At 44.6% G+C, this 72089-nt stretch overlaps 3 protein-coding genes and 2 pseudogenes across 3 annotated transcripts; 2 read left to right on the top strand and 3 right to left on the bottom strand.

Moving 5' to 3' along the window:
- Positions 1-40041: 40041 nt before the first annotated feature.
- Positions 40042-43971, top strand: LOC119282121. Its single transcript, XM_037562449.1, has 12 exons — positions 40042-40329; positions 40430-40544; positions 41009-41079; positions 41458-41504; positions 41581-41728; positions 41818-41877; positions 41954-42152; positions 42364-42425; positions 42523-42623; positions 42869-42923; positions 43003-43050; positions 43637-43971. The coding sequence occupies exons 1-12, from the start codon at positions 40167-40169 to the stop codon at positions 43810-43812; spliced, it is 1245 nt and encodes a 414-aa protein (XP_037418346.1). The 5' UTR covers positions 40042-40166; the 3' UTR covers positions 43813-43971.
- Positions 43972-44100: 129 nt separating this feature from the next.
- On the bottom strand, positions 44101-44506 carry LOC119282132. The gene is made up of 2 exons (XM_037562457.1): positions 44305-44506; positions 44101-44210 (listed from the first exon to the last, which is right to left on the bottom strand). The coding sequence occupies exons 1-2, from the start codon at positions 44479-44481 to the stop codon at positions 44163-44165; spliced, it is 225 nt and encodes a 74-aa protein (XP_037418354.1). The 5' UTR covers positions 44482-44506; the 3' UTR covers positions 44101-44162.
- A 358-nt stretch (positions 44507-44864) lies between these two features.
- LOC119295776 lies at positions 44865-45079 on the bottom strand (annotated as a pseudogene).
- Positions 45080-46295: 1216 nt separating this feature from the next.
- LOC119282109 lies at positions 46296-47255 on the top strand (annotated as a pseudogene).
- Positions 47256-48456: 1201 nt separating this feature from the next.
- On the bottom strand, positions 48457-50824 carry LOC119282097 (CASP-like protein 5B2). Its single transcript, XM_037562436.1, has 3 exons — positions 50440-50824; positions 49615-49747; positions 48457-48902 (listed from the first exon to the last, which is right to left on the bottom strand). Exons 1-3 carry the CDS (start codon positions 50568-50570, stop codon positions 48702-48704), a joined length of 465 nt encoding a protein of 154 aa, XP_037418333.1. The 5' UTR covers positions 50571-50824; the 3' UTR covers positions 48457-48701.
- Between the last annotated feature and the right edge of the window lie 21265 nt (positions 50825-72089).

The following is a 72089-nucleotide window of genomic DNA, read 5'->3' as shown; positions in this document are numbered from 1 at the left end:
CCGTAAATTTAACTACCAAGACCGATTGCGACGGAGAAAAATTATATCAGTTAATTCGTATTTGAAAGAAGTTTTCAATTATATAATTTTTTCTCTCGCTGCAGTTGGTCTCATTGGTTAAATTTATTGTCAAAGTTGGACCTCAAAAAGTGCGGGCGCATTATATTATGGAATGGAGGGAGTATGTATGTTTGTGTACGGTAGCTAAGGTATAACTTCGGGCTGCTGTCGAAACAAGGACGTGATACTCGCCTGCTAGCACGCACAGGCGCGTTGACACGACAGGCATCGATCGAGCTGTTTCCAGAACAGACATGTTGAGTGGTACTACGAGACGAGGCGCGCTGGCGGTTTCCATCGACTTGTACGTACGTGTCAGCGGCAGTACGTACGCGCTGGCTGGGTGCATGATATGCGCGCGCACGTTGTTAAGCCGTCGAAGCGAAGCAATGCAGGACGCCGTCGGCGGCGATGATCATCTCGCGGTTTTCCCCGGGGCATGCAGTAATGGCGGTGGTGGACTGGTGGCGTTTCCGCACGCCGTTTTCCGGGTCAGGGTTGGTCTCTGGTCGACATAGCACACCATTTGACAGTACGTGCTCTCTGTTAGACAGTGTTGTCGATTCGGTCGGTGTACTAGGCTTTTGGAAGAAGTATTGGGATGCCACAACTAAGGGTCGCTCTCTGCTGTGTTTAGCAGTTAAGAGTCCGGCACCGAGTTGACATTTTTTCTTGCACTTGTTTGGCCCCTTCCTCTTCGTTCCAGTCTCCGCTACTCGACATAACTTCTGTAACGTCCCTGCAAAATACTGCTCCTTCCAATATGTGTCTAGATATATTCGTACAAATCGAAGACAAATAATATGGATCGGAAGACAAATAATGGTTTTACACTCTTATAAGCTGACCGGTGGTCACATAGTAACCAGTAATATGGTCAAAGCCATACTGTTTGTAACTTCCTTGTCGTTCCAGAGATGAAATGAATCAGGTAGACTGCAGGGGGCAGGAGCCAGGCCTCAATCACACCTACTGTTTCCAGGTTTGACCATAGTAAATCCATTGGTTTATCCAGGAGACTGATGGTGCTTCATCTGATGTGATGGACAAAGTAAAGATTAAGGGGGTGTTTGTTTACACGGACTTATTGGTGTAGGGATTTAAAAAAGTCTTTTTTAGTCCCATCTAAACTAAACATGAGAGACTTATAAAGACTTTAAGTGAGCATTTGGGACTTATGAAAAAAAACCGGAAAGTCTTTTTGAGACTCTTAGTTATATAACATGGTCTTTCAGTATCAGGAACCAAACATGTAGGGATTTTTTAGAGACTAGCGATTTTTTAATTGAGACTAACAAAAGTCCTAGGACTTATGAACCAAACAGGGCCTAATTACGGCCTAGATGTCTGAACAGGGTCCACATTGCTCTGCTTCCAAAACCCAGTATTACGAGAGCATATTAGGTGCTGCCGACCTTCCCATGCTACGGTGCAATGGCAGCTATGGGAGTAGAAATGAAGGAAAGTGATGCAATGCGTGGTGTTCTTTTGTATACAGCCACATCAAAGATGCCCCACTTCTCAAATTTATCCTTCATGGGACGAATTACCAATGCCACACAAATATTAGGAGGAAAAAAATGAAAATGGCAAAACCTAGAGATATCTGTGTTGGCCCTGGACGAGTCCTCGAGATCTGTCACCACATCAAGTGAAGCAGCTACAAGAGCTACCGAAATCTATGTCGCGAGCAGACACGTACTCAAATAATATGGACACTGAAGAGGAGAATCCAGGGGAGAAACAAACATCAACTTGGACCAAACCAAAAGTAGATTGCCGGGATCGGTAGCTTTTCCTGGTCTTACTCCTTTCTAGTGTCCATTGAAAAAGCACATGGGTCCTTTGGCCATTCCAAATCCCTAACCACCCTTACTGAATCCGGATGGTACAATCTTGCTGAAGCTAGAACAACTACTGGAAATAAAAAACTCATCCCAAGGAACACAAGGACACATCGAGATCCCTATCGTCCGCTCGCTGATCAAATGGAGTAACTTACTGTTGGAAATATGCACTAAAGGCAATAATAAAATGGTTATTATCATATTTCCTTGTTCATGATAATTGTCTATTGTTCATACTATAATTGTGTTATCCGGAAATCGTAATACATGTGTGAATACATAGACCACAAAATGTCCCTAGTGAGCCTCTAGTTGACTAGCTCGTTGATCAATAGATGGTTACGGTTTCCTGGCCATGGCATTGGATGTCATTGATAACGGGATCACATCATTAGGAGAATGATATGATGGGCAAGACCCAATCCTAAGCATAGCACAAGATCGTGTAGTTCGTCTGCTAAATCTTTTCCAATGTCAAGTATCTTTTCCTTAGACCATGAGATTGTGCAACTCCCGGATACCGTAGGAATGCTTTAGGTGTGCCAAACGTCACAACGTAACTGGGTGGCTATAAAGGTGCACTACGGATATCTCCGAAAGTATCTGTTGGGTTAGCATGAATCGAGACTGGGATTTGTCACTCCGTATGACGGAGAGGTATATCTGGGCCCACTCGGTAAGACATCATCATAACGAGCTCAATGTGACTAAGGGGTTGGTCACGGGATGATGTTTTACGGAATGAGTAAAGAGACTTGCCGTAACGAGATTGAACAAGTTATCGGTATACCGACGATCGAATCTTGGGCAAGTGCTATACCGGTAGACAAAGGGAATCATGTACGGGATTGATTGAATTCTTGGCATCGTGGTTCATCTGATGAGATCATCGTGGAACATGTGGGAGCCAACATGGGTATCCAGATCCTGTTGTTGGTTATTGACTGGGGAGATGTCTCAGTCATGTCTGCATGGTTCCCGAACCCGTAGGGTCTACACACTTAAGGTTCGATGACGCTAGGGTTATAGGGAATAGGAGTACGTGGTTACCGAATGTTGTTCGGAGTCCCGGATGAGATCCCGGACGTCACGAGGAGTTCTGGAATGGTCCGTAGGTAAAGATTTATATATGGGAAGTCCCGTTTTGGACACCGAAAGTGTTTTGGGTGTTATCGGTAACGTACCGGGACCACTGGAAGGGTTCGGGGGTCCACCGGGAGGGGCCACCAGCCCCGGAGGCCTGCGTGGGCCAAGTGTGGGAAGGGACCAGCCCCTAGGTGGGCTGGTGCGCCTCCCACAAGAGGCCCAAGGCGCAGGGAAGGGGAGAAGGGGGAAACCGTAGGCTTAAATGGGCCTAAGGCCCACCTAGGGTGCGCCCCCCCTCTCTCCCCCTCTGGCCGCCCCCCTAGATGCATGTAGGGCTGGCCGCCACCCCTAAGGGGAACCCTAGATGGGGGCGCAGCCCCTCCCCTCCCCCTATATATAGTGGGGTTTTTGGGGCTGCCAGAGACACGAGTCTCCCTCTCTCTTGGCGTAGCCCTACCCCTCTCCCTCCTCGTCTCTCGAAGTGCTTGGCGAAGCCCTGCTGGAGTGGCACGCTCCTCCACCACCACCATGCCGTCGTGCTGTTGCTAGACGGAGTCTTCCCCAACCTCTCCCTCTCCCCTTGCTGGATCAAGGCGCGGCAGACGTCACAGGGTTGCACGTGTGTTGAACGCGCAGGCACCGTTGTTTAGTGCTTAGATCGGATTCGGCCGTGATCTGAATCGCTTCGTGTACGACTCCTTCATCCACGTTCTTGTAACGCTTCCGTTTCACGATCTTCAAGGGTATGAAGATACACTCCCCTCTCTCTCGTTGCTAGTCTCTCCATAGATTGATCTTGGTGATGCATAGAATTTTTTAATTTCTACAACGATCCGCAACAGTGGCATCATGAGCTAGGTCTATGTGTAGTTTCTATGCACGAGTAGAACACAAGTTGTTGTGAGGGTCGATTTTGTCAATTTACTTGCCGTTACTAGTCTTATCTTGATTTGGCGGCATCGTGGGATGAAGCGGCCTGGACCGACCTTACACGTACTCTTATGTGAGACTGGTTCCACCGACTGACATGCACTAGTTGCATAAGGTGGCTAGAGGGTGTCTGTCTCTCCCACTTTAGTCGGATCGGATTCAATAAAAAGGGTCCTTATGAAGGGTAAATAGAAATTGGCATATCACGTTATGGTTTTGGCGTAGGTAAGAAACGTTCTTGCTAGAAACCTATAGCAGCCACGTAAAAACTTGCAACAACAATTAGAGGACATCTAACTTGTTCTTGCAGCATATGCCGTGTGATGTGATATGGCCAAAAGGATGTGATGAATGATATATGTGATGTATGAGATTGATTATGTTCTTGTAATAGGAATCATGACTTGCATGTCGATGAGTATGACAACCGGCAGGAGCCATAGGAGTTGTCTTAATTTATTTATGACATGCGTGTCAACATAAACTCCATGTAATTACTTTACTTTATCGCTAACCGTTAGCCATAGTAGTAGAAGTAATAGTTGGCGAGACAATTTTATGAAGACACGATGATGGAGATCATGGTGTTGGAGGTCATGGTGTCATGCCGGTGACGATTATGATCGTGGCGCCCCGAAGATGGAGATCAAAATGAGCAAAATGATATTGGCCATATCATGTCACTATTTTATTGCATGAGATGTTCATCATGTTTTTACATCTTATTTCCTTAGAACGACGGTAGCTTAAATAAGATGATCCCTTGCAATAATTTCAGGAAAGTGTTCCCCCTAACTGTGCACCGTTGCTAAGGTCTGTTGTTCCGAAGCACCACATGATGATCGGGTGTGATAGGTTCTAACGCTTGCATATAACGGGTGTAAGCAAGATTTACACATGCAATACACTTAGGTTGACTTGACGAGCCTAGTATGTACAGACATGGCCTCGGAACACGGAAGACCGAAAGGTCGAACATGAGTTGTATAGAATATACGATCAACATGAAGATGTTCACCGATGATGACTAGTCCGTCTCACGTGATGATCGGACACGACCTAGTTGACTCGGATCATGTATCACTTAGATGACTAGAGGGATGTCTATCTGAGTGTGAGTTCATTAAATAATTTGATTAGATGAACTTAATTATCATGAACATGGTCTAAAACTTTGCAATATGTCTTGTAGATCAAATGGACCACGCTAATGTTGCCCTCAACTTCAACGCGTTCCTAGAGAAAAGCAAGCTGAAAGACAATGGTAGCAACTACACGGACTGGGTCCGTAACCTGAGGATTATCCTCATAGCTGCCAGGAAAGTGATACGTTGTAGCGACCAGACCTCGAACAGTCTGATCTCTGTGCTCCGGTGTCATCCCTGGATCAGTAATGCTGACACCACGCAGTACTCGGAGGATTTATAGCAGAGTAGCAATCACACACTTATTACATCGAGTGTCTCATAAGAGAACTTATTACAATAAATATGGCTTAAGGCCATCTAATAACGATAACAATGGAAGGCTTGGAAGATAAGTGAGTCCATCAACTCCAACGACATCACTGAGTATAGAACCATGACCTAAAGACTCCTTAATCATCGTCTGAAAAGTCTGCAACATTAACGTTGCAGCCCGAAACGGGTCAGCACATGGAATATGCTGGCAAGGTAACACATAGAGAGTAATGGAATGAAACATCTATACTACATGCATATTTGACTGGTGGAAAGCTCTATGGTTACAGTTTTGCGTAAGGCAATTTTTCCCTACTTCAAAGGAATAAATTTAATTACTATCATGGTGGTTGTTAAACATTGAGAATGGTTGACAGCATTCTCAATCCCAATTAAACTTCATCATTAAACATAACCCAACAAAATTAATTTAGAGTAACATGTTGAGATTCACATGATAATCCAAGCACTAGATACTCAAGATGTCCATAACCGGGGACACGGCTAACCATGATTAGTTTATACACTCTGCAGAGGTTTGCGCACTTTTCCCCACAAGACTCGATCGCCTCCGTTTGATTTCTCGCACTACATGGTGTTTGAGAAGACAGATGACCGAGACATAGTCTTTCAGAAGTGCTAGCACCTTACGATCGGGTAGACCGTACCACCTACATCCCCTACATCTGCTAGTCTACCACTGTAAGAGTTTGCACAACTTAGTCAACTATGGTAGAGCCCATAATAGCTTGTGGCTGCACACGGAAGTTTCTAGTATGAATAGTCTCATGATCCCTTTGAGCTTGGGTGGCGGTCCAAAAGAAAACAGGCAAGTCCTGAAATACCCAGGTGCCTCAATCCACCCAGATGTGTGTTTAAGTTGCCACCTTAAATAAACCATTAATTAACAATCTCACATCTGTCATGAATATCACTCATCCAATCCACGTCTACTAGTATAGCATGACATAATAAGCAAACGTAGAAGTAACTCCCAAAGGTTTGATAATAACAGGTAATAGGTACTACCTCATCTACTTCCCATCCCACAATTTAATTAGATCCTAATCATGCAATGCGTGAGGATTGATCTAATGCAATAAAACTGGGTAGTAGAAAAGGTATGATCAAAGTGTTACTTGCCTTGCTGATGATCCGCGAAATCTAACGATTCGAAGTAACAGGCGGCGCACTCCGGGTATTCTATTGCAGACAAAGAAACAAGCATACAATAAGTACTCATCTAATGCACGGGTAAAACTCAAATAAGAGATCGAACCAGAAGGGTCAACTTAAGAACTCTGGTTGGCAAAAAGAATCAAATCGAACGAAGCAACGAAAGTCAAACGGCGAAAGAAAACAACTTCGTTCTACTAATCTGGATTTAGGGCAAATTTTACAGTAGCAAAATCTTGTTTAAGTTGGTTAAACGGATAGAGGGTTTCGAGACGAATCCCTAGGCGCTTGAATCGCCTGATTCCGATAAACGAGCGAAAAGTTATACTAAAACGAAAATCGGATCAGGAATCGCGATCAGAAAAATCGCGGATTTAATCCGAGAAAAAGAAAAACGACGAACGCCGATTTTTTTCAGCACGGAAAACGAGGCGCGACGAACCTCGGGCAGCGGGATCGTCGTCGTCGGCACGGCGGCTCCAGCGGCGTGCGCGGATCGAGGCGGGGCTGATGGGCTGGGGCGGCTCGGGGCGGCGCTATTTAAAGGCTGCCCCCGGGCGGTGTCCCGCTCGGGTACGGCCAGAAGTCGGTTCGTTTTTTTAATTATTCCGCTCGGAAGAAAAAAAAGAAATACTAAACGGACTCCTAAAAATACGAAATAAATTTTCACGGGCTTCTAAAATCAAGCCGCACAAGGTGAACATTTATTTGGGACCTAAATGCAATTTTGAAAAACGCAAATTTTTCCTAAATTCAAATAAAACACCGAAAAACTCCGAAATAAAATCTTATTTGATTTTTTTATTAAATCCTCAATATTTCTTTATTTTGGGAAAGTCATTTTATTCCCTCTCTCATATTTTTGTAATAGAAATAATTGATGATAAAATAAATAAAATCAAATGATCCTATTCTCAAATTTTGAGAAAACTCAAATATGAAAATAACGAAATCCCCAACTCTCTCCGTGGGTCATTGAGTTGCGTAGAATTTCTAGGATCAACCAAAATGCAAAATAAAATATGATATGCATGATGATCTAATGTATAACATTCCAAATTGAAAATTTGGGATGTTACAAACCTACCCCCCTTAATATGAATCTCGCCCTCGAGATTCGGGTTGGCTAGAAAATAGGTGAGGGTGGTCTTTGAGCAAATCTTCCTCTCGCTCCCAGGTGGCTTCATCCTCTGTGTGGTGGCTTCACTGAATTTTGCAAAACTTGATAACCTTGCTGCGAGTAACTCGGCTGGCAAACTCGAGAATCTTGACTGGTTTCTCCTCGTAGGTCAAATCGTTATCCAACTGAATAGTTTCCAAAGGCACTGTGTCTCTCAATGGTATATCAGCCATCTCCGCGTGACATTTCTTTAACTGAGAAACGTGGAACACATCATGTACTCCTGACAATCCTTCAGGCAATTCCAACTTGTAGGCTACTTCTCCCATACGCTCCAAAACTCGATATGGTCCTACAAATCGTGGTGCTAACTTCCCTTTAACTCAAAAACACTTTGTTCCTCGAAGTGGTGATACTCGAAGATAAGCTCTATCTCCAACTTCGTAAACTGTCTCCTTGCGTTTAGAATCCGCATAACTCTTCTGTCTGGACTGGGCTACCTTGAGCCTATCGCGAATCAATTTCACCTTCTGTTCAGACTCTTTAATCAAGTCAGGACCAAACAACTGGCGGTCTCCAACTTCGTCCCATGATAACAGTGTCCTGCACCTCCTTCCGTACAAAGCTTCGAAAGGGGCCATCTTCAAACTGGTTTGGTAACTGTTGTTGTAAGAGAACTCTGCATATGGCAAATTATCGTCCCAACTAGATCCATAATCTAGCGCACAAGCTCTCAACATATCCTCCAAAATCTGATTGACTCTCTCGGTCTGTTCATCTGTCTGTGGATGAAAAGCTGTAATGAATTCTAACCTGGTACCCAAAGTTTCATGCAACTGCTTCCAGAACTTTGAGGTAAACTGGGTTCCTCTATCCAATACGATACTCCTCGGAACTCCATGCAAACATACGATCTTGGTCATGTATATCTTTGCCAACTTAGCACTGGTGTAAGTGGTCTTTATGTTGGGGAACGTAGCATAAATTCAAAATTTTCCTACGTGTCACCAAGATCTATCTATGGAGTCATCTAGCAATGAGGGAGGAGTGGATCTACATACCCTTGTAGATCGCGCGCGGAAGCGTTCAAGAGAACGGGGTTGATGGAGTCGTACTCGTCGTGATCCAAATCACCGATGATCCTAGCGCCGAACGGACGGCACCTCCGCGTTCAACACACGTACGGAGTAGCGACGTCTCCTCCTTCTTGATCCAGCAAGGGGGAAGGAGAGGTTGATGGAAGATGGCTCCAGCAGCAGCACGACGGCATGGTGGTGGTGAAGCTGCAGTACTCCGGCAGGGCTTCGCTAAGCACTATGGAGGAGGAGGAGGTGTTGGAGAGGGAGAGGGAGGCACCAAAGGCCAAGGTATGAAGTCCTCCATCTCCCTCACTATATATAGGGGGGCCTAGGGGGGGCGCCGGCCCTAGGAGATCCAATCTCCTAGGGGGGCGGCGGCCAAGGGAGGAATCCCTCCTCCCCAAGGCACCTAGGAGGTGCCTTCCCCTCTTAGGACTCTTCCTTAGGGTTTCCCCACCCTTAGGCGCATGGGCCCTAGGGGGAAGTGGCGCCCCAGCCCACTTTGGGCTGGATCCCTTCCCATTTCAGTCCATGGGGGCCTCTGGGATAGGTAGCCCCACCCGGTGGACCCCTGGGACCCTTCCGGTGGTCCCGGTACAATACCGGTGACCCCGAAACTTGTCCCGATGGCCGAAACAGCACTTCCTATATATAATTCTTTACCTCCGGACCATTCCGGAACTCCTCTGACGTCCGGGATCTCATCCGGGACTCCGAACAACATTCGGGTTACTGCATATACATATCCCTACAACCCTAGCGTCACCGAACCTTAAGTGTGTAGACCCTACGGGTTCGGGAACCATGAAGACATGACCGAGATGACTCTCCGGTCAATAACCATCAGCGGGATCTGGATACCCATGTTGGCTCCCACATGTTCCACGATGATCTCATCGGATGAACCACGATGTCAAGAACTTAATCAATCCTGTATACAATTCCCTTTGTCTAGCGGTACGATACTTGCCCGAGATTCGATCGTCGGTATCCCGATACCTTGTTCAATCTCGTTACCGGCAAGTCTCTTTACTCGTTCCGTAACACATCATCCCGTGATAAACTCCTTGATCACATTGTGCACATTATGATGATGTCCTACCGAGTGGGCCCTGAGATACCTCTCCGTTTACACGGAGTGACAAATCCCAGTCTCGATTCGTGCCAACCTTAGACACTTTCGGAGATACCTGTAGTGTACCTTTATAGCCACCCAGTTACATTGTGACGTTTGGCACACCCAAAGCACTCCTACGGTATCTGGGAGTTGCACAATCTCATGGTCTAAGGAAATGATACTTGACATTAGAAAAGCTTTAGCATACGAACTACATGATCTTTGTGCTAGGCTTAGGATTGGGTCTTGTCCATCACATCATTCTCCTAATGATGTGATCCCGTTATCAATGACATCCAATGTCCATGGTCAGGAAACCATAACCATCTATTGATCAACGAGCTAGTCAACTAGAGGCTTACTAGGGACATGGTGTTGTCTATGTATCCACACATGTATCTGAGTTTCCTATCAATACAATTCTAGCATGGATAATAAACGATTATCATGAACAAGGAAATATAATAATAACTAATTTATTATTGCCTCTAGGGCATATTTCCAACAGTCTCCCACTTGCACTAGAGTCAATAATCCAGTTCACATCGATATGTGATTAACACTCAATGAATTCTGGGTTTGATCATGTTATGTTTGTGAGAGATGTTATAGTCAACGGGTCTGAATCTTTCAAATCGTATGTACTTCGCAAATCTCTATGTCATCTTGTAGATGCAGCTACTACGCTATATTTGGAGCTATTCCAAATAACTGTTCTACTATACGAATTCAGTTTACTACTCAGAATAATCTGGATTAGTGTCAAAGTTTGCATCGGCATAACCCTTTACGACGAACTCTTTTACCACCTCCATAATCGAGAAAATTCCTTAGTCCACTAGTTACTAAGGATAACTTTGACCGCTGTCCTGTGATCCATTCTTGGATCACTCTTGTACCCCTTGACTGACTCATGGCAAGGCACATTTCAGGTGCGGTACACATCATAGCATACTGTAGAGATCCTATGATAAAAGCATAGGGGACGACCTTCGTCCTTCCTCTTTCTTCTGCCGTGGTCGAGCTTTAAGTCTTAACTTCATACCTTACAACTCAGGCAAGAACTCCTTCTTTGACTGATCCATCTTGAACACCTTCAAGATCATGTCAAGGTATGTGCTCATTTGAAAGTACCATTAAGCGTTTTTGATCTATCCTTATAGATCTTGATGCTTAATGTTCAAGTAGCTCAATCTAGGTTTTCCATTGAAAAACACCTTTCAAATGACCCTATATGCTTTCCAGAAATCCTACGTCATTTCTGATCCACAATATGTCAACAACATATACTTATCAGAAATTCTATAGTGCTCCCACTCACTTCTTTGGAAATACAAGTTTCTCATAAACTTTGTATACACCCAAAATCTTTGATCATCTCATCAAAGCATACATTCCAAATCCGAGATGCTTACTCCAGTCCTTAGAAGGATTGCTGGAGCTTTGCGTACTTATTAGCATCTTTCAGGATTGACAAAACCTTCCGGTTGTATCACATACAACCTTTCCTCAAGAAAATCGTCGAGGAAACAATGTTTTGACATCCTATCTACAAGATTTCATAAATAATGTAGTAATTGCTAATATAATTCCAACAGACTCTTAGCATCGCTACGAGTGAGAAAGTCTCATCGTAGTCAACTCCTTGAACTTGTCGGAAAACATCTTAACGACAAGTCGAGCTTTCTTTAATGGTGACATTTACCATCATTGTCCGTCTTCCTTTTAAAATCCATCTGCACTCAACAGCCTTACGGCCATCGAGTTGTTCTGCCAAAGTCTACACTTTGTTTTCATACATGGATCCTCTCTCGGATTTTATGGCCTCGAGCCATTTCTCGGAATCCGGGCCCACCATCACTTCTCCATAGCTCGTAGGTTCATTGTTGTCTAGCAACATGACTTCCAAGACAGGATTACGTACCACTCTGAAGTAGTACGCATCCTTGTCATCCCACGAGGTTTGGTAGTGACTTGATCTGAAGTTTCATGATCACTATCATAAGCTTCCACTTCAATTGGTGTAGGTGCCACAGGAACAACTTCCTGTGCCCTGCCACACACTAGTTGAAGAGACGGTTCAATAACCTCATCAAGTCTCCACCATCCTCCCACTCAATTCTTTCGAGAGAAACTTTTCCTCGAGAAAGGACCCGATTCTAGAAACAATCCCTTATTGCTTTCGGATCTGAGACAGGAGGTATACCCAACTGTTTTGGGTGTCCTATGAAGATGCATTTATCCGCTTTGGGTTCAAGCTTATCAGCCTGAAACTTTTTTCACATAAGTGTCGCAGCCCCAAACTTTTAAGAAATGACAGCTTAGGTTTCTCTAAACCATAGTTCATACGGTGTCATCTCATCAGAATTACGTGGTGCCCTATTTAAAGTGAATGCGGTTGTCTCTAATGCCTAACCCATGAACTATCGTGGTAATTCGATAAGAGACATCATGGTATGCATCATATCCAATAGGGTGCAGTTATGATGTTCGGACACACCATCACACTATGGTGTTCCAGGTTGTATTAGTTGTGAAACAATTTCCACAATGTCTTAATTCTGTGCCAAACTCGTAATTCAGATATTCATCTCTATGATCATATCATAGATATTTTATCCTCTTGTCACGACGATCTTTCAACTTCACCCTGAAATTACTTGAACCTTTCAATAATTCAGACTCGTGATTCATCAAGTAAATATACTCAACATCTACTCAAATCATCTGTGAAGTAAGAACATAACAATATCCACTACATGCCTCAGCACTCATTGGATTGCACACATCAAAATGTATTACTTCCAACAAGTTGCTTTCTAGTTCCATTTTACTGAAAACGAGGCTTTCAGTCATCTTGCCCATGTGGTATGATTTGCATGTCTCAAGTGATTCAAAATCAAGTGAGTCCAAACGGTCCATTTGCATGGAGTTTCTTCATGCATATACACCAATAGACATGGTTCGCATGTCTCAAACTTTTCAAAAATGAGTGAGTCCAAAGATCCATCAACATGGAGCTTCTTCATGCGTTTTATACCGATATGACTTAAGTGGCAGTGCCACAAGTAGGTGGTACTATCATTACTATCTTATATCTTTTGGCATGAACATGTGTATCACTATGATCGAGATTCAATAAACCATTCATTTCAGGTGTAAGACCATTGAAGGTATTATTCAAATAAACAGAGTAACCATTATTCTCTTTAAATGAATAACCGTATTGCGATAGGCATAATCCAATCATGTCTATGCTCAACGCAAACACCAATCTCGATGGTAGAGGGAGCGTACGATATTTGATCAACCTTGGAAATACTTCCAACACATATCGTCATCTCACCTTTAGCTAGTCTCCGTTTATTCCGTAGCTTTTATTTCGAGTTACTAACACTTAGCAACCGAACCGGTATCTAATACCCTGGTGCTACTAGGAGTACTAGTAAAGTACACATTAACATAATACATCCGATATACTTCTATCGACCTTGCCAGCCTTCTTATCTACCAAGTATCTAGGATAATTCTGCTCCAGTGGCTATTCCCTTTATTACAGAAGCACTTAGTCTCGGGTTTGGGTTCAACCTTGGGTTTGCAGCTGATTTGCCGTTTCATGAAGTATCCCTTCTTGCCCTTGCCCTTCTTGAAACTAGTGGTTTCACCAACCATCAACAATTGATGCTCCTTCTTGATTTCTACTTTTGTGGTGTCAAACATCGGGAATATCTCAAGGATCATCATATATGTCCCTGATATATTATAGTTCATCACGAAGCTCTAGCAGCTTGGTGGTAATGACTTCGGAGAACCATCACTATTTCATCTGGAAGATCAACTCCCACTCGATTCAAGCGATTGTTGTATTCAGACAATCTGAGCACAAGTTCAACAATTGAGCTTTTCTCCCTTAGTTTGCAGGCTAAGAAAATCGTCGGAGGTCTTATACCTCTTGACGTGGGCATGAGCCTGAAATCCCAATTTCAGCCCTTGGAACATCTCATATGTTCTGCGATGTTTCAAAAACGTCTTTGGTGCCTCAATTTTAAACCATTTAGCATTACGCACTGAACTATCATGTAGTCATCAAAACGTGTATGTCAGATGTTCACAACATCCATAGACGACGTTCGAGGTTCAGCATACTGAGCGGTGCATTAAGGACATAAGCCTTCTATGAAGCAATGAGGACAAACCTCAGTTTATGGACCCAGTCCCATAATTACTACTATCAACTTTCAACTAAAATTTTCTCTAGGAACATATCTAAACAGTAGAACTGAAGCGCGAGCTACGACATAATTTGCGAAGACCTTTTGACTATGTTCAGGATAATTAAGTTCATCTTATGAACTCCCACTCAGATAGACATCCCTCTAGTCATCTAAGTGATTACATGATCCGAGTCAACTAGGCCGTGTCCGATCATCACGTGAGACGGACTAGTCATCATCGGTGAACATCTTCATGTTGATCGTATCTACCATACGACTCATGCTCGACCTTTCGGTCTCTTGTGTTCCGAGGCCATGTATGTACATGCTAGGTTCGTCAAGTCAACCTAAGTGTTTCACGTGTGTAAATCTGTCTTACACCCGTTGTATGTGAACGTTAGAATCTAACACCCGATCATCATGTGGTGCTTCAAAACAACGAACTGTCGCAACGGTGCACAGTTAGGGGGAACACTTTCTTGAAATTTTAATGAGGGATCATCTTATTTACTACCGCCATTCTAAGCAAATAAGATGTATAAACATGATAAACATCACATGCAATCAAATAGTGACATGATATGGCCAATATCATATTGCTCCTTTTGATCTCCATTTTCGGGGCTCCATGATCATCATTGTCGTCGGCATGACACCATGATCTCCATCATCATGATCCCCATCATTGTGTCTCCATGAAGTTGTCTCGCCAACTTATTACTTCTACTACTATGGATACCGGTTAGCAATAAAGTAAAGTAATTACAGGGCATTGTACAATGACACGCAGGTCATACAATAAATAAAGACAACTCCTATGGCTCCTGCCGGTTGTCATACTCATCGACATGCAAGTCGTGATTCCTATTACAAGAACATGATCAATCTCATACATCACATATCATTCATCACATTCTTCTTGGCCATATCACATCACATAGCATACCCTGCAAAAACAAGTTAGACGTCCTCTAATTGTTGTTTGCATGTTTTATGTGGCTGCTATGGGTTTCTAGCAAGAACGTTTCTTACCTACGCAAAAACCACAACGTGATATGCCAATTGCTATTTACCCTTCATAAGGACCCTTTTCATCGAATCCGATCCGACTAAAGTGGGAGAGACAGACACCCGCTAGCCACCTTATGCAACTAGTGCATGTCAGTCGGTGGAACCAGTCTCACGTAAGAGTACGTGTAAGGTCGGTCCGGGCCGCTTCATCCCACAATGCCACCGAATCAAGATTGGACTAGTAACGGTAAGCATATTGAACAAAATCAACGCCCACAACTACTTTGTGTTCTACTCGTGCATAGAAACTACGCATAGACCTAGCTCATGATGCCACTATTGGGGAACGTAGCATAAATTCAAATTTTTCCTACGTGTCACCAAGATCTATCTATGGAGTCATCTAGCAACGAGGGAGGAGTGGATCTACATACCCTTGTAGATCGCGCGCGGAAGCGTTCAGGAGAACGGGGTTGATGGAGTCGTACTCGTCGTGATCCAAATCACCGATGATCCTAGCGCCGAACGGACGGCACCTCCGCGTTCAACACACGTACGGAGCAGCGACGTCTTCTCCTTCTTGATCCAGCAAGGGGGAAGGAGAGGTTGATGGAAGATGGCTCCAGTAGCAGCACGACAGCGTGGTGGTGGTGCAGCTGCAGTACTCCGGCAGGGCTTCTCTAAGCACTATGGAGGAGGAGGAGGTGTTGGAGAGGGAGAGGGAGGCACCAAAGGCCAAGGTATGAAGTCCTCCATCTCCCTCACTATATATAGGGGCCTAGGGGGGGCGCCGGCCCTAGGAGATCCAATCTCCTAGGGGGGCGGCGGCCAAGGGAGGAATCCCTCCTCCCCAAGGCACCTAGGAGGTGCCTTCCCCTCTTAGGACTCTTCCTTAGGGTTTCCCCACCCTTAGGCGCATGGGCCCTAGGGGGAAGTGGCGCCCCAGCCCACTTTGGGCTGGATCCCTTCCCACTTCAGCCCATGGGGCCCTCCGGGATAGGTGGCCCCACCCGGTGGACCCCCGGGACCCTTCCGGTGGTCCCGGTACAATACCGGTGACCCCGAAACTTGTCCCGATGGCCGAAACAGCACTTCCTATATATAATTCTTTACCTCCGGACCATTCCCGTGACGTCCAGGATCTCATCCGGGACTCCGAACAACATTCGGGTTACTACATATACATATCCCTACAACCCTAGCGTCACCGAACCTTAAGTGTGTAGACCCTACGGGTTCGGGAACCATGCAGACATGACCGAGATGACTCTCTGGTCAATAACCATCAGCGGGATCTAGATACCCATGTTGGCTCCCACATGTTCCACGATGATCTCATCGGATGAACCACGATGTCAAGGACTTAATCAATCCTGTATACAATTCCCTTTGTCTAGCGGTACGATACTTGCCCGAGATACGATCGTCGGTATCCCGATACCTTGTTCAATCTCGTTACCGGCAAGTCTCTTTACTCGTTCCATAACACATCATCCCGTGATAAACTCCTTGATCACATTGTGCACATTATGATGATGTCCTACCGAGTGGGCCCTGAGATACCTCTCCGTTTACACGGAGTGACAAATCCCAGTCTCGATTCGTGCCAACCCAACAGACACTTTCGGAGATACCTGTAGTGTACCTTTATAGACACCCAGTTACGTTGTGACGTTTGGCACACCCAAAGCACTCCTACAGTATCCGGGAGTTGCAGAATCTCATGGTCTAAGGAAATGATACTTGACATTAGAAAAGCTTTAGCATACGAACTACATGATCTTTGTGCTAGGCTTAGGATTGGGTCTTGTCCATCACATCATTCTCCTAATGATGTGATCTCGTTATCAATGACATCCAATGTCCATGGTCAGGAAACCGTAACCATCTATTGATCAACGAGCTAGTCAACTAGAGGCTTACTAGGGACATGGTGTTGTCTATGTATCCACACATGTATCTGAGTTTCCTATCAATACAATTCTAGCATGGATAATAAACGATTATCATGAACAAGGAAATATAATAATAACTAATTTATTATTGCCTCTAGGGCATATTTCCAACACTTTACTGGGATGAAAATGAGCTCTTTCATCAATCGATCAACTACAACCCAAATCGAGTCATAGCCTGAACGAGTCCTGGGCAATCCCGTGATAAAATCCATGCCTAGCTTATCCCACTTCCATTCGGGTATCGGCAATGGTTGTAACAATCCTGCTGGCTTCTGATGCTCCGCCTTTACTCTCTGGCATACATCACCAACTGCTACATACTCCGCAATATCCTTCTTCATTCCGGTCCACCAGAAAATATCCTTCAAATCCAAATACATCTTGGTATTTCCTGGGTGAATTGAATACGGTGAGTCGTGTGCCTCTTGCAAAATCAACTTCCTTATCTCCGGGTCATTGGGCACATAAACACGGTCTTCAAACCATAGAGTGTCGTGCTCATCCTCACGAAATCCTTTAGCTTTTCCTTTGCTCAGTTTCTCCTTTACCGTGGCAATCTCTTTGTCAGCTTTCTAAGCTTCCCTGATTTTATCCATCAAGGTTGACTGAATCTCCAATGCTGCTACATAGCCTCTCGGAACTATTTCCAAACATAGTTCACGAAGATTTTCTGCTAACTCCCTTGGTGTTCCTCCCATCATTAATGTATTGACATGGCTCTTACGGCTTAAGGCGTCAGCTACTACATTAGCCTTACCGGGATGATAATTCAATTTCATATCATAATCCTTGATAAGCTCCAACCATCTCCTTTTTCTGAGATTCAACTCCTTCTGTGTGAAAATGTACTTCAAACTCTTATGATCCATGTACACCTCACAATGATTTCCAATCAGAAAATGTCTCCATGTTTTCAATGCATGCACTACGGCTACTAACTCCAAATCATGCATAGCATAATTTAACTCATGAGGCTTCAGTTGTCTTGAGGCATATGAAACAACTCTCCTTTCCTGCATAAGCACTGCTCCAAGTCCTCGATGTGAAGCGTCGCAATACACCTCATAATCCTTGGTCTGGTCTAGCAAAATCTACACTGGTGAGGTAACTAAGTGTTTCTTCAACTCCTGGAAACTAGCCTCACACTCCTATGTCCATATGAACTTGGTATCTTTCTTCAACAACTCTGTCATAGGCTTCGCAATCTGTGAGAAATTCTCAATAAATCTCCGGTAGTATCCTGTGAGTCCAAGAAAACTCCGGATCTCTCCAACTATTGTTGGGGCTTCCCACTCGGTCACGGTTTCAATTTTAGCGGGATCTAGTGCTATACCTTCTCCAGATATAACGTGTCCGAGGAATCCTACTTCCTTCAACCAAAACTCACATTTGCTGAACTTGGCATATAACTGATGTCCTCTGAGCTTTCCAAGTACCAAACGCAAATGCTCCTTATGCTCCTCTTCATTCTTTGAGTAAACCAGGATATCATCAATGAACACTACGACGAACTTATCCAAAAACTCCATAAACACTTTGTTCATCATGTTCATAAAATAGGCAGGTGCGTTAGTCAGACCAAATGACATAACGGTATACTCGTACAGCCCATACCTGGTGGTAAAAGCTGTCTTCGGAATATCCTGTTCTCGAATCTTCAACTGGTGGTATCCTGATCGCAGATCGATCTTGGAAAATACCTTAGCTCCTTGCAATCGATCAAACAGATCGTTGAGCATTGGTAGTGGGTACTTGTTCTTGATCGTTACTTCATTCAATCCTCGATAATCAACAACCATCCTTAATGATCCATCATTCTTCTCCACTAGAAGTACTGGCGATCCCCAAGGCAAAGAACTTGGGCGAATATATCCTTTATCCAGTAACTCCTTAATCTGCTTCTTAATTTCCACCAAATCCTTTGCTGGCATCCTACATGGTCTCTTTGATATTGGCCCTGTGCCTGGCAATAGCTCAATCAAAAACTCAATATCTCTATCCGGTGGCATGCCTGGCAACTCCTATGGAAATACATCAGGGAAATCCCTTACCACTGGTACTTCCTCCTGCACAACTCCTGTTAGGCAATTTACTTGAGTCCTCTTTGGCACATGCCGGGATACATACTTGATCCTTCTCCCTTCTGGTGTGGTAAGCAAAATTGACTTACTAGCACATTCAATATTCCCTTCATACTTTGATAACCAATCCATGCCTAATATCACATCCAATCCTTGAGATTCCAATACTATTAGGTCTGAGGGAAAAACATAGTTACCAATCCTTAATGTTAACCGATCACACCATAGACTAGCCACATACTCTGCTCCGGGCGAGGTTACTAACATGGGTGACCTAAGGGCTTGGGTTGGTAGGTTATACTTATCCACAAATCCCCTTGAGATGTATGAATGCGATGCACCAGTATCAAAGAGAACGAGTGCAGTAAATGACTTAACCAAAAACTTACCTATTACTGCATCGGGCTGAGCTTCAACCTCCTCCATGCTAACGTGGTTCACCTGTCCCCTGTTGAAAGGGTTCGGCTTCTTCCCAGAACTTCCATTGCCATTTTGGCCTTCAGGACATTCATTGGCATAATGTCTTGTCTTCGAACACTTAAAGCAAGTGACTTGGCTTAGGTCCTTCTTGGATGGGGTTGAGGGGTTGGTGCGGTTCTGGCCGTTGCTTCCTCCATTGCCATTACCATTCTTGGTGCCATTGTGATTGTGCGTGCTACCTCCTCCATGGGTATGATGAAAATGTCCTCCCGGTCTAGGGGTAAAACGTGGCTTCTGCTGAGCTCCTGAATTGTACTTTCCTTGTCCATACTTCCTCTTGTGATTCTCAATTTGCTGCTACTTCCCTTCAATCATAAGAGCACCATCTACCAACTCCTGGTAGTTGTTGAAGGTTTCTACCATCAACTGCATGCTCAACTCATCATTCAGTCCTTCTAGAAACTTCTCCTGCTTAGCTGCATCTGTAGCGACATCATCTGGTGCATAACGTGCTAGCTTACTAAATTTCTCCACATACTGGCCAACTGTCCTTCCTCCTTGGCGCAAGTTGCGAAACTCACGCTTCTTCATGGCCATAGCTCTTGCTGAAACGTGTGCAGTACGAAAAGCCTGCTGAAACTGGTCCCATGTGACAGTGTCTACAGGGAAAGTGGCTGTGAAATTCTCCCACCATGATGCTGCGGGTCCTTCTAACTGATGTGCGGCAAACTTCACCTTCTCCGCATCTGTGCATCCTGCTGTGGTCAACTCCCTAGCTGTCTTGCGGAGCCAATCATCTGCTACTATCGGATCGGTGCTACTAGAAAACACCGGCGGATTCAGCCTAAGAAAACAGGCTAAGTGGTCAACAGGTGGTGGTGGTGGTGGTGGGTTGTTGTTGTTGTTCCCCTGATTCTGATTCTAGACTAGCAACTGCATCAATGTGTTCTGCTGCTGGATCAACTGGGTGAGCTCCGGCGGAAAGGCAAATCCAGGATCACGTCTCGGAGGCATCTGAGGGTTTAGAAAATATGAGATATAAGAATAGAGGGGTCTAAAGAGAAAACACTACCCATATGCACATGAGGCAAAACAAACAATTCACTCCAATCAATCAAACAAGGGCATACAATCGATCTAACTATCGCCAAAAGTGCTCGGACTACTATATTTACATGGTGGACTACTACTATTAATGAGGTGGTCTACTAGAAATATTCTTCGGTTGCAGACTCCATGATATCTGCTCCAGCTTCATCAACATAGTCATCATCGCTACTATCTGGTTCTGAGTTGGTGCCGTCGATGATGATGTAGTCTTCCGGGCTAATCTCCTGGGGTTCTTCATCTTCATCCACGGGTGTAGGGTCTCCCATAAATATTCCAATCTTCTTGATCAGGTCGTCATTCTTCTTCACCAATACTTCAATTTCCTCTTCATAATCTTCACGTGTAGCCTTGAGTTCTTCCTCCAGTTCCTTGATTCTAGTCTTAGCCTTCTTCAGATCTATCATGTCGGCGCACATCTGGTTCTCCTGTCGTCGAATGTGCTGATTTAACTCCTGGATAAAAGCTGCGATTGATCTATCCTTCCTGGTGCTGATCATCTCCCAGTGCTCATCTCGGCGCCCACAAATCTGGTAGATAGTATCCTTGAGATCCTTGCGGTAGACTTCTCCAATGCGTCCCATGGCGATGTGAGCTGCCATGCTCTTTCCTAGACTCCAAGTTGGTGCATCAAAAGAAAACTCTATGGGCTCAGTGACTGGCATGAACGTCCTTCCTGGAACTTGAACTTGAATCATCCAGCGCTCTTCTTCAGGTAAAGTGGCATTGTAGGTTCCGGTGAAACTTGGTACTCTTATGTTCAGGTATCTAGTGACTTCCTTCAAGTGTCGTCCAAAGGGTGTATCTTCATCCGGTTGTGTGAACTTGTTCCTTGCATCCGCCATCCTAAAGAGTAGAAAAGATGAGAGGTCAGAAGAGAAGAGAGTGAATAGTGATCTAGGTCTTTAGCTTAGTGGTCATGTCCTACAGTCAGCGTGTGCTCTGATACCATCTCTGTAGCGACCAAACCTCAAACAGTCTGATCTCTATGCTTCGGTGTCATCTCTGGATCGGTAATGCTGACACCATACAGTACTCGGAGGATTTATAGCAGAGTAGCAATCACACACTTATTACATCGGGTGTCTCATAAGAGAACTTATTACAATAAATATGCCTTAAGGCCATCTAATAACGATAACAGCGGAAGGCTTGGAAGATAAGTGAGTCCTCAACTCCAACGGCATCACTGAGTATAGAACCACGACCTAAAGACTCCTTAATCGTCGTCTGAAAAGTCTGCAATATTAACGTTGCAGCTCGAAACGGGTCAGCACATGGAATATGCTGGCAAGGTAACACATAGAGAGTAATGGAATGAAACAGCTATACTACATGCATATTTGCCTGGTGGAAAGCTCTATGGTTACAGTTTTGCGTAAAGCCAATTTTCCCTACTTCAAAGGAATAAATTTAATTACTATCATGGTGGTTGTTAAACATTGAGAATGGTTGACAGCATTCTCAATCCCAATTAAGCTTCATCATTAAACATAACCCAACAAAATTAATTTAGAGCAACATGTTAAGATTCACATGATAATCCAAGTACTAGATACTCAAGATGTCCATAACCGAGGACACGGCTAACCATGATTAGTTTATACACTCTGCAGAGGTTTGCGCACTTTTCCCCACAAGACTCGATCGCCTCCGTTTGGTTTCTCGCACTACGCGGTGTTTCAGAAGACGGATGACCGAGACATAGTCTTTCAGAAGCGCTAGCACCTTACGATCGGGTAGACCGTACCACCTACATCCCCTACATCTGCTAGTCTACCACTGTAAGAGTTCGCACAACTTAGTCAACTATGCTAGAGCCCATAATAGCTTGTGGTTGCATACGGAAGTTTCTAGTATGAATAGTCTCATGATCCCTTTGAGCCTGGGTGGCGGTCCAAAAGAAAACAGGCAAGTCTTGGAATACCCAGGTGCCTCAATCCACCCAGATGTGTGTTTAAGTTGCCACCTTAGATAAACCATTAATTAACAATCTCACATCTGTCATGGATATCACTCACCCAATCCACGTCTACTAGCATAGCATGGCATAATAAGCAAACATAGAAGTAACTCCCAAAGGTTTGATAATAACAGGTAATAGGTACTACCTCATCTACTTCCCATCCCACAATTTAATTAGATCCTAATCATGCAATGCGTGAGGATTGATCTAATACAATAAAACTGGGTAGTAGAAAAGGTATGATCAAAGTGTTACTTGCCTTGCTGATGATCCGCGAAACCTAACGATTCGAAGTAACAGGCGGCGCACTCCGGGTATTCTATCGCAGACAAACAAACAAGCATACAATAAGTACTCATCTAATGCACGGGTAAAACTCAAATAAGAGATCTAACTAGAAGGTTCAACTTAAGAACTCCTGTTGGCAAAAAGAATCAAATCGAACGAAGCAACGAAAGTCAAACGGCGAAAGAAAACAACTTCGTTCTACTAATCTGGATCTAGGGCAAATTTTACAGTAGCAAAATCTTGTTTAAGTTGGTTAAATGGATAGAGGGTTTCGAGACGAATCCCTAGGCGCTTGAATCGCCTGATTCCGATAAACGAGCGAAAAGTTATACTAAAATGAAAATCGGATCACGAATCGCGATCAGAAAAATCGCGGATTTAATCCGAAAAAAGAAAAACGACGAACGCCGATTTTTTTTCGGCACAGAAAACGAGGCACGACGAACCTCAGGCGGCGGGATCGTCGGCGGCGGCGGCGGCTCCGGCAGCGTGCGCGGATCAACGCGGGGCTGATGGGCTGGGGCGGCTCGGGGCGGCGCTATTTAAAGGCTGCCCCCGGGCGGTGTCCCGCTCGGGTACGGCCCGAAGTCGGTTCGTTTTTTTAAATTATTCTGCTCGGAAGAAAATAAAAGAAATACTAAACGGACTCAAAAAATTCCGAAATAAATTTTCACGGGCTTCTAAAATCAAGTCGCACAAGGTGAACATTTATTTGGGACCTAAATGCAATTTTGAAAAATGCACATTTTTCCTAAATTCAAATAAAACACCGAAAAACTCCGAAATAAAATCTTATTTGATTTTTTTATTAAATCCTCAATATTTCTTTATTTTGGGAAAGTCATTTTATTCCCTCTCTCATATTTTTGTAATAGAAATAATTGATGATAAAATAAATAAAATCAAATGATCATATTCTCAAAATTTGAGAAAACTCAAATATGAAAATAACGAAATCCCCAACTCTCTCCGTGGGTCATTGAGTTGCGTAGAATTTCTAGGATCAACCAAAATGCAAAATAAAATATGATATGCATGATGATCTAATGTATAACATTCCAAATTGAAAATTTGGGATGTTACATACGTCTCCAACGTATCTATAACTTTTGATTGATCCATGTTATATTATCTACTGTTTTGGACATTATTGGGCTTTATTATCCACTTCTATATTATTTTTGGGACTAACCTATTAACCGGAGGCCTAGCCCAGAATTGTTGTTTTTTGCTTGTTTTAGGGTTTCGAAGAAAAGGAATATCAAACGGAGTCCAAACGGAATGAAACCTTCGGGAACATGATTTTCTCAACGAACAAGACCAGGGAGACTTGGACCCTACGTTAAGAAAGAAAAGAGGAGGCCACAAGGTAGGGGGCGCGCCCTCCACCCTCGTGGGCCCCCTATTGCTCCACCGACGTACTCCTTCCTCCTATATATACCTACGTACCCCAAATGATCAGATACGGAGCCAAAAACCTAATTCCACCGCCGCAACTTTCTGTATCCACGAGATCCCATCTTGGGGCCTGTTCCGGAGCTCCGCCAGAGGGGGCATCGATCACGGAGGGCTTCTACATCAACACCATAGCCCCTCCGATGAAGTGTGAGTAGTTTACCTCAGACCTACGGGTCCATAGTTAGTAGCTAGATGGATTTTTCTCTCTTTTTGGATCTCAATACAATGTTCTCCCCCTCTCTTGTGGAGATCTATTCGATGTAATCTTCTTTTTGCGGTGTGTTTGTTGAGACCGATGAATTGTGGGTTTATGATCAAGTCTATCTATGAATAATATTTGAATCTTCTCTGAATTATTTTATGTATGATTGGTTATCTTTGCAAGTCTCTTCGAATTATCAGTTTGGTTTGGCCTACTAGATTGATCTTTCTTGCAATGGGAGAAGTGCTTAGCTTTGGGTTCAATCTTGCGGTGTCCTTTCCCAGTGACAGTAGGGGCATCAAGGCACGTATTGTATTGTTGCCATCGAGGATAACAAGATGGGGTTTTCTTCATATTGCATGAGTCTATCCCTCTACATCATGTCATCTTGCTTAAGGCGTTACTCTGTTTTTAACTTAATACTCTAGATGCATGCTGGATAGCGGTCGATGAGTGGAGTAATAGTAGTAGATGCAGGCAGGAGTCGGTCTACTTGTCTTGGACGTGATGCCTATATACATGATCATACCTAGATATTCTCATAACTATGCTCAATTCTGTCAATTGCTCAATAGTAATTTGTTCACCCACCATAGAATACTTATGCTCTCGAGAGAAGCCACTAGTGAAACCTATGGCCCCCGGGTCTATCCTTATCGTATTAATCTCCTACTACTTAGTTATTTGCTTTGCTATTTACTTTGCCTTTATTTTACTTTGCATCTTTATCATAAAAATACCAAAAATATTATCTTATCATATCTATCAGATCTCACTCTCATAAGTGGCCTTATAGGGATTGACAACCCCTATTTGCATTGGTTGCAAGGATTTATTTATTTTGTGCAGGTACGAGGGACTCGCGCGTAGCCTCCTACTGGATTGATACCTTGGTTCTCAAAAACTGAGGGAAATACTTATGCTACTTCGCTGCATCATCCCTTCCTCTTCGGGGAAAACCAACGCAGTGCTCAAGAGGTAGCACGAAGGATTTCTGGCGCCGTTGCCGGGGAGGTCTACGCAAAAGTCAACATACCAAGTACCCATCACATACCCTTATCTCCCGCATTACATTATTTTCCATTTGCCTCTCGTTTTCCTCTTCCCCCCACTTCACCCTTGCCGTTTTATTTGCCCTCTCTCTCTATCCTCCCTCTCTTTCTCTATTTGCCTCCTTTTGCCCGCTTGCTTTTTGTTTGCTTGTGTGTTAGTTTGCTTGCTTGTCACGATGGCTCAAGATAATACTAAATGTGTGACTTCACCAATACCAACAACAATGATTTTATTAGCACTCTGATTGCTCCTCTTACTGATGTTGAATCTTGTGAAATTAATACTTCTTTGCTGAATCTTGTCATGAAAGATCCGTTTTCCGACCTTCCTAGTGAAGATGCCGCTACCCATCTAAATAACTTCGTTGATTTGTGTGATATGCAAAATAAGAAAGATGTGGATAATGATATTGTTAAATTGAAGCTATTTCCTTTTTCGCTTAGAGATCGTGCTAAAGCTTGGTTTTCGTCTTTGCCTAAAAATAGTACTGATTCATGGAATAAGTGCCAAGATGCTTTTATCTCTAAGTATTTTCCTCCCGCTAAGATCATCTCTCTTAGAAACGATATTATGAATTTTAAGCAACTTAATCATGAACATGTTGCACAAGCTTGGGAGAAAATGAAATTAATGATACGTAATTGCCCTACTCATGGTTTAAATTTGTGGATGATTGTTCAGAATTTTTATGCCGGATTGAATTTTGCTTCTAGAAATCTTTTAGATTCGGCCGCAGGAGGCACTTTTATGGAAATCACTTTAGGAGAAGCTACTAAACTCCTAGATAATATTATGGTTAACTATTCTCAGTGGCATACTGAAAGATCTACTAATAAAAAGGTGTATGCGATAGAAAAAAATAATGTTTTGAGTGGAAAGATGGATGAACTTATGAAATTATTTGCTAATAAGAGTGTTTCTTCTGATCCTAATGATATGCCCTTGTCTACTTTGATTGAGAATAATAATGAATCTATGGATGTGAATTTTGTTGGTAGGAACAATTTTGGTAACAACGCGTATAGAGGAAATTTCAATCCTAGGCCTTATCCTAGTAATCCCTCTAATAATTATGGTAATTCCTACAAAAATTATTATGGAAATTATAATAAGATTCCCTGTGATTTTGAATCTAATATTAAATAATTTATTACTTCGCAAAAGAATTGTAATGCTATGATTGAATAAAAATTGCTTAAGATTGATGATTTGGCTAGGAACGTTGATAGAATTGCTCTTGATGTTGATTCTTTGAAACCTAGATCTATCCCACCTAAGCATGATATCAATGAGTCTCTCAAAGCCATGAGAATTTCCATTGACGAGTGCAAAGAAAGAACCGCTAGGATGCGTGCTAAGAAAGATGCCTTTATAAAAGCGTGTTCTTCTAGTTCCTATGAAAATAATGATGAAGATCTAAAAGTTATTGATGTGTCCCCTATTAAATCTTTGTTTTACAATAAGAATCTTGATAATGATGGGACTGAATATGATCCACCTTGACCTAGAAGGCGTTCCAAGAATTCTGAATCTTTTGATCTTGATGCTAAATTTGATAAAAGTGGGATTGAAGAAATTAAAACCCTAGATGTTGCTAAACCCACTATTATGGATTTCAAGGAATTTAACTATGAAAATTGCTCTTTGATTGATTGTATTTCCTTGTTGCAATCCATGCTAAATTCTCCTCATGCTTATAGTCAAAATAAAGCATTTACTAAACATATCGTTGATGCCTTGATGCAATCTTATGAAGAAAAACTTGAATTGGAAGTTTCTATCCCTAGAAAACTTTATGATGAGTGGGAACCAACTATTAAAATTAAAATTAAAGATCATGAATGCTATGCTTTATGTGATTTGGGTGCTAGTGTTTCCACGATTCCAAAGACTTTGTGTGATTTGTTAGGTTTCCGTGATTTTGATGATTGCTCTCTAAACTTGCACCATTGCGGATTCCACTATTAAGAAACCTATGGGAAGAATTAATGATATTCTTATTGTTGCAAATAGGAATTATGTGCCCGTAGATTTTATTGTTCTTGACATAGATTGCAATCCTTCATGTCCTATTATTCTTGGTAGACCTTTCCTTAGAACGATTGGTGCAATTATTGATATGAAGGAAGGAAATATTAGATTCCAATTTCCATTAAGGAAAGGCATGGAACACTCCTAGAAAAAAAATTAAATTACCTTATGAATCTATTATGAGAGCCACTTATGGATTGCCTACCAAAGATGGCAATACCTAGATCTATTCTTGCTTGTTATGCCTAGCTAGGGACGTTAAATGATAGCGCTTGTTGGGAGGCAACCCAATTTTATTTTTATTACTTGTGTTTTGCTCCTGTTTAGTAATAAATAATTTATCTAACCTCTGTTTTGGTTGTGTTTTTTGTGTTTAATTAGTGTTTGTGCCAAGTAGAACCGTTGGGAAGACTTGGGGAAAGTCTTGTTGAACTTGCTGTAAAAAACAGAAACTTTAGCGCTCACGAGAACTGCTGACATTTTTATTTGGAAAGTGATATTTAGTTAATTCTTTTTTCATATGATTAATAGATAAATTACTCACGTCCACCAATTTATTTTAGAATTTTTGGGGTTCCAGATCTTGCGCTAGCTACGGATTACTACAGACTGTTATGTTTTTGACAGATTCTGTTTTTCGTGTGTTGTTTGCTTATTTTGATGAATCTATGGCTAGTAAAGTAGTTTATAAACCATATAGAAGTTGGAATACAGTAGGTATAACACAAATATAAATAAATAATGAGTTCATTACAGTACCTTGAAGTGGTCTTTTATTTTCTTTCGCTAACGGAGCTCACGAGATTTTCTACTTTAAGTTTTGTGTTGTGAAGTTTTCAAGTTTTGGGTAAAGATTTGATGGATTATGGAACAAGGAGTGGCAAGAGCCTAAGATTGGGGATGCCCATGGCACCCCCAAGATAATCTAAGGACACCTAAAAGCCAAAGCTTGGGGATGCCCCGGAGGCATCCCCTTTTTCGTCTACTTCTATCGGTAACTTTACTTGGAGCTATATTTTTATTCGCCACATGATATGTGTTTTGCTTGGAGCGTCTTGTATTATTTGAGTATTTGCTTGTTAGTTTACCACAATCATCCTTTCTGTACACACCTTTTGAGAGAACGATACATGATTTGGAATTTTTTAGAATACTCTATGTGCTTCGCTTATATCTTTTGAGTTATATAATTTTGCTCTAGTACTTCACTTATATCTTTTAGAGCACGGTGGTGGATTTGTTTTATAAAAACTATTGATCTCTCATGCTTCACTTAGATTATTTTGAGAGTCTTAAATAGCATGGTAATTTACTTAAATAATCCCAATATGCTTGGTATTCAAGAATAATAAAAGAACTTCCTTATGAGTGTGTTGAATGTTATGAGAAGTTTGATACTTGATAATTGTTTTGAGATATGAAGATGGTGATATTAAAGTTATGCTAGTTGAGTAGTTGTGAATTTGAAAAATACTTGTGTTAAAGTTTGTGATTCCCGTAGCATGCACGTATGGTGAACCGTTATGTGATGAAGTCGGAGCATGATTTATTTTTTGATTGTCTTCCTTATGAGTGGCGGTCGGGGACGAGCGATGGTCTTTTCCTACAAATCTATCCCCCTAGGAGCATGTGTGTAATACTTTGATTTGGTAACTTGTAGATTTTTGCAATAAGTATATGAGTTCTTTATGACTAATGTTGAGTCCATGGATTATACACACTCTCACCCTTCCACCTTTGCTAACCTCTCTAATACCACACACCTTTCGTCGGTATCACCCACCCACATATACCTTCCTCAAAACAGCCACCATACCTACCTATTATGGCATTTCCATAGCCATTCCGAGATATATTGCCATGCAACTTTCCACCGTTCCGTTATCGATTTGTAATTGTTGAGTTGTAAGAAAAATAAAAGTGTGATGATCATCCTTATTAGAGCATTGTTCCAGTGAGGAAAGGATGATGGAGACTATGATTCCCCCACAAGTCGGGATGAGACTCCAGACGAAAAATAAAAGAGGCCAAAGAAGTCCAAATAAAAAAAGAGGCCATAAAAAAAGAGAAAATGCCCAAATAAAAAAATGAGAGAAAAAGAGAGAAGGGACAATGTTACTATCCTTTTACCACACTTGTGCTTCAAAGTAGCACCATCATCTTCATAGTAGAGAGTCTCTCATGTTATCACTTTCATATACTAGTGGGAATCTTTCATTATAGAACTTGGCTTGTATATTCCAATGATGGGCTTCCTCAAATTGCCCTAGGTCTTCATGAGCAAGCAAGTTGGATGCACACCCACATCGTTTCTTTTTGAGCTTTCATATACTTATAGCTCTAGTGCATCCGTTGCATGGCAATCCTTACTCACTCACATTGATATCTATTGATGGGCATCTCCATAGCCCGTTGATACGCCTAGTTGATGTGAGACTATCTTTCCTTTTTTGTCTTCTCCACAACCACCACTCTATTCCACCTATAGTGCTATATCCATGGCTCACGCTCATGTATTGCGTGAAGATTGAATTTTTTTTGAGAATGTCAAAAGTATGAAACAATTGCTTGGCTTTTCATTGAGGTTGTGCATGATTTAAATATTTTGTGTGGTGAAGATAGAGCATAGCCAGACTATATGATTTTGTAGGGATAACTTTCTTTAGCCATGTTATTTTGAGAAGACATAATTGCTTTGTTAGTATGCTTGAAGTATTATTATTTTTATGTCAATATGAACTTTTGTCTTGAATCTTTTGGATCTGAATATTCATACCACAATTAATAAGAATTACATTAAAATTATGCCAAGTAGCACTCCGCATCAAAAATTCTGTTTTTATCATTTACCTACTCGAGGACGAGCATGAATTAAGCTTGGGGATGCTTGATACATCTCCAACGTATCTATAATTTTTTTATTGCTCCATGCTATATTATCTACTGTTTTGGACATTATTGGGATTTATTATCCACGTTTCTATTATTTTTGGGACTAACCTATTAACCGGAGGCCCAGCCCAGAATTATTGTTTTTTGCCTGTTTTAGGGTTTCGAAGAAAAGGAATATCAAACGGAGTCCAAACGGAATGAAACCTTCGAGAACGTGATTTTCTCAACGAACAAGACCAGGGAGACTTGGACCCTATGTCAAGAAAGAAAAGAGGAGGCCACGAGGTAGGGGGACGCGCCTACCCCCCTAGGCGCGCCCTCCACCCTCGTGGGCCCCCTGTTGCTCCACCGACGTACTCCTTCCTCCTATATATACCTACGTACCCCCAAACGATCAGATATGGAGCCAAAAACCTAATTCCACTGCCGCAACTTTCTGTATCCACGAGATCCCATCTTGGGGCCTGTTTCGGAGCTCCGCCGGAGGGGGCATCGATCACGGAGGGCTTCTACAACAACACCATAGCCCCTCCGATGAAGTGTGAGTAGTTTACCTCAGACCTACGGGTCCATAGTTAGTAGCTATATGGCTTCTTCTCTCTTTTTGGATCTCAATACAATGTTCTCCCCCTCTCTTGTGGAGATCTATTCGATGTAATCTTCTTTTTGCGGTGTGTTTGTTGAGACCGATGAATTGTGGGTTTATGATCAAGTCTATCTATGAATAATATTTGAAACTTCTCTGAATTATTTTATGTATGATTGGTTATCTTTGCAAGTCTCTTCGAATTATCAGTTTGGTTTGGCCTACTAGATTGATCTTTCTTGCAATGGGAGAAGTGCTTAGCTTTGGGTTCAATCTTGCGATGTCCTTTCCCAGTGACAGTAGGGGCAGCAAGGCACATATTGTATTGTTGCCATCGAGGATAACAAGATGGGGTTTTCTTCATATTGCATGAGTCTATCCCTCTACATCATGTCATCTTGCTTAAGGCGTTACTCTATTTTTAACTTAATACTCTAGATGCATGCTGGATAGCGGTCGATGAGTGGAGTAATAGTAGTAGATGCGGGCAGGAGTCGGTCTACTTGTCTCGGACGTGATGCCTATATACATGATCATACCTAGATATTCTCATAACTATGCTCAATTCTGTCAATTGCTCAATAGTAATTTGTTCACCCACCGTAGAATACTTATGCTCTCGAGAGAAGCCACTAGTGAAACCTATGGCCCCCGGGTCTAGCTTTATCATATTAATCTCCTACTACTTAGTTATTTCCTTTGCTATTTACTTTGCCTTTATTTTACTTTGCATCTTTATCATAAAAATACCAAAAATATTATCTTATCATATCTATCAGATCTCACTCTTGTAGTGGCCTTATAGGGATTGACAACCCCTATTTGTGTTGGTTGCGAGGATTTATTTGTTTTGTGCACGTATGAGGGACTCGCGCGTAGCCTCCTACTGGATTGATACCTTGGTTCTCAAAAACTGAGGGAGATACTTACGCTACTTTGCTGCATCATCCCTTCCTCTTCGGTGAAAACTAATGCAGTGCTCAAGAGGTAGCAGAAAGCATATGTCCTTGAAGCACCGCTAGGTGAAGCGCCCATTTTCCCAGCAACTCAAGACGTTATGAATGCCTGGCAGTCGCGTAGTGATGATTACTCCCTGTTTTAGTGCGGCATGATTTACAGCTTAGAACCGGGGCTCCAAAAGCGTTTTGAGCAGCACGGAGCATATGAGATGTTCCATGAGCTGAAAATGGTTTTCCAAGCTCATGCCCGAGTCGAGAGATATGAAGTCTCCGACAAGTTCTATAGTTGTAAGATGGAGGAGAACAGTTCTGTCAGCGAGCACATACTCAAAATGTCTGGGTTGCACAACCGCTTGTCTCAGCTGGGAGTCAATATCCCGGATGGCGCGGTCGTTGACAGAATCCTCCAGTCGCTTCCACCTAGCTACAAGAGCTTTGTGATGAACTTCAATATGCAGGGGATGGAAAAGACCATTCCTGATGTATATTCAATGCTGAAATCAGCGGAGGTGGAGATCAAAAAGGAACATCAAGTGTTGATGGTGAATAAAACCACTAAGTTCAAGAAAGGCAAGGGTAAAAAGAACTTCAAGAAGGACGGCAAGGGAGTTGCCACGCCTGGTAAGCAAGCTGTCGGGAAGAAGCCAAAGAATGGACCCAAGCCTGAGACTGGGTGCTTTTATTGCAAGGGAAACGGTCACTGGAAGCGAAATTGCCCCAAGTACTTAGCGGATAAGAAGGCCGGCAATACCAAAGGTATATGTGATATACATGTTATTGATGTGTACCTAACCATCGCTCGTAGTAGCTCCTGGGTATTTGATACCGGTGCGGTTGCTCATATTTGTAATTCAAAACAGGAGCTGCGGAATAAGCGGAGACTGGCGAAGGACGAGGTGACGATGCGCGTCGAGAATGGTTCCAAGGTCGATGTGATCACCGTCGGCACGCTGCCTCTACATTCACCTACGGGATTAGTTTTAAACCTCAATAATTATTATTTAGTACCAGCTTTAAGCATGAACATTGTATCTGGATCTCGTTTAATGCGAGATGGCTACTCATTTAAATCTGAGAATAATGGTTGTTCCATTTATATGAGAGATATGTTTTATGGTCATGCCCCGCCGGTCAATGGTTTATTCTTGTTTAACCTCGAACGTGATGATACACATATTCATAGTGTAAATACTAAGAAGTGTAAGGTTGATAATGATAGTCCCACATACTTGTGGCACTGCCGCCTTGGTCACATTGGTGTCAAACGCATGAAGAAACTCCATGCAGATGGACTTTTGGAGTCTCTTGATTATGAATCATTTGACATGTGCGAACGATGCCTCATGGGCAAAATGACCAAGACTCCGTCTCCGGAACAATGGAGCGAGAAACCAACTTATTGGAAATCATACATACTGATGTGTGTGGTCCAATGAGCGTTGAGGGTCGCGGTGGCTATCGTTATGTTCTCACCCTCACTGATGACTTGAGTAGATATGGATATGTCTACTTAATAAAACACAAGTCTGAGACCTTTGAAAAGTTCAAGGAATTTCAGAATGAGATAGAGAATCAACGTGACAGGAAAATAAAGTTCTTGCGATCAGATCATGGGGGAGAATATTTGAGTCACGAATTTGGCATGCACTTAAGGAAATGTGGAATTGTTTCACAACTCACGCCGCCTGGAACACCTCAGCGTAATGGTGTGTCTGAACGTCGTAATCGCACTCTATTGGATATGGTGCGATCTATGATGTCTCTTACCGATCTGCCGCTACCATTTTGGGGTTATGCTTTAGAGACCGCCGCATTCACTTTAAATAGGGCTCCGTCAAAATCCATTGAGACGACACCATATGAATTATGGTTTGGGAAGAAACCTAAGCTATCGTTTCTGAAAGTTTGGGGATGCGATGCTTATGTCAAGAAACTTCAACCTGAAAAGCTCGAACCCAAGTCAGAAAAATGCGTCTTCATAGGTACCCTAAGGAAACTATTGTGTATACTTTCTACCTCAGATCCGAAGGCAAGATCTTAGTTGCCAAGAATGGATCCTTTCTAGAGAAAGAGTTTCTCTCGAAAGAAGTAAGTGGGAGGAAAGTAGAACTTGATGAGGTACTGCCTCTTGAACCGGAAAGTGGCACAACTCAAGAAAATGTTTCTATGGTGCCTGCACCGACTAGAGAGGAAGTTAATGATAATGATCATGAAACTTTGGATCAAGTTGCTACTGAACTTCGTAGGTCCACAAGGACACATTCCGCACCAGAGTGGTACGGCAACCCTGTCCTAGAAATCATGTTGTTAGACAACGGCGAACCTTCCACTATGAAGAAGCGATGGCGGGCCCAGATTCCAACAAATGGCTTGAAGCCATGAAATCCGAGATAGGATACATGTATGAAAATGAAGTATGGACTTTGACTGACTTGCCCGATGATCGGCGAGCCATAGAAAATAAATGGATCTTTAAGAAGAAGAGAGAGGCGGATGGCAATATGACCATCTATAAAGCTCGGCTTGTCGCTAAGGGTTATTGACAAGTTCAAGGGGTTGACGATGATGAGACCTTCTCACCCGTAGCGAAGCTAAAGTCCGTCTGAATCATGTTAGCAATTGCCGCATTCTATGATTATGAAATATGGCAAATGGACGTAAAAACGGCATTCCTTAATGGTTTCCTTAAGGAAGAATTATATATGATGCAGCCGGAAGGTTTTGTCGATCCTAAGAATGCTGACAAGGTATGCAAGCTCCAACGCTCAATCTATGGGCTGGTGCAAGCATCTCGGAGTTGGAACATTCGCTTTGATGAGATGATCAAAGCGTTTGGGTTTACACACATTTATGGAGAAGCTTGTGTTTACAAGAAAGTGAGTGGGAGCTCTGTGGCATTTCTCATATTATATGTGGATGACATACTATTGATGGGAAATGATATAGAACTCTTGGAAAGCATAAAGGCCTACTTGAATAAGTGTTTTTCAATGAAGGACCTTGGAGAAGCTGCTTATATATTAGGCATCAAGATCTATAGAGATAGATCGAGACACCTCATTGGTCTTTCACAAAGCACGTAACTTGACAAGATATTGAAAAAGTTCAATGTGGATCAGTCCAAGAAGGGGTTCTTGCCTGTATTGCAAGGTGTGAGATTGAGCACGGCTCAATGCCCGACCATAGCAGAAGATATAGAAAAGATGAGTGTCACCCCCTATGCCTCGGCCATAGGGTCTATCATGTATGCCATGCTGTGTACCAGACCTGATGTTAACCTTGCCGTAAGTTTGGTAGGATGGTACCAAAGTAATCCCGACATCGAACACTGGACAGCGGTCAAGAATATCCTGAAGTACCTGATGACCCACAAGTATAGGGGATCTATCGTAGTCCTTTTGATAAGTAAGAGTGTCGAACCCAACGAGGAGCAGAAGGAAATGATAAGCGGTTTTCAGCAAGGTATTCTCTACAAGTACTGAAATAAGTGGTAACATATAGTTTTGTGATAAGATAGATTGTAACGAGCAACAAGTAACAAAAGTAAATAAAGTGCAGCAAGGTGGCCCAATCCTTTTGTAGCAAAGGACAAGCCGAAACAAACTCTTATAATAGGAAAAGCACTCCCGAGGACACATGGGATTATCGTCAAGCTAGTTTTCATCACATTCATATGATTCGCGTTCGATACTTTGATAATTTGATATGTGGGTGGACCGGTGCTTGGGTGCTATTCTTACTTGAACAAGCATCCCACTTATGATTAACCTCTATTGCAAGCATCCGCAACTACAACAAAAGTATTAAGGTAAACCTAACCATAACATGAAACATATGGATCCAAATCAGCCCCTTACGAAGCAACGCATAAACTAGGGTTTAAGCTTCTGTCACTCTAGCAACCCATCATCTACTTATTACTTCCCAATGCCTTCCTCTAGGCCCAAATAATGGTGAAGTGTTATGTAGTCGATGTTCACATAACACCACTAGAGGCTAGACAACATACATCTTATCAAAATATCAAACGAATACCAAATTCACATGACTACTCATAGCAAGACTTCTCCCTTGTCCTCAGGGACGAACGTAATTACTCACAAAGCATATTCATGTTCATAATCAGAGGGGTAATAATATGCATATAGGATCTGAACATATGACCTTCCACCAATTAAACCAACTAGCATTAACTACAAGGAGTAATCAACGCTACTAGCAACCTACTAGCACCAATCCCGGACTTTGAGACAAGAATTGGATACAAGAGATGAACTAGGGTTTGGAGATGAGATGGTGCTGGTGAAGATGTTGATGGATATTGCCCTCTCCCGATGAGAGGAGCGTTGGTGATGACAATGGTGATGATTTCCCCCTCCCGGAGGGAAGTATCTCCGGCAGAACAGCTCTGCCGGAGCTCTAGATTGGATCCGCCAAGGTTCCACCTCGTGGCGGCGGAGTCTCGTCCCGAAAAGTTCCCTCTTATTTTTTTTCATCGAAAGACCTCATATAGGAGAAGATGGACGTCAGAGAGCCACCAGGGGGCCCACAAGGTAGGGGCGCGCCCTAGGGGGGGCGCCCCCACCCTCGTGAGAAGGGTGTGGGCCCCCTGGCCTTCATCTTTGGCGAGGATTTTTCTTTATTTATTTTAAGACGTTCCGTGGAGTTTCAGGACTTTTGGAGTTGCGCAGAATAGGTCTCTAATATTTTCTCCTTTTCCAGACCAGAATTCCAGCTGCCGGCATTCTCCCTCCTTATGTAAACCTTGTAAAATAAGAGAGAATAGCCATAAGTATTGTGAGATAAAGTGAAATAACAATCCATAATGCAATAAATATCGATATAAAAGCATGATGCAAAATGGACGTATCAGTACCTGAAAAGGACTAAGGACATGTTTCTCGTTTATGGAGGTGACGAAGAGCTCGTCGTAAAGGGTTATGTCGATGCTAGCTTCGACACAGATCTGGATGACTCCAAGTCACAAACCGGATACATGTATATTTTGAATGGTGGGGCAGTCAGCTGGTGCAGTTGCAAGCAAAGCGTCGTAGCGGGATCTACATGTGAAGTGGAGTACATGGCAGCCTCGGAGGCAGCACATGAAGCAATCTGGATGAAGGAGTTCATTACCGACCTAGGAGTTATTCCCAATGCCTCGGGCCCGATGACTCTCTTCTGTGACAACACTGGAGCCATTGCCCTTGCCAAGGAGCCCAGATTTCACAAGAAGACCAGGCATATCAAGCGTCGCTTCAACTCCATTCGTGAAAATGTTCAAAATGGAGACATAGATATTTGTAAAGTGCATACGAACCTAAATGTCGCAGATCCGTTGACTAAACCTCTTCCACGAGCAAAACATGATCAACACCAGAACTCTATGGGTGTTCGATTCATCACAATGTAACTAGATTATTGACTCTAGTGCAAGTGGGAGACTGTTGGAAATATGCCCTAGAGGCAATAATAAAATGGTTATTATTATATTTCCTTGTTCATGATAATTGTCTATTGTTCATGCTATAATTGTGTCATCCGGAAATCGTAATACATGTGTGAATACATAGACCACAAAATGTCCCTAGTGAGCCTCTAGTTGACTAGCTCGATGGTCAATAGATGGTTACGGTTTCCTGGCCATGGGCATTGGATGTCATTGATAACGGGATCACATCATTAGGAGAATGATGTGATGGACAAGATCCAATCCTAAGCATAGCACAAGATCGTGTAGTTCGTCTGCTAAAGCTTTTCTAATGTCAAGTATCTTTTCCTTAGACCATGAGATTGTGCAACTCCCGGATACCGTAGGAATGCTTTGGGTGTGCCAAACATCACAACGTAACTGGGTGGCTATAAAGGTGCATTACGGGTATCTTCGAAAGTATCTGTTGGGTTGGCACAAATCGAGACTGGGATTTGTCACTCCGTATGACGGAAAGGTATCTCTGGGCCCACTCGGTAAGACATCATCGTAATGAGCTCAATGTGACTAAGGGGTTGGTCACGGGATGATGTGTTACGGAACGAGTAAAGAGACTTGCCGTAACGAGATTGAACAAGGTATCGATATACCGACGATCGAATCTCGGGCAAGTGCTATACCGGTAGACAAAGGGACTCGTATAAGGGATTGATTGAATCCTTGTCATCGTGGTTCATCCGATGAGATCATCGTGGAACATGTGGGAGCCAACATGGGTATCCAGATATCGCTGTTGGTTATTGACCGGAGAGATGTCTCGGTCATGTCTGCATGGTTCCCGAACCCGTAGGGTCTACACACTTAAGGTTCGGTGACGCTAGGGTTATAGGGAATAGAAGTACGTGGTTACCGAATGTTGTTCGGAGTTCCGGATGAGATCCCGGACGTCACGAGGAGTTCCGGAATGGTCCGGAGGTAAAGATTTATATATGGGAAGTCCTGTTTTGGACACCGCAAGTGTTCGGGGCGTTATCGGTAACGTACTGGGACCACCGAAAGGGTTCGGGGGTCCACCGGGAGGGGCCACCAGCCCCGGAGCCCTGCGTGGGCCAAGTATGGGAAGGGACCAGCCCCTAGGTGGGCTGGTGCGCAGGGAAGGGGAGAAGGGGGAAACCGTAGGCTCAGATGGGCCTAAGGCCCACCTAGGGTGCGCCCCCCTTCTCTCCCCCTCTGGCCGCCCCCTAGATGCATCTAGGGCTGGCCGCCACCCCTAGGGGGGAACCCTAGATGGGGGCGCAGCCCCTCCCCTCCCCCTATATATATTGGGGTTTGGGGGCTGCCAGAGACACGAGTCTCCCTCTCTCTTGGCGCAACCCTACCCCTCTCCCTCCTCGTCTCTCGCAGTGCTTGACGAAGCCCTGCTGGAGTGCCACGCTCCACCACCACCACCACCACGCCGTCGTGCTGCTGCTGGACGGAGTCTTCCCCAACCTCTCCCTCTCCCCTTGCTGGATGAAGGCACGAGAGACGTCACCGGGCTACACGTGGGTTGAACGCGGAGGCACCGTTGTTCGGTGCTTAGATCGGATTTGGCCGCGATCTGAATCGCTTCATGTATGACTTCTTCATCCGCGTTCTTATAACGCTTCCGTTTTGCGATCTTCAAGGTACACTCCCCTCTCTCTCGTTGCTAGTCTCTCCATAGATTGATCTTGGTGATGCGTAGAAATTTTTTAATTTCTGCAACGATCCCCAACACTTACCACCCGAGGAAGCCACTTGGTAAGCTGCAATATTTATTCAGAAAGTTTTTCCTCAATTCAAAACCTCGAGGACATGTTTGTTCTTGATCGGGGGAGTTGTCACGACCCAACGACACTCTATCTGAAGATGTTGCTGCTATAGTTTATATTCAGTTAAGTTCGAATGAAGAGATGAGCGTGGGAAGACTCCATCGCCGTCCATCTGCCATCGGACGCGTCTCCTTCCCTCGTACCGCTCGTAAGCTAAGATAAAGAAGCATCCGCTGATCGAGTATTGAACGGCTCACGCTAGCGCTCTTATCGTTGTTCACCTTTCCGACAAAGTCTACAGTAGTTCAACCACTCCATTTCTTTTCTTGTGTTTTTTCTCTCGAATTGTAAGGCTATAAAGCCAACCCTCTCGGGCTGGGAGAGCCATCTCTCAATTTCTAGGGTTTCCCCCCTCCGTCGCCAGTGTTCCTGATTGGCTAGTTTTCCTTGTAACAAGCTTGTACTCTCAAATCATTCCTCTGAAAGTGCTAACATATTCTGAGTTAAGTCTGAAATCCTGAATTTAGTTTTTTTTAGTTGAGAATTTCTGAATTTAGTTTTTTTAGCAACTTCTGAATTTAGTTCGTCAGAACACTTGGGTTTGACACCATGCTGGGCCAGGTCCGTTTAGGTGCGTGCCCGGGCCAGCCCGTTGGCAACTATTACGCGTACACATGCCACGAAGGCCCGACTCGTGTCGCCTCCCTCCATCGCTAACGACTTCCGCCGGGTTTATGCTTGCATCGAGCCGGACACGTCGCCTCTGCTCTCCCTTTCGACTGCTCTAGAGTCTAGACCCTTCTCCCCCGCCGCTTCCACCACCGGAGCAGCGCAGGTGGCAGCCATGAACGCGATTCGGTCGGCCCTCGCGAGGGCGCTCTCCGCCCCGAAGCCCCGGCCGCCGCTGGCGCGCCACTACGCCGCCGTCGGCGAAACGCAGCCGGAGCGGGTGGCGGCGGAGATGGTCCGCTACGCCCTCGGCGGCGCCGGGCATCAGAGCTCGTCAGGTCCCCCATCCTTCCCTCCATCCCTCCCTTCGCCTCCCCGTAGTACCACTGGGGCTTAGGGTTTGAGGACTCAACCGCTGTTTTGCTGCTGGTGTGCCAGAGAACGCGATGCGGATACTGGAGCAGGGGGCGTCGAACCTGCAGGGCGGCGGCGAGGGCGCCGCCGAGGCCGTGAGCTTGCTCATGCTCGCCATGTCCACGCTGCTATACAGGAGGTATGAAACATTGCAATTACGTCTAGATTTTGGAGTCTGGTGCTTTCATTTTGAGTAGATTTTGGATGCTCCTCCTGTTTGGGTAATTTTACAGTCTGGTATTGTCGCGGCATTTAGGAATGTTCTAGCTATAGCACACTCTGTGAGGGTGAAATTGCCTCCTCCCTTATGGTTTGCCTACTTGCTACATTCTAGTTTGGTTTAGGCATCTTGTGCTGTGCTGGTGCATGAACATAGTGTGGATTATTATGATACACAGATACAGTGTGTATGAAGTTATGAACTGGGCATGTCATACAAACGTTTTAACATATTTGGCTTGCACATGAGAACTGACTAATGGCATTGTTATTCACGGCAATACTACTATCCCATTTAGCATAGCGAGTTTTTACTCCCTTCGCTTAACTGCCCTTCTCACTTGTGTAGATTTGAGTAAAATTATGCTTGTTTTCTCTGTACAGTGGAAGACGCGAAGATGCAATGGAAAAGCTCAAAGCAACCCAGCAAGTCGCTCCTTCTGCAGCTTTCAGAGGTGCTTTACTTTTATAGGTCCTTGTTTTTTTATTAATGGTAGTATTGTGTATTGGGGCAGAATGTGGAATGATAAACTTTTAAAGCAAAGAGCTCTCAAGGCTCACATTTATTTTGTGATTTTAGCAGATAGAAACAGGGAAAGAAATAACTATACATACTCAGAAATACTATCATTTATTATCTGATGGTGCTTTATTTACTTTTTGTCAAAAAGAAGGCATCAACTGACTTGACAAAAAGGAGCAGAACTGTTACAAAACTAAGGAAGCTAATGTGAAAGAACAGTTCGAGAGAGGGGGGAGGGAGGGAGAGATACTAATTCAGTTCATGCTCTTGAATGTCATTTCTGATGCAGTATTTTTATTTAAATGTGTAGTTGCTGCATGGGAAGCACTAATGGGAATTCGCATGGAAGCAAGCCAGGTTTGGCACTGCGAGCAAATATTTATCCTTTTCGTGGCCGTAAATAAAGCTAGCATCATGGTATTTCCTAACACAGGATGTCTCCTCATCGATGTCCCCGAATGATTCAGTTGATTTGTCAATCAAAGAAGAAGAAATCAAATGGTCTGATCAGGACCATCTGAAATTTCGGGTTGATGCAATCAGAGGACTTGCTGCTCTTCTAAATGGAGAGATAGACTCAGGTTATTTTTCATTTTGACTTCCTGCATATCTCTGCTGGAAAATAAGGAGCGGATATTATCCAGAGTGATTTACAGTTGCTCTTTATCAGCCCAGACGCTCTTTGGTGGGCCCAACAGCTGCTATGCTGCAGTAGGCAATAACCAAACAGGTATTGCTGTATATAAAGCATTTGCTCCTTTCCGTATGGCTAGTGCAGACATGGACCTTATTGATGTTCATTACAGAAAATGCTGTCTTTACATATGGTGAATATCTGCACTGTACTGGGGATTTTCCTTTGGCAACACAAATGTATGAAAAGGTTCTTGAGGCAGCAAGCAGAGAAGATATATTTGGAAATCTGTTAGCAGCTGGAAATATGGCTCCTGAGGAGGTTTCTCTGGGTGCCACTTGCTCATACGGCCAGCTTTTATCTCAATCTGGGTAATATTCAGATTCTTCTCTACAGTCATTCTGTGGCTGGTCTTCTTTTCTTCGATTTCTAAGACATGTTCTTTGTTGGTCTTATTATGAAAATATCCATTTTGAAACCAACATCAATATTGTTCGATGAACTACAAAGCAATTATCTTTAGGACGGCAACTTGTCCCTGTTAGGGATCCTATTGACGGCATTCACTCGGTGCTTTTACAGGAAGTTTGATGAGGCAGAGGACTATCTCACAAGAGCACTGCAGAAGGCTGAAGAACAATTCGGTTTGTCACACAAAGCTTGTTAATGAATATGAGAAAATAATGCATCGAAGCATTTGACCTCCGAGTTAACTATTATGTAACCTTGTTATCCATGCAGGTTCAAATCACCCAAAGGTTGGTATGGTATTGACTTGTGTAGCAAGAATGTATAAACTGAAAGCAAAATCTGAAGGTTCTAGTTCAATAATGGTTCAGGAGGTCAGTAAATCATAATTCTTATTTCAGCTTTATGTGTCATAATTTAGAAATTTTGATCTTCATGTTCCCTTGGTCTTAAATTTTGATGATGAGTTAAGGATGAGGCAATTTTTATTCTTCTCAAGTCAGCTCTCATAATATTTATTTGATTTATATATTTATTACTGCTTGGTGGAGTTTGAGTAATTTTTTCTCCTTGCAAATGACCCGTACTTGATGTTTATTAACCAGCTGGCTGATTGCAGGGGCTATACAGGAAGGCTCTAGAAGTATTGAAAGCACCTGCCATCAACTCTGAGGGTAAAACAATGATCTCCTATGGTGTTGTTTCTTGTTAATCCCTTGGGCGGTATTAAGTTTTGTATTAATATTTTTGCAGACACAAGAAGGCAGGTTGATTGGAGAGATATCATTTCCCTTGCTAGAGGTTATACTTTGAATCTTTATTACCTAATCTTCTCTGGAACATTATACCAAAAGGCACTTCTAGTGTATCATTAGAAAAGCAAGTTACTTCATGCAACATCATATATGTCAATTGATTGCCAATTGATATCATAATCAGTTTAAGTTTTCCCTCTATTGGGTCATTCTAGCTTCTGGTTTACAGTTTTAATTTTTTTTTTGCTTGTTTCCTTGCCTCCTGTTTGAATGAGACGATATGGGGTGCCTTGTGCTAAATCTTGTAATGTAACCTAACAATGTGAATCCAAACCTGCCTACCTGTCTGTGTTAGTACAGTAGTTAGTAGGATTGCAACGCGTCGTAAACCCTTGTTTCAGTAACTGGAGCATGGGAAAACATATTTTCTAATCTTTCCCATGAAAACTTTCCTGGAATTGCAGAGTGCCAGTAACCGTTGGTTAGTGTTAGTGTAAGCCTGGAGTCCTGACAAATCCTAGTAACCGCAAACAGTGAATGTAGCCAGCATTATTGAGGCTCTTACAGTGCCCCGTGCTCATGTTCTTGCGTTTGGTTAATATTGAATTTGTTGCTGCCTGTCCAATTTGCAGGCGAGTATGCTGAACTGTTGCTTATCCAGTCGAATAGGAAGGCAGAAGGTGAGCGAATGAAGGAGTGGGCAGAGGATGCCTGGAAGAATCGTAGGTTAACATTAGCCCAAGCGTTGGAGTTTTCAGAAGTATCAAAGCCTACAGTGGTTGATACCCGTATCGGCAGGGTGATATAGCTTCCATGACAGTCTGAGGACACAGGTACTTACTATGCAATAATCAGGGAACGCTACACTAATGTAATATAGGTTCCCCATGGACTGCCTACGCTTTGCATGTGTTTCTGAGCTTTGGTGGAGAGGTACCCTTGCAAATCCAATACATGATCTTTGTCATCTTGCCTGGAAAACCACTCGATTGTTGGCTTGCTCGTTCAAAATAGGCGACAACTCCCATCTGAATCCAACACTTCTAGTACATTGCTTTCACTTCACAAAGCTACGTACACACACAAACTGTACAAGGGCTCTTAGGTGTTGAGACGACACAGAAGAGATGGCTTCAATTCAATCGGTACCCCAAATGGTCACTCCTTCCTCCCGATGCCGTGGGACATGTTGTAGATCCCGCGCCCCTGCGCATCCACGCACAACACACCAAACATCAGCCCAATGCCCAACGAAAAACACAAGAAAAGTGCAGCATCAGTCAAGGTCTCTTCAACTTACGACGAGGAAGATGCTGGAGGCGGCCAGCGCGAGAGGGATGGCGACGGAGGTGACCACGTCGTAGCGCCCCTTGAGGTACGTCGGCCTGTGCACGCTCTGGAAGTACCTCTGCTTCTCCACCACCTTCTCCCTCGGCCGGAACGGCGCCTCCGGCTCCGGCGAGTATGACGGCGCCATGCTACTCAAGGCGGAAGATTGCGAACGAGGGCGAAATGCTCTCTTGCAAGCAGCTGCCGTTAGCAGCGGGTACGCCGAGCGTCAGCGTCCTTTATAGGCGCTGAAGGCCGTCAGGCGTCAGCTGGAAACTCCCAGAATGCACCCAAAAACAGAGCTCCCGATCATTTCCGCCCCTGACTTTTGATGAGTCCTGTCACGACTTTCCAGGCCGTTCAATTCGATCCGCCCGGAACGTTCTGGTTAACAAATATCGTCTGCAGCCTCTGAGAAGAAAACTCTAAGAGGACACACACAGCTTAGCCTGAACAGATTCTTCACCAATAACATGATCAAACACTCTCAAAATTCAAACTTATGCTTGAAATATTTTAGATTTAGATTGGCAAGGGCCGCGTGGACGCGTACCCCCTCTATCACAAATTATGATCAAACACTCACAAACATGAACAAAATTCAAACATATGCTTTGAAATATTTTAGACATCCATTCTCCTATCAGAGGAGATGATGGACCAATGCTCCTCCCAAGTGCAATGGAGGCCACTAATCCAGGCCATGGGTCTTCTTGATCACCCATTGACCCCGTCCAGGTAAGTGCTTTTCTCGGTAGCACCAGGTGCTTCATATATAGCCTCCCCTTGTATGTCTTGCTCTGTTGACGAGCAGTATGGGACTAAAACGTCCAGCGAGATCGATTAGACGCGTTGCCACGTACAGTAGTATATCCTTCATAGCTGCAGGCCCACGGGCTGAAGGCCGTCCGGCACTTGGGCTTTTTGGGCTTAATTAAGGGGATAGGATAGCGTCCAGTCCAAGCAAACGCAGAAAATCAGAATCATATGAGTTAAAAAATAAACGCTAGAAAAAATATGATTTGAAAATAAAATTTAAAAAATATTTTCCGTTCAAATATGTTATAGACTTTTTGGAAACAGAAACAAAAAAAAAAAACTGAGACGCATTTGACCGCTGTAGAAAATCAATCGGATATTGAGGTGAAGAAGGAAGCGCAAGCTTGTGCGGTTTCCGCGCACCTCTGCTCTTCTTGATCCAGCCGTACCCATGGTTAGTTGGGACAGACCCATCAGCACCCAATACAATAGCCTTAGCCAACTAGAGATCCAGCTATCGAAGCAAAGTACTACAAATAAATCCGACCGCCGGCTCATAGCAGCAGATGATACGATCCGGTACGAACCTCCGCTCATTCTCTTCCTCTTCTTGAAAAAAAACAACGATCTGGTATGAACTGTTGCCCGATCAGCATCTCCAGCGCCATAAACAAACCCCAGCACCGCACCAGTTTACGCCGGCGAGGTCAACCCTAGCAATCATGCCTCCACGTCAGCCGCACGGGCCGCCATCTACCCCATTGTTTAGCCACGATCGCCACGCAACTGCTCGACAGGTGTATCGGGGAAGAAGTCAGCAGCCAGACGGATCGATCTTCTTGTCCGGTTGTCCCGCCCTGGCAGGCAGCATAGTCGGCCGGGGTGAGGCGAGGTCACGCTGAACTTTCCCGCCATGGCAGCGGTTTCCGACGGATTACGCCACTGTCGGATAAAAAGAACCCGGCCAATCATGGTCCGGCGGAGGTTTGTGTTTGCTTATCTTTTGCGGCAGGTAAGCTGTAGGCTTCAATCAAAGGCTTTTGTTTTTCAGCCGAGAAATTACAGCGACTGAGAAACCACGTCGCTGTGCACTACGTACTCCACTTGGAAAACTCGCCTTGTAAGACTGACCATCCCTTGCGTTCAAGCCTCCTCCCCTCGGCCCCTCCCCTGCTGGGATTCCATAGCCCCAATGATTAATAACCTGGAATTCTGCCCTAGCTAGTTACCCTGGGAAATTCTCATGGTGAGTGTCTGGCACGACACACTTTGATTGGTTGGTTTCGGAGCTAAGGTGAAGCTGTCAGGGAACGAGCAATTATCCTTCCTTCCTAGGCGAGTAGCCCATTTGGTCTCTGATCTCTATCCGCTCAGAGGAATGGTCTATTTTGCCTCCCTTTTTAAGCCCATGTCCTCCTCCCTCGCCATCATTCATCCCAACAAAGCGTGTCAAACCTCTCCCTCAAGTGTTGTCCCAATACCCACTACCTCTTCTCTCCACCGTCTTCTTCAGCTCTCTCGAGCGGAAGGAAAAGGTCTCATGGAGGGCCTCATCCCGTTCATCTACAGGGCCATGGCGCAGTACAGGAAGGAGGGGCAGGTCTCCCTCGCCGACCTCCTCTTCGACGAGCAGCCGTCCTCGTCGCCCACGGCGGCCTCGGCCTACTTCCGCCTCCCCGGGGACTCCGGCCGGCACCAGCGCGTCTCGGCCGACTCCGGCGCACCGTCGGCGCACCATGGAGCACGGATCGTGGTGACCGATTGTGATTGAAGCGCAGAAAGGCCAATAATAAAGGAAACAGAGCGAAGCAGGTGAAGACTTGCCTAGGTACGTTGTCGAGTACATGCAGATACGATGTCGATTGCTGAGCCTAGCTAAGCTAACACGAGCTTCAGACCTGCAGTTTATGTGTGCTATACATGCATATATTTGTATTTCAGTTCAGCCTGTAACGAGTCGGTGAGTGTCAACTGTAAAAATGGGATGCACAAGCGCAGGACCTCCGAAGGAGGACTGTGAAGAAGATGTATAGTGTCAGAGTCCATACATATACATGGAGTGTAATATGGCAATAAAAGCTTCACCATGTACAAAAAGGTTGTGTACACGCACACATGACTGCTTGCTGCAAGACTGCAAAAGAAGTGACTGTCAAGCATCAAGATTGCTAGTTGCATCCGCGTTCTTCAGTTCAATCGTCCTTTTCAAGGAAGAAGAAGAATTTTCAGTTCGAAATAAGGATAAAAACAACCTTCTGGTTTCACACCCAGAGCAAGAACTACCATTGTTCTCTTGAAACTCACAAGAACAAGAATAACTTTGGTTGAAAAGATGTATGCGGAATCACAAGAACACATGGAAGGTTCTGTGCTACTCTGGTCTCCCATCAGGAAAGGAGTACGCACGAGAACCATAATTAAAGCGCACACGAATATTACAGCAACTAGGATTAGTTTGTTTTTCGTACGCACGGATCAATGCGGACTCGCGGACATCGTCCACATGGCCGAAGCCTTAACACTTGGGCGCCGGGTGGACGCCGAAGGGAAAAACAGGGGTAGGAGCACGTAAATTGGAATTTAAGAAAATTCTAGGCACCTGTGCCCGGACAGATCCATTTGAAATAAGCTTGGAGTACCAAACAAATTTCATCTTTGTTAAATTCAGTTCGATATCCCCGCAAAACCGGAAAAAAATTGGTTTGATATCGAGAGCCAAGCCCACACAAGAAAACCTCTCATCCATGACCTCTCTTTTGTGTCAGGCAATTAAAGCCTTTTGTAGGATGAATGTACCAGAATCGGAACTTGTCATGCTGACATTCCATTCAGATGATCTTAGAGGTGCAGAGTATAGTCAACATGGCGTTGATTAAATTCGTACACAGTTTAATCTGAAATTGCCTGACTTCTTTAACGGTGTTTCAGGTAGAGTTATACAAGAAAATCAGAGCAGTCGGACTATTGAAATGACACCTCTGTCCAGACCAACACCCTTATACTTTGATTCTTTACAACGGAGCTGATAGGTTTTCGGCGTGCCTGAAACTCTACAGATTCTTTGTGTTCAATCACGACACCGCTAAGGGCCTGTTCGGTTGACAGGGAAAATGGAGGGGTTTGGGAGGGATTGGCAGGGATTACACCCTCTACAAGTCAAAACCTCCTTCAATCCACCCCAATCCCCCTATGAGGAGGTGTAACCGAACAAAGCCTAAAGAGAAGCGACACACATCCCCGACTCGGCTAAAACTTTCTAATTGGTCACCAATATTGCATCGCATCATCCCAAAACTACAAGGATAACTGGTACAGCTGCAACGCTAAGACTGTGGTACTATCACCTTAGAGAATGAATATGAAGTGTATCTGGAGACACTATAATGAGAAACCGATTTAGCATCATTATCTGGAGGAAAGCTTCCAGTGAGTAATAATACCTAGGAAATGCCACACTGCGAGAGTTTACAGGTGTCCCAACATTTCCATCTGTTTTGGCAGTGTGGTTTCTGTTGCTTACATATCTGAAAAATCGTCCTATATAAATCCTATGATGAGCGGAAACCTCACTATAAACAGAACTTACACACAGGAGGACTATACACAAAATCAGAAGGATGCCAGGAGCCAAAACATGATGACCGCTGATGTAGCACTTAGTGCCCAGGACAGAAAAGCGAATGCCGTCGCGAGTTGAAATCTCCCACAAGGCAGTTCGTAATATCTTCTGCAGAAAGAAATGTCCCTCTCAAAAAGAACTGTTACACCAGCAGCTGAGCACGATGCAGCAAACGAGAGAATCGCAGTAACCTGCATTGTATAGTTGGGTTTCATTAGTGTTGCTGGAAACACTGAGCAAGGGGTAACACAATGCTGTCCAAATGAAGGGCATAATCATACAATTTGGTAGATAGCTCAATAGACTAAGACTAGGACATGCACAGATCAGATTTTCTTTAATGTCAAATTAGTATGATCATTCAGCTAACGTAGATGCACTATTATATGAAAAAAAAGAACAGAGAGACTATGAATAACTTCAATAATAGGTACAGAAACCAAAATTCAACAAAAAGTACAACACCCTAAATTTTTAGTGTGTAACATAACAATAAAATCCCCTAAACGAGCACTAACCAACAAGGGTGTCATCTGCTGTAGCTTAAATGCCATCCATGTAATATGTGTGCTTGCAGCCGTGCATGTATCTTGAGCGAGACAGAGGGAGGGAACAATTGCACTAGACAGGATGATTAACCTAGTAAAACTATAAGTACAAAACTCTACATTTCTGTAGCATTTCAGCACACAAAATAAGCCTTGAATGATCATTTGATTTTGTTTTTCTCATATGGTACGTTTCAGAGCTTCTCAAAGAGCACGCTTATCATATATCGAACGTTAGTCCATGACAAACAATGAAGTAGAGCACATTTCAAAAAAGGAAAAAAAAACAGGAGAAAGCAATAAATCAAAGAAGCACACTGCATGAAAAGAGTTCCAAAAGGAATGTTATCATTACCCAGTCTCCAACGACAAATAAGCTCACTAAAACAGCATTGTTGAGATCTCTTTTGACTTTAAGGGCGTATCCATCAAGACATGCAAGTCCCAAGCTCCACAACGCTTGCAATCCCATCGACGCAATCAAATAGCTGAAATTTGAAAGAGACAAGGACAAGGAGCTCATTACAAAACTCAGATGCGTCCTGCAGTAGAAAGTCTATAAGGTTGGCTATAGATGATATGGCACTCTCTTATAGCCAACCGTTGGCTATACTATTAAGAGCATGGTTAATAGTTGGCTATACTATTAAGGTACTAAGTGAGAATGGAAGGTGGGCCATGCTCTAAGCGTTTTTATGTGGATGATTTATGCGGGACTGTTGGGCGTCGTTGCCACAACAGCAGGCCTTGAGAAGCTCAACTACTTGTATGTGGACAGAATTCACCCGTGCAAGAGCCAACTTGCACTAAAATGGACATTCGTTACAAGTGTAAACTTACATACTACTGTACTATTTTCATAAGCACATGTATCACAGGACAGTGATGGTTAACCTCATACTATCTTGTTAGATTCTCTAGCCAACTATCCAATTCTATCTCTAGTTGACTACGCAAAAATTAACAAAGGCCTTGGTGATAAATAAACTGGGAGCATCAATCTACCACACCACCTTCCCCAGAAGAAAGGCCACTGGTAAATGAATCGTCCATCACTCGATGCACAACATTCCATGAGTTGATTCATGTTAAGCGATTAGGGCTGGATCCTAGTAGATGGTGCCCCACCCGGCACCAAACTTCCCAGAGCAAGACGGGACGAGCAGGGCGGGAGGTTTACCAGAAGGCGGTGTAGCCGGCGAAGCCGTAGGCGGAGGCCATGACGGCGATGGAGGCGGCGGCGAGCGCGGCCTGGCCGAGCCGCAGCCAGAGCCCGCCCCACGTCCCGGGCCTCCCCACCAGCTCCCTCATCTCCGCGACCCCCCACCTATCACCTCCCGCCCCGGTCGGCCATGCGCGCGCGTGCGGATGGAGTTGTACTGCTGCTGCCGAATCAGGTCCCGGGCCGGCCGGTGTATGGTGCGGGGGGCGGAGAGGAATCGCGGCTCAGCTGCTGCCGGCGGCTTTGGGCGAGACTTGTTGTCGACGAGGAAAAGGGGATTGGGAAAGGGGGGTGGTGGGAGTGGGGCGCCGGCGCGGTGGGGAGTTGGTGCGGGGGTGACGCGCGCGGGCGGGCGGGCGGGCGGCGGGCCCCGGCGCGGAGAAAAGGGCGGAGAGCGCCCGGGGCCGCGGGGTTGCTTGCGTTGGTGGTTTCTGATCTGGATCCGATCTGATCTCATCGGATGGCCGGGGTGAGCCGACGGAGGCGGGGGTGAGGGGGAGCGATCCTCCTTCATCCACTTTCCGTGCAGCGCTTTAACGTCGCGTCCGTACCAGTTTGGGGTAAATTTTGTACTGGTGCGGTGGTAATAGCGTGGAGCTGGGAATCACGCGTGGTGTGATGTCCACTTCTGTCCCGTGTCTGCAATCAGTGTGCGGAATCGTGCGTGCAGCCACGGCAAAAAATGTTACTATTCGGCAAAGAAAATGGCACATTTGTGTTGAGCAGCTGATGTTGTTTCAAGCGTAAATAAACCTGTAAAGTTTGGGAAATCAAGATTTTCATTTTTTTCAATCATAAAGGAGGGTTGCATTTGTCATAAATTAAGCGACAACCGGGATCGGAAGCGGAAGCGCGAAAGTCAAAGCGGCAGCCCCTTGTGTAAATTCCACTTCGGCTCCGGCAGAGGATGGTGCTCGTATTCATCACCGTTGGCACTTCAATTCAATGAAAATTGTATAATTTGGTAATGTGTTGTATCTTCTAGATTCTCTCCTTTTTTTGCACTTCAATTCAATGGAAATTCAATTATTTGATAATGTGTTGTATCTTGTAGATTCTCATCTGGTCACAAGGATGAACATCGGAGATTGGAATTTTATTTGGTAAATTGTATCTCATGTTTTAATTTATTTATATGATGCATGAAATATTAGTGTGTGTGTGTTACACATGATGTTTACCTAAATACATGATACTTCTAGTGTTGATAGACCAAAGTAAATTTTATCTTGCGTCATGCCCAGGCTTCGACAATTTGCTAGCTCCGCCACTGGGCCTTGGCCTGGGGCGTGTCTACCAATTCCTTTGTTAACCGTTTATACTGTAGCTACTTTGTAGCTACTGTTCATACTGAAGGTGGCCTGGGACGTGTGTTTCTGCTGGCTCCATTACTGCTCGGTTTTAATAATGAACATTTTTTAAAGACCTATTGTTGCATTTGTTTTAAAGGAACCATGCGACCACAACGACCAGAGAGTCGGGCCCTTCCTTTTGTTGCTCAACAATGTTGAAACCGCAACAACCCACCAGTCCTTGAAGATGGAATTCACTAACAGCTAGAGGGGATGGAGGCCAACACACCCTAGGAAAGAAGACTTCTATATCCTGATCGTAAAATTCATTCAATCCTCGTCAGTTGGAAGGCTCACATGCTCACTCATTGGTGGTTGGTTAGTTTTGGTTATGTTTTTTTTGAAACTTCGGCCTCTTTATTAGATCAAATAACCGTTACACCAGCCACCTTACGATAGATGCCGGTGGTTCCTCAACCCACAAACCGGGTGGATTAAAAGCCGCCAGCCTAGCTAGTTCATGGGAGACACGGTTTGCCTCTCTAGGGCAGTGAATGAAAGACACCGAAGTATAACCTACTGATAAGACATTGCAATCTGCATAAATTGCCGTCGCTCCTGTTGCAGTGAAGCCACCCGAGTTCATTGTATCGATCATCTCCGCACAATCCGCCTCCACAACCAGCTTGCTTACTCCCATTTGTTGCGCTAGTAGGAGGCCATGCCTCAATGCATATGCTTCTGTTGATGCTGCATGGGAGACATGCTCCAGCTTGTCGTTGGAGGCTGCTAAAAACCCCCTTTGTCATCCCTAAGCACTGCCCCGACTGCTCCATTCAGATTCTGTGCATAAAATGATGCATCAACGTTGAGCTTCACGAATCCCTCCCTTGGCTTGGTCCATCAGCCCTTCTGTACTCCCATCTCCTTCTTCCTGGCGTTCGTGTAGTTAGCAGCTAGAGCAAAAATTGGCAGCGCCGATCGGGCTGGCGTTTGAACTTCCTCTTCATGGACCTTTTGCCTTCTTTCCCACCACACGTACCACACTCCCACAAGGACTAGGGTCTGTGCACTGACATCCGGAAGTAAACTTCCTCTCCGCGGTGCACATAAAATGTAGTCCAGCACCGATGAACCAGCTCTATCCACCTCGCATGCCTCCTCCACAAACCCATCCAACTTTAAACATCTCCAAATCTCGGTCGCTCTTGGACAAGTAAACAGGACATGCTTTATATCCTCGCATCCTCCTGCACACATTGGACAGTTCGTGGGCATAACTATATGACGATTCGCGAGGACTCCAAAGCATGGCAAAAACCCATGCAACACCTTCCATGCATGTATCTTGACTTTACTCGGCAGTGAAGATTCCCATAATTTTCCCCAAACTGGATATTGCTGTGACGGTTGGCCTTCCGTTCGCTCGAACCAGCGTCCGAACTGATGATCCCACTCAGCGTGATGTGCCGACCTAACCGTGAATATGTTATTCTTTGTGAACCTCCACGCCACAAAATCATCCATCATTCCTGACGGCGCCAGCGGAATAGCAAGAATTCTCTCCGCATCCACCTGCCAGAATGTATTCATGATCAGCTCGTGATCCCGCACTCCTGTCGCCGGGTCGATCAGGTCAGAAACCTTCGACAACAGGTTTGCTCCTCTCGGGGTGACTACACGTCCATCCGCACTCGCTGCTATCCATGGGTCAGACCAAATATTAACTTGTGAACCATCTCCAATCCTCCAAATAGCCCCTCTTTTGAAAGTATGAATACCAGCACATATACTCTTCCATGTGAAGGAACATCCACTCTTCATCTTTGCTTCCAGAAGTTTCCCGTCTGGGTAATATTTTGATCTTAGGACCTGCGCACACAAGGAATCCGGATTCTCCAACAGTCTCCATACTTGCTTGGCAAGCAAAGCGAGATTGAAGCTATGTAGATCCTTAAATCCCATTCCCCCTTTGTTCTTCGGAATACAAAGTTTCCACCATGCCGCCCAATGTGTCCTCTTATGGTTACCGTTGTCACCCCACCAGTATCTTGATATGGCATCCGTCATCCCTTTGCAAACTTTTTTCGGGATATTAAACACCGACATCGCGAAAACTGGCATGGCTTGAGAAATAGCCTTAATGAGCACATCTTTCCCTCCTGTAGATAGCATCTTCTCCTTCCATCTGCTCAACAACTGATTGATCCGGTCAATGAGGTACTCAAAAGCTTTCACTCCTGTCCGCCCCCACCATTGCCAGTAGACCCAAGTATCTAACATTCATCGCTTCTGTGAATATACGCAATTTCTGACATATTATTACTTTTTCTTCCACTGCCAAATTCGGGCTAAAGTAGATGCTGGACTTTGCATCACTTACCAACTGCCCCGAGCTCTCAAAATAAGCATCCAAAATATCCCGTAGACAGTCAGCATTGGCCCCATCTGCTCTCATCAGAATTAGTGAGTCGTCCGCGAAGAGTAAATGTGAAATTTATGGTGCATCTCTACAGACTCTCACGCCTACTAGATTCCTGTTGTTCTCTTCCCTTTGTAGCAAACTTGACAAGGCCTCAACACACAATAGAAATAAGTAAGGAGACAAGGGGTCTCCCTGCCTTAGCCCTCTCGATGGATAAAACACGTCCGTATTTGTCCCATTGAAGCAAACATTATATGAAACTGATGACACACAAGCCATAATCAACGAGATCCATCTATTATCAAAACCCAACCGCTCCATCATTCTCTTCAGGAAGCACCATTCCACCCTATCATATGCCTTATGCATATCTAATTTCACCGCACATAGCCCTGACTTGCCTTGCTTTCTCTTTATAGTATGCATGCATTCATACGCAATAAGTATGTTGTCCGTGATCAATCTTCCGGGGACAAAAGCACTCTGCGTCGGGCTGATGATCTCCGGTAAGATTCCTTTCAACCGATTAGCTAGCATCTTCGAGATTGTCTTGTAGGCCACATTACAGAGACTAATCGGTCTGAACTGCGTGATATTAGTCGGAGTTGCCACTTTCAGAATCAACACTATGGTGGTACTGTTCCATCCTTCTGGGATCGTACCTGTGTTTATTGCTTCCTACACTTCTTTCACCAGGTCCTCCTTAATCATATTCCAAAACCGTTTGTAAAAAGCAGCATGTAATCCATCCAGTCCAGGGGCCTTGAAACCTCATATACTGAACAGTGCTCGTCGGACATCTTCTTCATTGAATAGAGCTAGCAGCGCTTCGTTCATTTGCACCGATACCTTAGGCACCACTTTTTGAATTACATCCTCATTTGGATTATTCACCTGCGAGGTGAACAAGTTAGTGAAATAATTTTGTACGATCTTCTCCATCTCTGCTTGCCCTTCCTGCACCACTCCATTCTCATCTTGTAAACTCTTGATAGTATTCTTCTTCCTCCTAGCTGAGGCATACATGTGGAAAAAGTTTGTGTTTCTATCATCATGTTTCAACCAATTTGCTCAGCCTCTCTACACCCACTCGATCCCCTCTTGTTCCAGCAAGTTCTCAATGACAAGAAGTATCTCCTTTTGCCTATCTATGGCTGCATCTGTAGCCGGACCCCTTCTCAAGTCCTCCAACTCCGCCTTAAGGGCCGCCATCCTCTTTTGCGGTCTCTTCAACACTTCCCTATCCCACTTGTGCAACTCAGTGTGTACGGCATCGACTTTAGGCTTGAAGGGCCCAATGCCTAGCATCGCCGCCCGTTGCCATGCCGTACGTACCACCGCCTCCACCGTTTCCTCCTTGAGCCATCTTGCTTCAAACCTTCTTTTAGTTCCCCTCGGTCTACTATGTTCCGCACAATATTCCGTATTCACCACTAAAGGTCGATGATCAGACTTCGTCATCTCCCCATTCAGCACTCCTACATGCGGGAAAATATTATTCCACATTGAATTACAAACCGCTCTATCCAGTCTCTCCTTGATCCGACCTCTGCTCCAAGTAAAGCTATCTCCTGAGGCTCCCATATCATCTAGATCACAATTGGCCCGAGCATCTCTAAACCCTTGCATATGTCGCTGCTCCCCCTCCTTCTCATGAGCAAAAAGAATCTCATTAAAATCACCAAACACCATCCAGGGAACGTCCATGACTTGGTGCAGCGATCTAAGATAGTCCCATGATTTATGCTTATTCTCTCTTGCCGGTTCTCCGTAGAATCCTGTACATCTCCACTCCTTCCCATCATCAATAATGACATCAATGAAATTACTCGTAACATCAGGTTTTGTGATTTTCATCTTGCTTCTCCAAAACATCACAAGACCCCCCGCCCTACCATCACTCGGGTTGACCAACCTCTCCTGGAACCCTAACTTTGTCATCAACTTCTCCGCCTCCACGTCAGATAGGTGTGCCTCTGAAAGAAAAGGCACATCTGGTTTATAGCACCTCTGGACCTCCCGAAGTGCTCGAACTGCCCGGGACTAACGCATCCCGCGACAGTTCCACCCTAAGAGTATCATTGGGCCTGGCAGTCCCCCGAACCAGGGGCCGCCAATGTTGCCAAGTCCATAGAAATTGTATCATCAACCTTATGCCTCTTGCTTCCCTGCGAGCTTGTGTCATCCTCCCCCTCCTCTCCTCCTTTCTTGCTTGCTTCCTTCGATTCCAGCCGCTCTCCCCCTTTGCCATCAGTTAACAGAAGTTGCGTGCCTGTCCCCTGATCCTTCTCTTTGAACTCCAGTCTTCTTTTAAATGATCCCGAAGGTTGGCCATCAATAGGATATTTGACCAGGCTACTAGCCGTACTACGTAGGTCATCATCATACCTCTCTCCTGAAGTTTGGTTCCTCCAAGCTTCCCTGCCTCGTCCTCCTCTTCCTCCCTGAGTATTCCATGATCCTCTCTCCTCCTGGCCTGTCTGCGCCCAGTGTTCATCTCTTCTAAACTCCGGAGCAATCAAGGAAACAGGGTAAATTATAGCACTTTCATCATGGACACTGTTACCATGCTCCTTGGCGACATGACTAACCAGGACACAAACACCACAAAAACTAGCATGTTCTCATATTCAAACTCAAAATGCACCTTCTTCTGCCTTAGAGTAAGGCTTGCACATCTCATCAATGGTTTTCGTACGTCCAAAGTGACTCTCACTCGGATCCCTCCCCCTTGGCCCTTGACTGACCGCTCATCCACACGCACCACTTCCACTGCCCTTCTCGCTAATTGCCTAGCAATACTCGCAGTTCTCATCTTCTCCTTAAGCCCCATCACCCTCATCCAAACCTGATAGGTATTGAGTTCAATCTCATTCACCTCCGACCACCCATCATAGGAGGCCAACAATATTGGGCAGTTTCTGAAAATCCACGGCCCTTCGTTCATCACCCTCTCCCAGTCTCCCAAGCAACTCATCTGTATCAAAAATAGATTGTCCTTAATAGCCCTAAACTCCACTTCTTGCTCCAGGTTCCAAGCCGATCGCATATTGCCATAGAAGGCACCATGACTGAACTTTTTATTAGTATGGACCCTAGCCAACACCATGAATTCAGCATCCTTCTCTAGCTCTTCCAAGTCTTCCTCTAATACCACGTCTTCCTCCTCCTCCTTTCTAAGATTCATGTACTTAAGCTTCTCATTCAACGAATCTTCCTGAGACACCCTGGCTCCATCCATCGAGCCTCCCGATCCCAGATCTCCCTTCGCCCTCCTCTTCTCTCCCTCCTGCTCCACCGACTTCCGCCCATTAACCCTAGATGTGGATGAGTCCGCGGGCGCCATGATCTTCCCACCTAGGGTTGTTGTCCCTTCTTGCTTTGCCCTTCTGGATCGAGAGAGCCCTGCCGGACTAGAAGCCCGATCGGGATCCGATCTAGTCTCGCCGTGTTCCCGTAGTCTCCTCGGCTGTCGCCTAGGAGAAAGAAACCCTAAGGGGTACGTGTCATACCGAATCTGTTGGTTAGTTTTGGTTATGTTAGTCCTCTCATCGTTCTCCTTTACCACATCATGGCCCCTGAGCCTCCAAGTTGGGTTATTAAGGAAATTGATAAAATTAGACGGGCTTTCTTCTGGAAGGGCACTGAGGTTGTTCAGGGAGGCCACTCCCTCGTTAAGAGTATCTCTAACCGATCCCTTATAATCGGTTAAACTCCTCAAATTTTCGGTCTTGAGGAGTTAAGCCAAAAAAGTAGCTAAGAGCACGGTCTCACTTCTTACTAATTTTTTTGTCATTTCCACTCCCGCCCATGGGCGCCGCTTCTTCCTGCCACCGCCACCGGAGGTCCCGATTCCGCCAGAATCGACCCACGCGCCTCCACCCGCACGAAGGAAGCGGCTCGGCACTAAAAACATGTTGTGCCCTGCTGCACTATCAACAAAGGTCGGGGTAAGGCCAGAGTGCCCGCGATGACGACCGCTTGCTCCGGTCAATGGCAAGAGGGCGAGGAAGTCGACGGAGAGAGGGAAGGCCATCACCGAGGCGACAAATAAGAAGAATAAGGTTCCCATGTCGACACCTCCCCCGTTATTGGTGGCTCGTAGCACTTCTCGAGCCACCCATTTCCCTCCCCCATCATGTTCGGCGGCTGCAGCCACGGTTGAGGACTATCGCCACCAAGTGTTTCTGTGATATGCCCGAGAGATAAAAAATTGCTTCACTTTTTCGGCCAAAATATTGGTAATGATTTGTGGCCATGAGATTCAAATGATATGCTTGTCTGTGCTTGTTTTTGTTGATCGGGGTGTGGAGGAACATAATATTGCAACTTTCTTGTCTCATTTGGAGGAATCACATATCCTCGGCCTCGACGATTGATACTTCCATTTTGCATCATGTTTTTCTACTATTATTTATAGTGTTTTATGCATAATAATGCTTTATGGAGTAATTCTAATGCCTTTTCTCTCATAATGTGTAAGGTTTACACCAAGAGGGAGAATACCGGCAGCTAGAATTCTGGACCTGAAAAAGCTACATAAGAGATACATATTCTCCACATCTCCAAATAAGCTAAAATTTCACGGAGAATTATTTTGGAATATTTAATAATTTTTGGAGAAAATAACTACTGGAGGGGGGCACCTGGTGCCCATGAGACACCAGGGCGCGCCCTGGTGGATGGTGGGCAGCCCAGCCCAACTTCGGTGCCCATATTCTGGTATATAGGTCATTTTGAACTAGGAAAAAAAATAAGAGGATGACTTTTGGGATGGAACGCCGCCGTCTCGAGGCGGAACTTGGGTAGGAGCACTTTTGCCCTCAAGTGGAGCGATTTCGCCGGGGGAACTTCCCTCCCGGAGGGGGGAATCGAAGCCATCGTCATCACTAACAACCCTCTCATCTTTGGGAGGCCAATATCCATCAACATCTTCAACAACACCATCTCATATCAAACCCTAGTTCATCTCTTGTGTTCAATCTTTGTACCGGAACCTCAGATTGGTACATGTGGGTGACTAGTAGTGTTGATTACATCTTGTAGTTGATTACTATATGGTTTATTTGGTGGAAGATTATATATCCAGATCCATTATGCTATTTAATACCCCTCTGATCTTGAGCATGAATATCATTTGTGAGTAGTTACTTTTGTTCTTGAGGCCACGTGAGAAATCACGTTGCAAGTAATCATGTGAATTTGATATGTGTTTAATATTTTGACGATATGTATGTTGTGATTCCCTTAGTGGTGTCATGTGAACGTCGACTACATGGAACTTCATCATCCTTGGGCCTAAGGGAATGCTTTGTGGAGTAGTTATTAGATCATGGGTTGCTAGAGTGATAGATGCTTAAACCCTAGTTTATGCGCTACTTCGTAAGGGACTGATTTGGATCCATATGTTTAATGATATGGTTAGATTTTATTTTAATACTTTTCTCGTAGTTGTGGATGCTTGCGAGGGGGTTAATCATAAGTGGGAGGTTTGTTCAAGTGAGAAAAGCACCAAGCATCGGTCCACCCACATATCGAATTATCAAAGTAGCGAATGCAAATCAAACCCACCCTTTTTTGCGTGAATTTTGTACTGATGCGGTGGTGGTGTGGTGTGGAGATGGGAATCACGTGTGGTGTGATGTCCGCTTCTGTGTATGTGATCAGTGAGCGGGACGTGCCTGCAGCCACGACCAAAAATGATATTCGGCGAAGGCACGATGTGTTGAGCAACTGATGTTGTTTTAAGCATAAATAAACTTGTAAAGTTTGGGAAATCAAGATTTCTTTTTGAATCATGAAGAAGAGTTGTATTTGTCATAAATTATTAAGAGAGAATGGATATCATCATGGTACAAAGAGGCAAGTACAAGAGCATCAATAAGCGAGGGAGGAGAGAGAAAATATTGTGGATGTGTCATTCCTCGTCCATGAGAGACACTCAGCTTCAGTGGCGGAGACAGGCCCCAGGCAACAGGGGCCTTGGCCTGGGGCGTGTATACCAATTCCTTTGTTAAATGTTCATACTGTAGCTACTTTCTACCACTGTAGCTACTGTTCAGACTGAAGGTAGCCTTAGGCGCGTGTTCATGCTGGCTCTGCTACTACTAAGCTTTAATAATGGTCATATTTGAAAGACCTATTGATGTGTTTGTTCTAAAGGGACCATGTGACCACAATGACCAGAGAGTCGAGCCCCTTTCTTTTGTTGCTCAACAATGTTGAAATCACAATAGTCCTTGAAGATGAAATTCACTAATAGCTAGAGGGGATGGAGGCCAACACAACCTAGGAAAGAAGACTTCTATACACTAACTATAAAATTCATTCAATCCATGCAGTTGGATTTGTGAAAATTGTCACCGTAGTCATTGTCAACTCTTCTTCATCGAAAGTGAATAATTCCTTCATAGACTTGATGGACAGTGATGGAGTTGGATGGTATTTGTAATGTAATCGAGTCAATTTGTTAGGGTTTGACCCCTAGTATTCACTATGTTCTGAGGTTGATGTTGCTGTGACTTTGCTATGCTTAATGCTTGTCACTAGGGTCCGAGTGCCATGATTTTAGATCTGAACCCTTTATGTTTCCCTGAATATATTTGAGTTCTTGATCCTATCTGCTAGTCATATGTAGTTGTTATTTTTCTGAACCGTAGACCCCCAAGGTGACAATAATTGGGATACTCTCCGGGGATGACTGTAGTTCAAGGGGTTCATGTATTCACCATGTGTTAATGCTTTGTTTCAGTTATCTATTAAAGAGAGACCTTAACATCCCTTAGATTTCCTTATGGACCCCACTGCCACGGGAGGGTAGGACAAAAAATGTCATTCAAGTTCTTATTATAACCACATATGACTATATAAGGAATACATGCCTACATTGATTGATGAATTGGAGCTATTGTGTATCGCTCTAGGTTGTGACCCTAGAAGACTGTCGCCATCCCCTATACTTGTGGGTTATCATGTTGGGGAACGTAGCATGCAATTTCAAAAAAATTCCTACGCTCACGCAAGATCTATCTAGGAGATGCATAGCAACGAGAGGGGGAGAGTGTGTCTACGTACCCTCGTAGACCGAAAGCGGAAGCATTTGACAATGCGGTTTATGTAGTCGAACTTCTTCTAGCTCTGACCGATCAAGTACCGAACACACGACACCTCTGAGTTCTACACACGTCCAGCTTGGTGACGTCCCTCGCCTTCTTGATCCAGCAAGACATCGAGGTAAGTTCCCTCAGCACGATGGCATCGTGACGGTGATGGTGAAGTGATCCTTGCAGGGCTTCGCCTAAGCACTACGAAGATATGACCGAGGGTGTAAACTGTAGATGGGGGCGCCGCACACGACTAGGCAATTTTCTGTTGTGTGCTAGGCGCCCCCTCCTCATATATATAGGTGGGAGGGAGGGAGGAGCAGCCATAGGAGGCACCCAAGTAGGAGGAATCCTACTTGGAGTCCCTCCCAAGCCGCGCACCCCCTGCCATATATAACCGAGGTGGAAGGAAAGAGGGGGGGAGAGGGAAGGAAGTAGGAATCCTAATCCACACTTTCCTTTCCCTCCCCTCTTTCCTTCTCCTCCTCATAGGGCTGGCCTCTATAGGGGCGCACCAGGGCTGGTGTGTTCCCTCACTTGGCCCATAAGGCCCATATCTTTGCTGGGGGTCCCCGAAACTCCTTTCCGGTGACCCGATAAGTACTTGGTACCCTCCAGAACACTTCCGGTGTCCGAATACCGTTGTCCTATATATCAATCTTTACCTCTCAACCATTCTGAGACTCCTCGTCATGTCCATGATCTCATTCGGGACTCCGAACAACATTCGGTCACCAAATCACAAAACTCATATAATACTAAATTGTCATCGAACGTTAAGCGTGCGGACCCTACGGGTTTGAGAACTATGTAGACATGACCGAGACACCTCTCCGTTCAATAACCAATAGTGGAACCTGGATGCTCATATTGGCTCCTACATATTCTACGAAGATCTTTATCGATCGAACCGTTATGACAACATACATAATTCCCTTTGTCAATCGGTATGTTACTTGCCCGAGATTCGATCGTCAGCATCTTCATACTTAGTTCAATCTTGTTACTGGCAAGTCTCTTTACTCGTTTTGTAATACATCACCTCGTGACTAACTCCTTAGTCGTTTGCTTGCAAGCTTATGATGTGTATTATCGAGAGGGCCCAGAGATACCTCTCTGATACTCGGAGTGACAAATCCTAATCTCGATTCATGCCAACCCAACGAAACACCTTCAAAGATACTTCTAAAGCATCTTTATAATCACCTAGTTATGTTGTGATGTTTGATAGCACACAAGGCATTCCTCCGGTATCCGGGAGTTGCATGATCTCATAGTTAAAGGAATATGTATTTGGCATACATGAAAGCAGTAGCAATAAACTGTACGATCAAATGTTAAGCTAATGGATGGTCTTGTCCATCACATCATTCTCCTAATGATGTGATCCCGTTATCAAATGACAAAACATGTCTATGGTTAGGAAACTTAACCATATTTGGTTAACGAGCTAGTCTAGTAGAGCCTTACTAGGGACGCGGTGTTTTGTCTATGTATCCACACATGTATCAAGTTTCTGGTTAATACAATTCTAGCATGAATAATAAACTTTTATCATGATATAAGGAAATATAAAATAACAACTTTATTATTGTCTCTAGGGCATATTTCCTTCAGTCTACCACTTGCACTAGAGTCAATAATCTAGTTCACATCACCATGTGATTTAACACCAATAGTTCACACCGCCATGTGACCAACACCCAAAGGGTTTACTAGAGTCAATAATCTAGTTCACATCACTATGTGATTAACACCCAAAGAGTACTAAGGTGTGATCATGTTTTGCTTGTGAGAGAAGTTTAGTCAACGAGTCTGCCACATTCATATCCATATGTATTTTGCAAATTTCTATGTCTACAATGCTCTGCATGGAGCTACTCTAGCTAATTGCTCCTACGTTCAATACATATCTAGATTGAGACTTAGAGTCATCTAGATCAGTGTCAAATCTTGCATCGACGTAACTCTTTATGGCGAACTCTTTATCACCTCCATAACCGAGAAACATTTCCTTAGTCCTCTTTCAGGTAACTAAGGATAATTTTGACCACTGTCTAGTGATCTAGTCCTGGATCACTAAGGTACACAACATGGCATACTTTATAGAACCTACGGCTGAGGCATAGGGAATGACTTTCATTCTCTCTTTATATTCTGCTATGGTCGGGTTTTGAGTCTTTACTCAACTTCACACCTTACAATATAGGCAAGAACTCCTTCTTTGACTCATCCATTTTGAACTCCTTCAAAATGTTGTCAAGGTATGTAATCATTGAAAGTCTTATCAAGCGTCTTGATCTATCTCTATAGATCTTGATGCCCAATATGTAAGCAGCTTCACCGAGGTCTTTATTGAAAAATTCTTATTCAAATATCCTTTTATGCTATCTAGAAATTCTACATCATTTCCAATCAACAATATGTCATCCACATATAATATCGGAAATGTTACAGAGCTCCCACTCACTTTCTTGTAAATACAAGCTTCACCGTAAGTCTGCATAAAACCATATGCTTTGATCACCTCATCAAAGCATATATTACAACTCCGAGATGCTTGCACCAGTCCATAGATGGATCGCTGGAACTTGCACACTTTGTTAGCACCTCTAGGATTGACAAAACCTTCCGGTTGCATCATATACAACTCTTCTTTGAGATATCCATTAAGGAATGCAGTTTTGACATCCATTTGCCAGATTTCATAAAATGCGGCAATTGCTAACATGATTCGGGTAGACTTAAGCATCGCTACGAGTGAGAAAGTCTCATCATAGTCAACCCCTTGAACTTGTCAAAAAACCTTTTTGCAACAAGTTGAGCTTTGTAGATAGTAACATTACTGTCAACGTCAATCTTCTTCTTCAAGATCCATTTGTTCTCTATGGCTTGCTAATCATTGGGCAAGTCCACCAATGTCCACACTTTGTTTTCATACATGGATCCTATCTCAGATTTCATGGCCTCAAGCCATCTGTCGGAATCTGGGCTCATCATTGCTTCTTCATGGTTCGTAGGTTCGTCATGGTATAGTAACATGACTTCCAGGACAGGATTACCATACCATTCTGGTGCGGAACGTGCTCTGTTCGACCTATGAGGTCTAGTAGTAACTTGATCCAAAGTTTCATGATCATCATCATTAGCTTCGTCTCTTATTGGTGTAGGCATCACAAGAACGGTTTTCTGTGATGAGCTACTTTCCAATTCGAGAGAAGGTACAATTACCTCATCAAGTTCTACTTTCCTCCCACTCACTTCTTTCGAGAGAAACTCCCTCTCTAGAAAGTTTCCATTCTTGGCAACAAAGATCTTGCCTTTGGATCTGCGGTAGAAGGTGTACCCAATTTTTTCTTTAGGGTATCCTATGAAGATGCACTTATCCGATTTGGGTTCGAGCTTATCAGGCTGAAGCCTTTTGACATAAGTGTCACAACCCCAAACTTTAAGAATAACAATTTAGGTTTCTTGCCAAACCATAGTTCATACGGTGTCGTCTCAACAGATTTAGACGGTGCCCTATTTAACGTGAATGCAGCTGTCTCTAATGCATAACCCCAAAACGATAGTGGTCAATCGGTAAGAGACATCATAGATCGCGCCATATTTAATAAAGTACGGTTACGATGTTCAGACACACCATTATGCTGTGGTGTTCTGGGTGGCGTGAGTTGTGAAACTATTCCACATTGTTTTAAATGAAGGCCAAACTCGTAACTCAGATATTTGCCTCTGCGATCAGATCATAGAAACTTTATTTTTTTGTTACGATGATTCTCCACTTCACTTTGGAAGTCTTTGAACTTTTCAAATGTTTTAGACTTGTGTTTCATTAAGTAGATATACCTATATCTGCTCAAATCATCTGTGAAGGTTAGAAAATAACGATACCCACTGCGAGCCTCAACACTCATCGGACCGCATACATCGGTATGTATTATTTCCAATAATTATTAGCTCGCTCTATTGTTCCGAAGAATGGAGTTTTAGTCATCTTTCCCATGAGGCATGGTTCGCAAGTATCAAATGATTCATAATCAAGTGATTCCAAAAGCCCATCTGCATGGTGTTTATTCATGCGCTTTATACCAATATGACCTAAACGGTAGTGCCACAAATATGTTGCACTATTATTATCAACTTTGCATATTTTGGCATCAATATTATGAATATGTGTACCACTACGATCGAGATTCAATAAACCATTTACATTGGGTGTATGACCATAAAAGGTTTTATTCATGTAAACAGAACAACAATTATTCTCTGACTTAAATGAATAACTGTATTGCAATAAACATGATCCAATCATATTCATGCTCAACGCAAACACCAAATAACATTTATTTAGGTTCAACACTAATCCCGAAGGTAGAGGGAGTGTGCGATGGTGATCTTATCAACCTTGGAATCACTTCCAACACACATCGTCACCTCGCCCTTACACTACTAGGGAAAAGCTTATAGGCAGACGCTTACTACTAGCGCGAGTATATACCCCTCGCTACTGCTACTTACTAGTAGCACGGGTTTTTACCCCTCGCTACTACTAAGTTGATAGTAGTAGCGCAGGTTTTTACCCCTCGCTACTACTAAGTAGTCTCTACCGTGCCCCCGGGACATGCCATAGTAGTAGCGAGGGGTATGAACCCGCACTACTACTAAGTTGATAGTGGTAGCGCGGGTTTATACCCCTCGCTACTACTAAGTAAAAGGTAGGTGAAGTCCCCATATCCTCGTCTGAATCCCTCCTCTCTCCCACACTCTCCCATTCTCCTTCTCCTCCCACCCGTGATTCCCATCCTCACCACTGCCTCCGCCGATCTCACACCTTGGCGCCTTCCCCAAATTTGGTGACCTCCTCTCCCATCGCAGCCCCTCCTCGGCCCCTCCTTCCTCCTTCTCCGTTGCTGGAAGGAGAGGGAAACCAGCAGAGCATCATCCATGGCAGCGGCCAGATCCACCATGGATGCAGCCACTTGCACCTCCTCGCTGGGACAAGGCCTCCTGAGGACATGCGAGCACCATGTTCAAGGGTCCTACGACAAGCAGTAGCAGGTCACCGGGCTTCATCTAGGTTTCGAGCGTCGGCTCCAACTTTGGCGGCCACCAATGAGTTCCTCCTCCTACTCCTCTCTATCTCTCTCTTCCTCATTCAAATAATTTTCTCTTCTTTTGTAGTAACAGTAGAGATGAGAGGTGCGAGAACGAGTTGGGTGGGGAGCCACCATCACCATAGACAACTTCTTCCCCTCCAGGACTAGCAGCAGCCATGGTTGAAGAGGACGATGATGCCCAGCAGCAACAATCATGGATGGAATTCATTTTTTTAATTCCCAATTAGTTAGTAGTAGCGCGGGTCCCTGACCCGTGCTACAGCTAAGTAGTAGTAGCGCAGGCGTCAACCATGCTACTACTATCAGAAGTAGCGGTAGTGAGGGTTATACACGCGCTACTGCTACAAGTTAGCTGTGGCGCCGTATCAGTAGCGCGGGCTCCTGCGCTACTTATACACCCAAAACCCACGCTACTGCTAGGCTTTTCCCTAGTAGTGTTAACCAATCTCTGTTCATTCTGCAACTCCTGTTTCGAGTTACTAATCTTAGTAACTGAACTAGTATCAAATACCCAGGGGTTACTACGAACACTAGTAAGGTACACATCAATAATATGTATATTAAATATACCTTTGTTCACTTTGCCATCCTTCTTATCCGCCAAATGTTTGGGGCAGTTCCACTTCCAGTGACCATTTCTTCTGTAGTAGAAGCACTCAGTTTCAGGATTGGGTCCAGCTTTGGGTTTGGGCTTCTTCATGGGAGTGGCAACTTGCTTGCCATTCTTCTTGAAGTTTCCTCTCTTTCCCTTGCCCCTTTTCTTGAAACTAGTGGTATTGTTAACCATCAAAACTTGATGCTCTTTCTTGATTTCTACCATCGCCGATTTCAGCATCGCGAAGAGCTCGGGAATCATTTTCGTCATCCGTTGCATATTATAGTTCATCATGAAGTTCTAGTAGCTTGGTGATAGTGACTAGAGAATTTTGTCAATCACTATCTTATCTGGAAGATTAACTCCCACTTGATTCAAGCGATTGTAGTACTCAAACATTCTGAGTACATGCTCACTAGCTGAGCTATTCTCCTCCTTCTTGTAGGCAAAGTACTTATTAGAGGTCTCATACCTCTTAACACGGGCATGAGTCTGAAATATCATTTTCAGCTCTTGGAACATATCATATGCTCCATGGCATTCAAAACATTTTTGAAGTCCCTGGTTCTAAGCCTAAAGCATGGTGCACTAAACTATCAAGTAGTCATCATATCGAGCTTGTTAAACATTCATAACGTCTGCATCTGCTCCTGCAATATAGGTTTGTCACCTAGCGGTGCATCAAGGACATAATTCTTCTGTGCAGCAATGAGGATAATCCTTAGATCATGGACCCAGGCCGCATCATTGCTACTTATCATCTTTCAAGTTAGTTTTTCTATGAACATATCAAAAATAAAACAGGGGAGCTATACGCGAGCTATTGATCTACAACCACTACTGCAGGATGCTGCTAACGCGACACTACGATCAGAGACCCTTTGAGAAACTATGTGCGATGCAATAATCACAAACTTTGTTGTATGAAAACCGTCAGAAATGATACAAAACATTTGCGATGAATGATACATCAAACACGGTTCAGATTATAGTTGCGTGTGCGATGAGGGGCATATGGTTGATCTGTACGAAATGTTTGCGATGAGACAGAACAACAGAAATGGGCAGCCAGATCAAGGTGTGTGCGATATACGACATACAGTTCACTCCGATGAACCGTTTGCGATGAGTGAGGTGAACACAAATGATTCGGCATAACAAGATGTGTGTGATACCCGGCAAACAGGTCGGTAATCAGAATTGTGTGCGATCATTATAGATAACCCATACGGTCTTTTTTTGTGAATTGTGTGCTCGTCAGGTGAGGGAGTCCTGGATTAGGGGGTCTCCGGACAGCCGGACTATATCCTTTGGCCGGACTGTTGGACTATGAAGATACAAGATTGAAGACTTCGTCCCGTGTCCGGATGGGACTCTCCTTGGCGTGAAAGGCAAGCTAGGCAATACGGATATGTATATCTCCTCCCTTGTAACCGACTCTGTGTAACCCTAGCCTCCTCCGGTGTCTATATAAACCGGAGGGTTTAGTCCGTAGGACAACATACAATCATACCATAGGCTAGCTTCTAGGGTTTGGCCTCTACGATCTCGTGGTAGATCAACTCTTGTAATACTCATATCATCAAGAACAATCAAGAAGGACGTAGGGTATTACCTCCTTCAAGAGGGCCCGAACCTGGGTAAACATTGTGTCCCCTGCTTCCTGTTACCATCCGCCTTACACTCACAGTTCGGGACCCCCTACCCGAGATCCGCCGGTTTTGACACCGACATTGGTGCTTTCATTGAGAGTTCCATTGTGTCGTCACCATAAGGCTTGATGGCTCCCTCGATCATCGGTAGTGATGCGTTCCAGGGTGAGGTTTTCCTCCCCGGACAGATCTTTTATTTGGCAGCTTCACACTGTGGGCCAATTTGCTTGGCCATCTGGAGAAGATCGAGAGCTATGCCCCTGGCCATCAGGTCAGATTCGGAAATTTAAACTACACTGCCGACATCCGCGGAGACTTAATCTTCGACGGATTCGAGCCCGTGTCAGGTGCGCCGCATAGTCACGACGAGCACGACGTAACTCTGCCGTCGGACAGTGTTCGGGAGATCGCATCTGCAACTACTCCGACCATCAATCTGGAGCAAATCACGCCATCCGAGAGCGGAGGGGTAGACCCCGCCATGGAGGCCGCACTCTCAGTGGCGATAGAGCCGGATACTGCTTCACCTCTCATGAGAGCCATGTCGCTGAACCACTGGATTCACCTCCGGCGACGGACTCCGAGCCGCTTACATCCGTGCCCGTCGAATCCGACTGGGCGCCGATCATGGAGTTCACCTCCGTGGATATCTTTCAGCACTCGCCCTTCGGCGATGTGCTAAACTCATTGAGGTCCCTCTCCCTGTCAAGAGAACCTTGGTCGAACTATGTCCGGCTAGAATGGGATGCAGACGATGAAGAAATTCGCTGCCCACCCACCACCCACTTAGTAGCCACTGTCGATGATTTAACCGACATGCTCGACTTCAACTCCGAAGACATCGACGGTATGGACGATGATGCAGGAGACGAGCAGGAACCACCGCCCACAGGGCGCTGGACCGCTACATCATCATACGCCATATATATGGTGGACACGCCTAAAGAAGGCAATGGCGATGGGACAACGGAGGATGACCCCTCCAAGAAGCAACCCAAGCGCCGACGTCAGCGGCGCCGCTCTAAGTCCTGCCACAGCAAAAGGAGTGATACCGGCACAAGAGATAATAACACTCCGGATAGTGCCGAAGACAATCACAATCCCCTCCAGCACGATGTAGAGCCGGAGGATGAACAAGCCAGCCCTCAAGGGCAGGCAGCAGATGGAGAACCAGAAGAGGACAATTACATGCCTCTCTCCGAAGAAGAGGTGAGCCTCGGCGACGAAGAATTTATTGTGCCCGAGGACCCCGTCGAACAGGAGCGCTTCAAGCGCCGGCTTATGGCCACAACAAATAGCCTGAAGAAAAAGCAACAACAGCTTCAAGCTGATCAAGACTTTCTAGCAGACAGATGGACCGAAGTCCTTGCGGCCGAGGAATACGAACTCGAGCGCCCCTCCAAAAGTTACCCAAAACGCAGGTTGCTACCTCACCTTGATGAGGAAGCATTGAAACCCCATGCACCAGTATACGATGCGGCCGACCGGCCACTACATAGCCGAGCCAAAGAGGCGTTTCAGCCTGAAGTTCAGCCTGCACCCCGCCGCCACTCAATCCAAAATACCAAGGCTCGGGGCAACACACGGGACCTGCGAGACGTATTGGACAGTAAGGAAAAACTTGCAAGGTCAATATACGGGTCACGGGCACGCGCGCCAACACGGGACGATGATCGTTGCGCCGGATACGTCAAAAGCAAATCCGGCCGGGCCGAATACAGCAGACAAGACTCATATAAACTGCCTCGAGATATAGCCCGGCACAGAGGCGCCGCACACCCCCTATGCTTCATTGATGAAGTTATGGATCACGAATTCCCGGAGGGTTTCAAACCCGTAAATATCGAATCATATGATGGTACAACAGATCCCGCCGTATGGATTGAGGATTTCCTCCTTCACATCCACATGGCTCGCGGTGATGATCTACACGCCATCAAGTACCTCCCACTAAAACTCAAAGGACCAGCTCGGCATTGGCTGAATAGCTTGCCAGCCGACTCCGTCGGCAGTTGGGAGGATCTGGAAGACGCATTCCTTGACAACTTCCAGGGCACTTATGTGCGACCACCGGATGCCGATGACTTGAGCCATATAACTCAGCAGCCAGGGGAATCGGCCAGACAATTTTGGACTCGGTTCCTGACTAAGAAAAACCAAATTGTCGACTGTCCGGGCGCAGAGGCCCTCGCGACATTCAAGCACAACATCCGTGACGAGTGGCTTACCCGCCACCTTGGCCAGGAGAAGCCGAAGTCTATGGCAGCCCTCACGACACTCATGACCCACTTTTGCGCGGGCGAGGATAGCTGGCTGGCTCACAGCAATAACACATCGAGGAATCCGGGCGCTTCGGATACCAAAGATGCCAACGACAGACAATGTCGTAACAGACCAAAGCACCGCAATAACGGCGATAACACCGAGGATACGGCAGTCAATGCCGGATTCAGAGGCTCTAGATCCGGTCAGCGGAAAAAGCCATTTAAAAGAAGTACTCCGGCTCCGTCCAGTTTGGATCGCATACTGGATCGCTCATGTCAAATCCACGACACCCCCGACAAGCCAGCCAATCACACCAACAGAGAATGTTGGGTGTTCAAGCAGGCCGGCAAGTTAAATGCCAAAAACAAGGACAAGGGGCTGCATAGTGATGACGAGGAGGAGCCCCAGCCGCCGAACACGGGAGGACAAAAGGGGTTCCCCCCACAAGTGAAGACGGTGAACATGATATACGCAACCCACATTCCCAAGAGGGAGCGGAAGCGTGCACTAAGGGACGTCTATGCGATGGAGCCCGTCGCCCCAAAGTTCAACCCACAGTCTGCTTGCCCGATCACCTTTGATCGCAGGGACCATCCCACAAGTATCCGTCATGGCGGATCCGCCGCACTGGTCCTAGACCCCATCATCGACGGATTTCATCTCACTCGAGTCCTTATGGACGGCGGCAGCAGCCTGAACCTGCTCTATCAGGATACAGTGCGAAAAATGGGTATCGATCCCTTGAGGATCAAACCCACCAAAACCACCTTTAAGGGCGTCATCCCAGGTGTAGAGGCCCATTGCACGGGCTCAATCACACTGGAAATAGTCTTCGGATCACCGGACAACTTCCGAAGCGAGGAGTTAATCTTCGACATCGTCCCGTTCCGCAGTGGCTATCATGCACTGCTCGGACGAACTGCATTTGCAAAATTCAATGCAGTACTGCATTACGCATACCTCAAGATCAAGATGCCAGGACCTCGGGGGGTCATAACAGTGAATGGAAACACAGAACGCTCGCTCCGTACGGAAGAGCACACTGCGGCCCTCGCAGCAGAAGCACAAAGAAGCCTTTCAAGGCAAACCACTAATTCGGCGATACAGCCCCCAAACACCTTCAAGCGTGTCCGGAGTAAACTGCAATAGGATCGCC

Source organism: Triticum dicoccoides, chromosome 1A (genome assembly GCF_002162155.2).
Source record: "Triticum dicoccoides isolate Atlit2015 ecotype Zavitan chromosome 1A, WEW_v2.0, whole genome shotgun sequence".
In the NCBI taxonomy this organism is placed as follows: domain Eukaryota; kingdom Viridiplantae; phylum Streptophyta; class Magnoliopsida; order Poales; family Poaceae; genus Triticum; species Triticum dicoccoides.
Note: the sequence above shows the minus strand (reverse complement) of the source record. Positions and strands in the feature narration are given on the sequence as shown.

Coding starts and splice junctions, on each gene's coding strand:
- LOC119282097 (XM_037562436.1), bottom strand. CDS start 50,570: ATGAGGGAGCTGGTGGGGAGGCCCGGGACGTGGGGCGGGCTCTGGCTG. Junction 49,748..50,439: donor GCCGGCTACACCGCCTTCTG/GTAAACCTCCCG, acceptor TTCAAATTTCAG/CTATTTGATTGCGTCGATGG. Junction 48,903..49,614: donor TATTTGTCGTTGGAGACTGG/GTAATGATAACA, acceptor TATACAATGCAG/GTTACTGCGATTCTCTCGTT.
- LOC119282121 (XM_037562449.1), top strand. CDS start 40,167: ATGAACGCGATTCGGTCGGCCCTCGCGAGGGCGCTCTCCGCCCCGAAG. Junction 41,080..41,457: donor TCCTTCTGCAGCTTTCAGAG/GTGCTTTACTTT, acceptor TTAAATGTGTAG/TTGCTGCATGGGAAGCACTA. Junction 41,878..41,953: donor AGTAGGCAATAACCAAACAG/GTATTGCTGTAT, acceptor TGTTCATTACAG/AAAATGCTGTCTTTACATAT.
- LOC119282132 (XM_037562457.1), bottom strand. CDS start 44,481: ATGGCGCCGTCATACTCGCCGGAGCCGGAGGCGCCGTTCCGGCCGAGG. Junction 44,211..44,304: donor CCTCCAGCATCTTCCTCGTC/GTAAGTTGAAGA, acceptor GTGGATGCGCAG/GGGCGCGGGATCTACAACAT.